The 72,089-nt window shown below is 44.7% G+C and overlaps 1 protein-coding gene across 1 annotated transcript; it reads right to left on the bottom strand.

Moving 5' to 3' along the window:
* Window positions 1-15,301: 15,301 nt before the first annotated feature.
* On the bottom strand, window positions 15,302-42,345 carry LOC111148015 (solute carrier family 1 member 4). The gene is made up of 8 exons (XM_022504350.1): window positions 41,729-42,345; window positions 32,396-32,438; window positions 30,178-30,240; window positions 28,683-28,849; window positions 23,411-23,644; window positions 21,664-21,858; window positions 21,226-21,360; window positions 15,302-19,196 (listed from the first exon to the last, which is right to left on the bottom strand). The coding sequence occupies exons 1-8, from the start codon at window positions 42,253-42,255 to the stop codon at window positions 18,962-18,964; spliced, it is 1,599 nt and encodes a 532-aa protein (XP_022360058.1). The 5' UTR covers window positions 42,256-42,345; the 3' UTR covers window positions 15,302-18,961.
* Between the last annotated feature and the right edge of the window lie 29,744 nt (window positions 42,346-72,089).

Here is a 72,089-nt window from a genome sequence, read left to right as displayed (position 1 = left end):
TCCCCTGCTTCCCTGTCTCTCGGTATCGAGGGTGTTCTGGTCAGGGCTTTCACTCCAAGCAACTTAGAAGGTCTAGATTGGCCACTAGCTTGGATGCCCTTGGGACTGGGCTCCTCCCAGTTCATTCGTTTGCCTTTGAGGTGGTAACAGGACAACTTTTGTAAAGAAGCCCCTAAACTGGGGCCTCTGGCAGGCATTTTGAGGCTTCTGGAAGGGGCCAGTGTAGAGAGGAATGCTGCTTTTCTTATATACACTGCCACTGCACTGACAGAAGACACGTGCAGGGGAAGCTGTCTCAGGAACAACAGTGAGGCAGGTTTGGGACAAGAAGTGAAAGGAGGTGTCTGGGTAGTGCTGTCGTTCAGTCCTTTGGAGACGTGGAGCTCAAGTTCAGAGGTCAAGGCTGGAGATGGAGCTCGGGCAGTTGGTCATATGGCCAAGACAATTAAAGCCACAGACGGGAGGGACTTCCACAGGCATGGAAGACACTGTAAAGCCGGAGAAACCAAGTGCCATTGCTGTAAAAATAACTGTTCTTTCAACCACCTTCACCAAAACTTCAGATATTTGCATCTGGAATAAACAAGTGGGGTGAACAGTTGTACAAACTGTGTGATGTCCAGACTACATCAGCCTCTCCGCGCAGCCCACAGATTTCATGTGTAGTAATCACAATTTTAAAAAAGATTTTATTTATTTATTTGACTAAGAAAGATCACAAGTTGTCAGACAGGCAGAGAGAGCAAGGGAAGCAGGCTCCCCACCGAGCAGAGAGCCCGATGCAGGGCTTGATCTCAGGACCCTGAGATCATGATCTGAGCTGAAGACGGAGGCTTAACCCACTGAGCCACCCAGGTGCCCCTAGTATTCACATTTTGACCTTGATGGGATTTCCCCCCAGGTTTCTGCCTTCCTCCTCCAGCTGGTAGCCGGGCATTGTGCTTACTTTCCCCCAGGGAGGTCTGTGGCAGGCTGAAAGAAGTTGTCTACAAAACACTTCCCTTCCTGCCTTTGTTTTCAAAAGCCGAAACCCCCTGAGGTGATTTAGTGATGGCAGCAGGCAAAGGAGACAGGAAATGGCTCTGAGGGAAAGCTGAGGGGTGGGAGGGGGGGTGCTGGGGAACCTTCCCCGGGCAAGAGGTCCTCAGGCCAGGGGAGGAGTCCATGCTTGTTGAGGCAGCACTCCAGGGAGGTGGCCAGACCTCAGAGAGGAACAGTGAGGAACAGCCCCACGGTGTATCTGTGTGTCCCCAAGGGTGACATGCAGGCTGGTGAGCTCCTAGAACTGAGGGAACCAGGCAAACTGAGGTGGGGGGGCCTTCCACAGTGACCAAGGAGGACCCACTCTGCAGGATCTTCCAAGGACCTCCCCAGGATGGCCTGGGCCACATTTTCCTGTTGGTTTGGAGTTGAAACGAACTAATTTAGATAATATATCCCATAATGGAGTTTTTAAAAAGCGGTAGAGGATGACTGTTCCACATCAATAACACTGCCCCTCCGCCATCTTTGTGCATTTAACTTTTTCTATATATGCAGGATTTTTTTGTTTGGAAGTAGATTCATAGAAAGAGAATTATTGATTGAAAGGGTATAGACATTGTTTTTTGTTTCTTTTTTTTTAAGATTTTATTTATTTATTTGACAGAGACAGATCACAAGTAGGCAGAGAGGCAGGCAGAGAGAGAGGAGGAAGCAGGCTCCCCACAGGGCAGAGCCCGATGTGGGGCTCGATCCCAGAACCCCGGGATCATGTCCCGAGCTGCAGGCAGAAACTTTAACCCACTGAGCCACCCAGGTGCCCCGAAAGGGTATAGACATTGTTAAGGCTCTCAATACATGTTCTGGATGTGTTGTGCCTTTTTAGAGTTCAATTTTAAAATGAGGACATCTCTTCAGCAGGGTCACATGCAAGAGGGACTGATGGGGTCCGTGATCAAAGGAGCGAGACTGATACAAAGTGAAGATCAAGCAAAGCTTTATTTTGCACCAGCACTGAGAATCAAACCGACCAGCCGGGCCGTCTCTTACAAAGAGAACAACCACCCCCAGCTTCACAGACTAGCTTTTATAGAGCAAAGGCCATGTGGTTAAGCCTGACCAATGAGATTGTCTCCACCTGGCCTACTTGTCCTTGCCTTCTGGGCTCTGTTATCTCCACCTGACCTGACCTGTCCTTGTATTTGGGCTCTATTATCAGGGACTGGTGGACCATATTTTACTGTTTTTCCAGACTTGCTTTTAAGTAAGTTCCTCGGGGGGGAGGGTCAGTTTAAGTTTTACTGCACGAGGGTTAGTTTAAGTTTTACTGCACAAACAACAAAATGGCTGTTTAACCGAGATGGAGTCACTCTGGCTAAGTAGGCCCCTACAGGATGGGAACTGTTAGGAGACTGTGCAGGATTTCATACGAGGAACAAAGGGAAGGGCCAAAGGAAGATTTTGACAGTGGGAAAGAGGAAAGGACATGTTCAGTGTCCTTTAGGAGGTGGGGCCAGTAAACCATCTCCACACTGGGCGAAGGAGACAGAGTAATCAAGAACACTTTACTGGTTTCCAGCTTCCAAACCTGAGTAGATGAAAATCCTATCAACCAAGAGGGAGCATGGCTCGGTGGAAAGAGCCTGAGTTGTCAATCTAATATACCTAGTTCAAATCCCACGCCCCTACTCATTAGTTGTATGGCCTTGGGTGAGTTATTGAAACTCAGGGCCCATTCGCCTAGATTTCTTCATCTGTAAAATGGCCACAGTAACAATTATCAGTCTGTCAGGTTATTGTCAGATTAAATGTGAAAGTGTTTTTAAAGCACCTGGCCCAGGGGCGCCTGGGTGGCTCAGTGGGTTAAAGCTTCTGCCTTCGGCTCAGGTCATGATCCCAGGGTTCTGGGATCGAGCCCCACATCAGGCTTTCTGCTCAATGGGGAGCCTGCTTCCTCCTCTCTCTCTGCCTACGTCTCTGCCTACTTGTGATCTCTGTCAAATAAAAAAAAAAAATCTTTAAAAAATAAAAAAATAAAAAAAAAATAAAAGCACCTGGCCTGTTGTGACTTTGAAGAAACCAAAGAAAATGGATAATAGTGGTAGAAGAGAATGTAGAAACTTGGAGAATAAAGAATATAGATGGTTCTGATGAGGGACAGAAGCAGAAAAACGTTCACTGTTAGCCCAGAAGCCTGACCTAAGGCCCGCATAGTTCCGACAAGAATCAAATACATACTGGTTGCTACATTCTTATAGGGTCTTGTGACTGCCTGTATGTCTTACCAATAGTTAATATCAAGCTGGATGATAAGCACCAGAGAAACCTTGCAAAAGTATTTTTAAAAGTAGAAACTCGAAGAAAACATCTATGATCTAGTACTCCCTGCATGTCCCTTCCCCCTAGAGCACTAAGCATATAACGACCAGCTTTATACAGTGAATCTGCAGCTTTCAGCCCACAGGTCCTGTCCCTGCCCTATTGAAATAAACTTACTAAGTTGCTGGGTACAACATCTCAAGAATTCTCTTGCCCGTGCTCAACGGTCCCAAAACAGTTTGAGGCAAATTGTGTTTAAGATGCCTGCATGAGAGTCCCCACAGTAACTTTTATTTTGGTATGCTTTTCTTTTTTTAAGAGACCTTGAGGTATGAAAAGGAGTAGGGAAGAAGGGACTGCGATCTTGTTGCCCTTAGGGGAAACCGGAGGGCAGTGGTGCAGTTCTCAAGTATGACCGCAAGATGGAGTCTGTTTTGTCTCAGAGAGTGTCACAAACCGTGGACTGACTGGGTGCAGTGTTGGTTAGCAAAACAGCCATAGAGAGTCTTCTCTGTGCTGCAGTCTGCCTTCCAGAAACTCCCTGACATGTATGGTGAGGTCTGCCCCTTGGCGGGAAGCAGTCAGTTCCTGTTTGCACGCTTTACCCGCTTTACCCGATCAGAAAGGCTTTCCCTCCAGGATAGCCCCTGCTGTGTCTGACAGGTTCAGACTCAACAGCAAAACTTAGTTCCATCAGAGCTAGGACTTTTCTATTTCTGAAAATGCACTTAGGAAAAAGAGAACATTGAACAGAACTCAAGAGATTTCCTGGGACTTTTTACTAAAGCTCATCCCCACTCTCTTTTCTCACATACACACACACACACACACACACACACAATGAGGACATAGACACATTTGAACAGGGCAAATCTGACTGAAGACACAGATCTTTCCTGCAGAGAATGCTGGGGGACAACGAACCTCTGCTAGCTAGACAAAATAAGATGCTGTATTAATAGGAATTACCCTATTGTCAGCATTATTATTTTTGTTAAGATTTTATTTATTTTTGAGAGAGCGAGAGAAAGAGAACATGAACAAGGGGAGAGGCAGAGGGAGAGGCAGAGGGAGAAGCAGACTCCCCCACTGAGCAGGGACCCCAATGTGGGACTCCATCCCAGGACCCTGGGATCATGACCTGAGCTGAAGGCAGATGCTTAACCGACTGAGCCATCCAGGTGTTGCTACAACTTTAGTTTTAAATCCCATCCCCTTTGCGGGGATTGGGGTGGGGGTGTTAGTAAGTCTTCCCCCTCACCTGCACCAAACCCTGCAAGCCTCATTACTTTTAAGTAAACAGAAGTCATAGCTTTAAATCATAAAGTCTCATTTTAGCCATTAAGATGTTAGTCCTAAGTATTCAGAACTCCAAATCTGATTTTATATCTTCTCCCTCTCCCTATAAGGGTGTGTTATGAGGGGTGTGTGTGTGTGTGTATGTGTGTGTGTTAGGGGGAGAAGTAATAAGCCTCCACCTGCTCCCAGCTCCAAGAACCCACCCCCACCCAGTGTTCTAACTCTGCTTTTGGACCCATCCGGATTACAGGAGTCAGGGTTAGATGGGGCCAAGTAAGTTTTGGCCTGGTACTATGGTAGGAGGGCTTCATGCTCTTCAGGCCAGGAAGGGTTTAAAACTGATTTTTCTGGGGGCACCTGGGTGGCTCAGTCATTAAGTGTCTGCCTTCGGCTCAGGCCATGATCCTGGGATCAAGCTCTGCATCGGGCTCCCTGCTCCGTGGGAAGCCTGCTTCTCCCTCTCCCCACCACCTGCCCTCCGCTCGCTTGTGTTCCTGCTCTTGCTGTCTCTCTCTCTGTCACATAAGTAAATAAAATCTTAAAAAAGAAAGAAAATGATGTGCATAATTTTAAAAAAACAACTCATTTTCTCATGGGGTTCTCTTTCAAGAACCCTAATACTGCTGGCTTCACTTGAATTCTCTCCACCTAGAAACGCAGCAGTTTCTTTGTTCCACACAGTCCCTAAAAATCTACTTTGACCTTCTCCTTAGCTCCTCCATTGTTCCTCTAGATGGGCCTTTTGCTGGCTGTCTAAGACAATCCCACTGGCTCCATCTCTCTTGTTCAGCCACCATTATGTCCACGAGACATACTTTTGTGTTCCATGCCCTGAGAAATGGGGCATGCAGGGGTCACCCATCCTCCTTCCAAAGCAGCTCATCAGCCCACCTCTTGTCTGTAGATTTCCTGAGTGATGGGGAGACACTCATCCATTTGCCTCCAAAGCTGCAGGGGACACAGCCAGCCCTCCAAGACCTCTAGTTGACGCCCCTCTCACTCAGCCTGGGTGAGGACAGGCACGACCCCACCCCGTCAGTCAGGGTCCAGTCCAGAGACAGAAACCATGTCCATTATTTTAACTGAGAAAAGTTAACATAAGAGTTGTTAACTGGGCAAAACTGAAAGGCAAAAGAACAGTCAGGTTCCATGGACATAGCATCTGCAGGAGGCCACTACCACACCACTGCTGGGAGCACAAAGACAAGCAGTTGGAATTCTTTAATGTAGGAGCTTGTAGAGGGGCCCGTAGAGCTGAAATTCAGATGTCTGGGGACAGGGTGCCAGCCAGATGGCTCTCCATGCCGAAGTAGGTGTGCGCAGCTACGTCAGAGAGAGGTGGGAAACTAAACTGCAAACAGCTGATGCCAATGGCATGAACTGCTGCTGCGAAGGTGAAGAAGCGTTGCCAAGGTGGTGGAGATGGGAGGAGTACACAGACAGGAAGGAAAAAGCCCTTTTGCTCCCCCTTGTGGCCTCCTCTGCTGCCCCCTACTGGCGGAGCTTAAATGGAGCCGCAGGCCAGGGAGAGATCCCCCCGCCAGAACCATGAAACCTAAGCGCAGAGGGTGGGTTCATAGCCGAGGGACCGCAGCTCAATGACTGCCAAACCCCTCTTTATTACTCTAAAGAAATTCTGTGAAAATTCTCTCTTCATTTCCAACCACCAGTACCCTCTGACAGCCTCAGTCTGGGCAATTTGTCTAATAGATCTCAGCCCTCTGTTTTGAAAATCCTACAAATTAGTCTAACTCACAACTTACATTAGTACCCTAATCTATTGTATTTTGATATCTCCATTGACAGTTCTAAGATAATATCCATTACAACAATAATAGCTAACATTTAATGGACATTTACTATGTACTAGGCAATGCTAAGAAATTCACATAATTAATTTAACTTATTAATAATTTAATGATAAATTATTAAAATAATTAAATAATCTCATTTAATCTCACCAAGTGTTTTATTATCAAATACTATTATTGGCATTCATGTACTTTTTTTTTTTTTTTTGGCATTCATGTACTTTTTAAATCCCCATTGTATAGATGAGGAAACTGAGGTGCATAGAGATTAACTTCCTAAGGCTATAAAACTAGTCGGTGATGAAGCCAAAAGTTGAACCCAAATAGTCTGGTTCTACAACTGGCATTCTTTTCCCCCATACCTTCTTTTTGCCTCTTCATGTCTTTCTATTCTTCTGCATGCTGTTCAGTGACCTTGGAGGCTAACCTGGATTACATTGGTACACTCCTTTCCCCTCTGCCTTCCACTTGGGGGTTTGGCCAGTGTGGAGCACCAGGAGAGCTCAGAGGATGGCTAGGAGTATTTATTAAACTTCTGTCTCTGTTGTGGCTTACAACACATTACTTTCAGCCCTCACCTGTGAGGTGACCCTCTCCATACAGACCTTGCTGTCTGCATTCTGGTCATCACTCTCCCCAGAGGTTTAGAGTGGGAACAGTCACAAGATACTTCACTATTCTTGCGTTTTCCCTACACTTTGCCATGATTGTGGATTATGCATATATATATATATATATATATATATATATATATATATATTTAAAGATTTTATTATTTTATTTATTTATTTGAGAGAGAGAGAGCATGAGGTGGGGGATGAGAGGAGAGGTAGAGGGAAAGGAAGAAGCAGACTCCCTGCTGAGCAGGGAGCCCAGTGCAGGACTCTGGGATCATGACCCAAGCTGAAGGCAGCCGCCTAACTGACTGAGCCACCCAGGCACCCCATATATATTTATATACATTCATTGCTCCTCAAATTGGCTGTAGCAGCTGTTTCCTGCTGGGACCTTGACCAGCTTTCACCTTGGACAGTAGCAAAATGTTTTGTAGCAGTCCCAAATCATACATTTTCAAACCACATTGCTCAAGGGAAGGGAGAAGTTCTTGTTTAGTGGTTTGAAAGTTTTAAAGAGCAAGGCAGCGGTGGTATATGGGAACATATGGACTAAGACATACCAATCAATTGCAGTGTGGACCTGATACGGATCCTAATTCAGATAAACCTTTTAAAAGTTATAACTTTTTTGGGGAAGCATGTTAATGATCAGAGACTGAGTAGGACTTTGCCAGCAATTTACAGTTGGCCCTTGAACAACGTGGGGGTTAGAGGCACCAAACCCCATGCAGTCGAAAATTCACATGTAACTTTACCTTCCCCACAACTCAACACTAATAGCCTACTGTTGACTGGAAGTCTTCCTGATAACAGGTGATTAATAATGTATTTGGTATGTCATATACATTACATACTATATTCTTACAATAAGTTAAAGAAACTATTAAGGAAGAGAAAATATATTTACAGTACTGTAGTATGTAGAAAAAAATCTGTATAGAAGTGGACCCATGCAGTTCAAACCCATGTTGTTCAAGGGTCAGCAGTGTTTAACACAGGTTCAGTGTGGGAATGTCACAAGCCAATAGCAAACAGGATAATGTCTCAAGCCAGTAAATAACACACTCCAAACCAATGAGAGATTAATCACATAATTGTTCCAGACAAGGAAAGACAAAAGGAGTAAAGTCTAAATTTAATTGTGGTATATGATTATGTTTAGCTGGTACTCAGGAGAGATGGTTTAACCAACTCAGGGCTGCCGTCCTGTTGCCAGTGCAAAAGTGAAAATCCCCGGTTGCTAGGGCGCGTTGCTGGGGACGCGGGCCAGAGGATCTCCTTTATGGCTGCTGCTCAGCTTTCACGACTGTAGGAAAGAGTCACCTTTACGGCAGCCTTGACCCAGGTAGGAGCTCATCGCCCCCAGAGTCTTTCGAGAGCTATTTACATTAGCAAAGTACAGCTGAACTCGGACAAACCCTTTCTGATAGTCCTCACCGTCTCTCGCTACTTATAGACTAACTTGCCATAGTTGCTTCTTATGTCTTTACTGATACGCCCCAACAGGGCCCCCACTCCTGCACTGAGCAACCCGCCTCTTCTCAGTGAGAACAGATGATACCATCCTGACACAACTTACCTCATATCAAAACAACTTAACTTCTAAGAACTTTTTCTTGGGTCTTTGTCATAAGCAAGTGGATTAAAACAACTCAAGTCGTAGACAAGTGGAGTTGAAATCATATCAAACTAATACACATTGTAACTTTACAAAGCAAATGAAATTCAAACTGACCAGAGTTTGATTTTATTACACAATTACTGTTAATTTTTTAAGGCATGATAACGGAGCTTGGGGGATTTCTTTAAAGAGTCCTTACCTGGGGGCAGTTGGGTGGCTCAGTCGGTTAACCACCTTCGGCTCAGGTCGTGATCCCAGGGTCCTGTGATCAAGACCCTCTGTCACGCTGGGCTGAGCTCCCCTACTCAATAAGAAGTTGGCTTCCCCACCCCGCGCATGCGCACTCTCACTCAACTAAAATCTTAAAAAAAAAAAGAGAGTCCTTACTTGTTAAAGTAAGATATATACTGAAACATTCATGGATAAAATTATATGATGTCTGGGATTTGCTTCAAAATAATATAAGAGGAGGATGTGAGTGGATGTAGATGAAATGAGATTGAACAATGAGTGATGAATATATGGAGGTTCCTTACTCTATTCTATTTAATGTGTATTTTAAAGATTTTTTTCTTTTTTTAAATTTGACAGAAAGATCACAAGTAGGCAGAGAGGCAGGCGGGGGGGGGGGGGCGGGAAGCAGGCTCCCCGCTGAGTAAAAAGCCTGATGTAGGGCTTCATCCAGGACCCTGACATCATGACCTGAGCTGAAGGCAGAGGCTTAACCCACTGAGCCTCCCAAGCACCCCCTTTTCTGTGTATTTAAAAAAAAAAAATTTATTATGGGAAATTTGAAAGAAAGGAAAGAACCCAAGGTAACAACTTAGCAATTGCTCCCCAGTCCCAGTACATCTAGCCCGTAGCCCATTAATGTGAAAAGATCAAACTAGCAGTCTATTTGGCCAGTCAATATACAGTTTTCAAATTCTTCCTTAATAGAACATTTCAGGTATGTTTACAATACATTTACACTTAATTAACATCCTATTAATTCTAATGGAAAGGAGATAGTCCAAATTTAATTAATCACTTATGACAACCAGAGAAGACCCTTTAAGTTAAATGCTAATTATTTTGGTTAAACGTTTTCCAAAATGTCTGTATCATTTCCCAGTAAGAAATTAAATTACTAACAATCGTTTTTCTTTTTAATTTTACGACTCATTGTCGTTGTTAGGAAAGCTCAGGCACTGAGCTTGCTATAATTTAGCCTAGGGAGCGCTTTACTTATCTGGTGTTATTAGTGCTGAATCAAAAGCTCTGGGTCTTCCTCTTTCCTAGGTGGTAGTCTTCCCGAGTTCTCGCCTCCTTGTGCCAGCCAGTGGGTCTGCTCCCCTCCGCCCCGCTCCCCCTCCACGTGAATGTAATCTGCTCTCTGCGGTCCCTTCTACACTCCTCATGGCAGCCTGACAGGGTGCCCTGTGCACAGTAGGCACTCAATAACCACGTACTGAATTAGATTAAACCTTGGAAAAATGGAAGTTTGCCAGAGGAAATCAAATAATTAAGCTTATTAAACCATTAACCCTAATTTTAGATAAATCACTTAAGCTGCTGAGAATAGTTTGGGAATTTATACCTGAGTTCCAGATGGTTAAGGTTGCCAGGTATCTGGCTGCTAAATTAAGTGGGGGAGGGTATGGCTCTGTTAGGTATTAAAATGTATGTCTGCAGGTATGCATAATTGCTGCTAATTTGCACCGCAGGAAGAACAAAAGTAGCAAATTGGTAAAGGAGTTGTTTCTACTTCTAATGTGAAGAATAGCAGTTGATTACCTTAAGTACAACCTCTGTGTTCATTGTAGATACAAGTGCATGAAAGTATTGTCTGTGACAATCCACTGAGTAGCTTATTGAAATTAAAACATTTTTATAAAAGAAGAGATATATTGACTAAAACAACTGGGTAAATTATGTGGAAAGAAAAACAACCCATAATCTTCATTTAATTGGTCTTGCCTACTAAAACATTTGATCTTTATGCAATACATCTTAAGTATATCTTTAGTAGGCACTTAATTATTTCTCACTTAATATGTTTTGCTCAGGCACAATACCTTGGAGTCCACCTAGATTCCCTTCAGTCTCATCTCACATCCAATCCATCCGTAAATCCTACTGGCTCTACCTTCAAAACGCATTCAGAACCAGCCATCTCAACACATCTAACTGCCATACCCCATCCAAGTCACCATTCCCCTCTCCCGAGTTTTGTTCTAGCTTCTTACCTGTTCTGCTTCCAACGACAATCTGTTCTCCATCTATAGCCAAAGTGATTATTTATAAGACAGTCTTCTCTCTTCCCTTAGTTCCCTCCAGCAGCTCCCATGACCCATCAGTCCTCATTGTGGTCTACTTGTCTTCACAACCTTGCCCATGCCTGCCTCTCAAACTCCTTTCCTCTACTCTCCCTCAGCTATTCTGCTCCAATCACATAGGCTTTCACGCTAGGCATTTGTTAAATGAATGAAATGCAATGGTTGCTGAATGAATGACACAATAATTACAATCAGCAAGTTAGTACAGCTGCTATGCTAGCCCAGCCCAGGGAGATAATTTTTTTTTTTAAGATTTTATTTATTTATTTGACAGAGAGAGATCACAAGTAGAGAGGCAGGCAGAAAGAGGGAGGGAAGCAGGCTCCCTGCTGAGCAGAGAGCCCGATGTGGGACTCGATCCCAGGACCCTGAGATCATGACCTGAGCCACCCAGGCGCCCCCCAGGGAGATAATCTTTTACCTAGATGGTCTAAACTGGTTGTTCTCAGACTACCTGGCATCAGAATCACCTGGGGGAAGGGAGTTATTAAAACTCAATGGCTGGCCCCACCCCTAGTTTCTGATTCAGTGGGTTTGGGTGGACCTAAAATCTGCATTTCTAGTAAGTTCCTAAGTGATGCTAATGATGCTGGTCTAGGCACAAACTTGACCTAAATCTTTTTGCTAGTAAAGCCAATAGAACATTCTGAACAGAAACTTAGCAAATATTGTCTTGGTGTTCCTGTCTGCTCTTTAGGATGAAAAGATTAATTGCAGAAATGTAGGTGGGGGGACCTTGGACCTCATTTTTTGACAGCCACAGGGTGGCCTCCTAGCTCCAGTAATGACTCCATTGGTCCCAATTAAGATGGTTTTGTTTCTTTGGTGAAGTTCCAATCCATTTCTTTTTAAAAAGAAAAGAAGGGGTGCCTGGGTGGCTCAGGGGGTTAAAGCCTCTGCCTTCATCTCAGATCATGATCCCAGGGTCCTGGGATCAAGCCCCGCATTAGGCTCTCTGCTTAGCAAGGAGCCTGCTTCCTCCTCCTCTCTCTCTCTCTCTCTCTGCCTGCTTGTGATCTCTGTCTGTCAAATAAATAAATAAAATATTTTAAAGAAAGAAAGAAAGAGAAGAAGAAAGCAAAGGAAAAAAAGGAAAAGAAGAGAATTTAGTCGTAGGACCAGTACTAGGACCAGTCCTTTGCTGTTCACAAAAAGAAAGTCTCAGGAGCAGGCTAGTAGCTACCTCAGCAACGAGCAATTCTGGCCTGTTGGAAGACACCAGCGTCCCTAAGGTGGGAATGATACAGGGGGAAGTATGTTTGTAAGTGGGAGAAGATATTAGTCAGAAGGTGAAAGGAGATTTCAATGTAGCCAACAAGGAAGCAGCATACACAGGACAAGTGTTTAGCTCTGTGTAGCCCATGGAGCCCTGACCATGATAGACATGGCATAGACTGATCAGCCCCTGACACCCCTTCAAACCCCTTGCTGCTGTGGTGAGGAAGGTGCCTTTCCCTCAGTTGCCCTTCCCTCATGTCTTTACTTCACTCTCATCCAGATAAATGGCTCATTTAATGACACTTTGTCCATCAGACATATTTTTCAATGATAATAGTTTTAGTGGGGGTGCCTAGCTGGCCTGGTCAGTGGAGCATGTGACTGTTGATCTCAGGATTGAGTCCGAGCCCCATGTTGGGTATAGAGGTTACTTAAAAATAAAATCATTAAAAATATACATATACACATATGTATAGTGTTACAAGTTTAAATGTGTTCTTTACATGTGAATAAGCAACTCAACTTTTTTTCCTCAGTAAGGGTCTCAATGAGCCTCTGGGTTGACTGCTTTTGGTACTCCTGGTAATCTTTCCTTCAGTTTTATTAAACTTATGAGGCCCATGCTTAATATCACAAATATCATTCATCTCAGTTCTGCTTTTCTGCTCATTTGAGGAATGAAAAAGAAGTGCAAGTTCACATAACTGTCAAATAAAAACTGCTGAACAAAGATGGTGATACCACAGAGATCCACTGGCTGGTGGGCAGTAGCACCATGACAAGGTTTGAAGTGTTTCATTCACTCGTATGAAAGTCTGCGTTTGTCCTAACAGGCATTTAGGGAACTTCTGACCCTGTCTGGAACAGGGGCACGTGTCCTGTAAGTGGGGGCTGTGGCAGACCCATTGGCTCAAGGCCCCTTCTAACCTCCCTCAGGTGTAGCTTCCTGATCTGTGAGGGCTAAGAAACTAGAGACCACCTTCCTGGATTTCCTCGAAGCCCTGCCAAGCAGAGGCACCTGTGTGAAACTCAGAGGTGAGTGTGAAGGTAGCACTGAGGAATACAGGGTAGAGCTACACTGGGAGATTGCAGTTGCTGGGGGGGGGGCGGAGTTCTACACGGGTTCCTAATGTCCCAGGTGTTGGGGAGGGGCGGGCAGTGGCAGCGATGTAACTTCTGTTAAAACAGTTTTTTAGAACTCAGAACCCTTAGCTGCATTATTCCTGGCTACTAACAACCCACCTGTTTCCCCCTCCTCAGAAATTCAGTGTACTCCTAATACTGTGTAATCATGCTTTTTTGCTTTTTGCCACTACAGTGGATGCTGTTGTCTGCAACTTAGAACACTGACTAGTAGGGACTCTGTCCGGATCAAAGCTATTCAGCCTGGTCTCAAGGAGATGCATTGGGATATCCTTCTCTTCAAATCCCCTAAAGTTGTGACAAGTCTCCTGTGACCCTTCCTTCTAGTTACTGTTCATAGTTTTATATGCTCATGTGCTCTGATGTTCATTAGAGGGGTCCCGGCCTCCATGCCTAACTGCCGATTTTTGTCTTGTTTGTTCATCCGGTTCCTCGAAGGGGCTCATCTGGACATCCAGCTGGACGCTCTTCCTTGACACATTTGTGGCCCTTCCCGCCCTGTCACTTGGATGTCTTTTAATAGCTATTGCCATGAGAACAGAAACACCATGGGGAAATACACACTTTGACTTCCATGACTCAAAATGAAAAAGTAAACACAAGTGCTCATTGATCCAGGCTCACAATAGGGCATGCCAGAAGAGCTCTCACTGGCCGAGAACACAGGATAATTCTCCATGTACTGACTAATGGATATTATTAAAAAACAGAAAAAAGAAAAAAAGAACATCTATGTCAACTCTTCTTCAGGACTGTAATTCCTCATGTGAAAGGCACTATCAGCTTTGTCCAGAACAATACTAAACGTAGTATACTTTTATTGTACAAAAAGGCAGATGGCAGGAAGTGTGAATAGAAGTACTAACAGCAGCATAGAGAGGTTTTGTGTCAACAGCACTAACTAGATAGTGAAAGAAGGCACATGTGCTAAGAAGAGACCCAAAGTGGCTAGCTCTGATTCTAAGACCAAATTCCAGTGCCTGTGGGTTGGGGGGTTCCCCACACCACCAAGCACCTCCCCATGTTCACCAGCCTGAAAGCGCTCAGCTCTCTGAATCTTGCCCTTCTGGGTTTTTATGCAGGCTTCTTTACATAGGCATGATGGATTAAATCTCTGTCCATCTTTCAAAGGACTTAATATTCTCCCTCTTGCTATGTTCTCACTTACTGGCAGCCCCAAGTAAAGGGGACTGCAGGTCAAAGGCCCTGAGACTGGGAGGTGGACCAGAACCGCCCTCAACACCAAAGCCTGCCTGCGCCTCCCAGAAGCATGAGGAGGAGGGGTTGAGCTTGACCAGGAGAGCAAATTTCTATCTAGATGACAGGGTGTTGCCATCATTCTGAGTGGCAACTTGGAAGGATACAGCTAAAGAGAGAAAGCATGAGTAGAGGGTTTCTGTTGTGAGTAAGACACATTTGAGTGCATGCTGACGATTGTTTGCAGGGCTGGTTCTTTTTAAGCAGTTATCCAAATATTTCTAGAACACATATTCCAAATGGGCACACTCCTCTACTCTAAAGCCACAGACCAGCTGAAAGAGATCTTCCTATCTCCTCAAGAGAGCAAGGGATCAAACGCCAGCATGTTACTCAATGGGCCCACACAGAAAGAAACACGGGCTGGTCGGGAACTTTTTCTGCCATTGCGTCTGACTTGAGAGCCAACACTCCAGAGCACGTGGCATGTGCTAGGCACCTTTCTGAGCCACTTTACATGTATTAACTCCTTTACTCTTCACAATAGCCTATGCCCCTGGTAAATTATTGTCCCCATTTTAAAGATAAGGAAGCTGGGGCACCTGGGTGGCTCAGTTGGTTAAGCATCTGCCTTTGGCTCAGGCCCTGATCCCAGGGTCCTGGGATTGAGTCCTTGCCTGGCTCCTTGCTCAGTGGGGAGTCTGCTTCTCCCTCTGCCTGCTGCTCCCCCTGCTTGCGTGCTGTCAAATAAATAAAATCTTATTTAAAAAAAAAAGAAGAAGAGGTGAGGAGGCTGAGGCTCAGAGGGGTTGTTGTGCCTGGGGTCACAGAGAAAGCAAGCAGCAGAGCTAGGCCAGAGCCCAGACAGTGCACACTCCTTGCTGCGTCACTCATGTCCTTCACAGATGCTGTGGGAAGTTCCCCTCAGGATGCTCAGGTGAGCCCACAGAGCAGCACACTTTCTGCTCACTTGGGAAGAGGCAGCTTATGGAATTGCTCCTCTTGATTTGCAGCTATATTAAAAAGCTGAAGCACTAAGTACCATCGCAACCTTCACACGCTCTTCAAAACCAAGAAGTAAGACAGCTGTCCTCCAAGGTGAGAATCTGGTCATTTAGTAACAGGCCCCATCAGGCCCTTGGTCTGTGTAAACTCTGTTCTCATCCCCTTAAGCCTTGGCCAGAAATTAAAACCAGGGTCTGTACGATATGAGAAGCTGGAAATGTCCAGGTCAGAACGGGACTTGTTTCTTCAGAGGCCCCAGAACCTGGAAACTAAGGCTTCCAGTATGAGCTTGTCGGATAATCTTTCGTAAGAGGCTTCTAAATTCCCTAATTGTGCTGGAATGTGGTGTCACTGAAAATGAAATTATATAAAAGAAAGGGCTGGGTGTGGTGTGCATGATGGTCAAGGCCTGGGCAAGTGCCCCACGCAGGGACTTTCTCGGTAATTCTATGGACTAGGGCATTCTTCCAGCATGGATCTCAGTTTATAGATGCTCCGTTAAGGCCTGTTGACCTAGTTGTTCTAAGAAGACTTAATTTTATGGAGGTATATAGCAAAACTACCCACTTTTTACTGAGCCTTGGTAGTGTTGAATAGGAAGCATCCAGAAACAGCAGGACCTCAGTGACTGCCCTGCAGCAGCTTGGCCCACCGGAGCGGGCCTACCCTGCCTCAGGAGGTCAGACTGGCTAAAAGCTGCTAGAACAAAATCCATTCAGACCCGCCTCAGGTGATCCCCTAGAAAAGCTCCATAACCTGGAACCACCACTGCAGAACACAAGAGAGGAAGAAAGGAACATGCAGATCCTAGCAGAAATACTGTATTCATTTTGAGGACTGCTATGTTTTAAGGCAAATGTCACACACAGAAAACAGAGATGAACAGTATTTACGACAACATGTTAGAAGAGTGGGGGAGATAGCTTCAGACAGTGAGAAAGTGGGATTTTCCCCAGCCAGGTCACTCTGGTCTGAAAAACAAGGAGGCACACAGCACCTTCTTCCTCGCAGAGGAAGGGGAGCTGTCGCATGGGATTTCATATAGAAGCGCCCCTTTTGGGCCCAGCACTCTGCCTACTGCCTTGCCAGGTTTGGGACAGAGGAGGCACGCTCACGAGATGGGCAGCTCTAATTTTAACATTTTGTGAAACTTACTTTTAGACATAGGAAAATCAGTTTGCAGAAGCCACAACACTGGTTAGGTCACTTCTATCCAAATTCAAATCTTGCTTGGATGAGAGCTAAAACAACATGGAGACACACATACATATATGCATTTGTGTGCAAATAGAGCCATAGATATGTGGGAGAAGGAAAGACAGTAGAGGCAAAGGCAGAATGTTCATTTGCAATTTGGGATCAAACAATGTGATTGTTTCCCCTTTCAAAACAGAAGGGGGATCAGCAATGAGCCAGAGTGTCAAGGTTTCCAGGCAGCTCTCGGCTCAGTTCCTGGTCCCTCTTGGCCTCACAGAGGATGGGAGCCGCTTGGCTGGTTTAAAGAGATTTGGAGGGAGCTGGGCCTTCCCATTGGCCAGGCCAGCTCTAAGCCCCAGGGCTCTTCCCCACTCCTTCCATTCAGGCACACACCCCAAAAGGAGGGGCTTGACTGCCTCTGTCCCTGCCCTCCCATTCTCAACAGCACCAGAAACACATCTCCACAGCTCCTTCCTCTTCTGCAGGGCCTGTCACAGCAGGCCCTGTCACAGCAACAGGGAAAACAAGAAAACCGCATGAGGTGGGACGTCCGGGAACTGTTAATGGCCTGTTGTGAGGTGGCCGGCCAGTGCCTGAGGTCTGGGAGTCACAGGGAAGCCAGGAACCCAGAAATGTGCTACGGATGGCGTGGTTCACTCAGGAGTAGCTGAACAACATCAGGAAGAGGTTGCACTCGATACTATCTATGAAGTATCATAGATATGAAATATCTATGAAGAGAACAAGCTGCATGGCAGAGTTGCGACCGCACTCAGAGAACAAAGTTCTGCTCAGAGAAGCTGTCTTTACCAGGAGCACAAGGACTCCATGAAGAAAGGTCTCACTTGGGTAAAACATAAGAGCGTAAGTTGTTAGCATTTGCTATCCAAGAAATGAATGGGTTGTTATCACAGATTCACTCAGTTTGCCTCACCAGATCCCTCTGAGGTAGGTAAGAGGCAGGTGACATCAGCCCCATTTTACAAATGGAGTAAAGTGAGGCCCAGGACTTGCGGCAGGTCACATCACAGAGAACCACCAACAGCCACAGGGAATGAGCATTCTTGTGCCTTTCAGTCTCCCCGTCCCTGGCAACACTGGTCTTCTGGATAAAGTCCCCTCGCCTAGATTCAGACCAAATCGGCAGATATCTGCAGGAATGGGGACATTTGGTTTCCAGTCTTAAACTTTTGATCTACTGGCAGGAAAAGAAACCCAGCCCACAACAAATTAGCCAAAGCCAGGAGACCTGGGGACCCGGGAATGGGGCACCCCACCCCAGTTAGTAAGTGGGTTTATGTGTTTTCATTTTTGTTTTGCAAAGTGCAGCATTTTAGGGGGCTAGCTGAATTCTAAGATTGGATTAATGAGCCAGCCGGTCCTAGATGTGAAGATCATGGAGGAAAAGGCCCCTCTTGGGCCTGGATGGGGATTAAGCTACAGTGTTGTCAGAGGCCAGGTCCTGGAAGCAGAAAACTTCCCTGGGGATGGATCGAGATTGAGGATGACTGTGTGTATCTGTGTGTGTGTGTGTCCGTCTGTCCTGACAGGATGCTTCCCTTACCCTTGCTGGCTGCATCCCCCCTCCTTTCTCTGACCTCAGCATTTAAGCTGTTTACTTAATGTTACTGACCAGAGACCCCCACAGTGCTAATGGGGTCTGTAGTATTTCCAACAGAACAATGTGCTGCACCTCCAAGCCCACCAGCAACCAGTGAATCAGAATCAGCCACACCTCAAGTTAGAAATCTCTCAACACCTCAGGTACCAGCTCAGTGAATTCCAGCCACAGGTAAGAATTTGGGAATTTTTCCAATCACTCTGGCTTGCGAGGCTGCATGACAGAGGGCTGTAAAGCCCCCTAGTTTGCCCAGAAAGACCACGAGGGCAGAGCTGCCTGCGCGCAGTGAAGGGCACCTGTGCGTTGTTCCAAGCCGTAACTACCCTGTCCCGGGGAGCCTGATCTGCCCCCAGCCTGCAGCTCCAGGACGGGTTTCCAAAGCACACACAGTTGCACCTGTACACGGATCAAGCCATACGGCAGAGCGCCCTGGTCTCCGGTAACCAGTTCCCGCTGGGAAGCGCGATGCCTGCACGGAGACATAATCCTCGAACCCTTGACCGGGCCAAAGCATTGCACGGGGCTAAAAGTCAGTGAGCAGGGGGCCCGCGCCCCCTGGCCGCCCTCACACGGCGGGGCGCCACGGCCGGCGGGCACGCCCAGGGCCAGCCCCCTCACAGAACCGACTCCTTGGATTCCAGCTCGGGGGCGCTGGCTGCAGGGCCGGCGGGGTTCTGGTGCGTCACCAGAGGCGATGTCTCCTCCTCCGATTTGCAGTTGGGGACGGCCTCCACCTTCACTTCGCTCAGCTCCTCCTCGCCTTGCTTCCCCGCCTTCTGGTTGAGGTGGTGGAGAATGCCGGCACCCAGCGCGTCCCCTTCCACGTTCACCACGGTGGTGGTGCGGTCCCTGCGGGGGAAGAAAAGGCAGGCCTGGCCGCTGCTGCCACACAGCAGCCTGGGCCTCACTTTACTCCAAACTGTTTCAGTCACTATTTCTTACTCTCGGGAAAGTAACAGACCCTGATTGTGGAAAACCTGGAAAGAAGAGAAGCATCAAGAAAACAAAAGTCACCCACCCACACTTCACAACTCCCAGTGAGGTTAGTAACACCTTTCTATGGATGTATTCTATGCGGAGTAGACACCATCCTATGAGGGTCACGCACAGCTGGGACAGGCAGTGTAGACTGGGTTTCAGACCCAACTTCTCTCCCGCTTAGCAGTACACTGTGGGAACACCCCTTCTTCTTCTCTCAACACTGTGTCTCTGCTGAATGTTCAACTTTTCCTGTATTCTATGGCAGTTGGCAAACACCATCTCATAGCACTGTCCTTTTCCAGAAGCTTGTCTTCCCACAGGTTAGTCCAATAACCACCCTCTCTCCTGAGGCTCAGAGCAAGTACAGTGCCCATTTTGCAGAAAGGGAGAAAAGTGTGAACTTGCCTGCCAGCACCACAGAAGCTGAGGGCTGTGTAAGCAGAGGCTACGGGGTGGTGGATGGTTCACGTGACTTCAGGTCTCTACTAGGCCATCTGCCTGGTGCCCTTTGTCCCTGTTTTTGACTAACAGTCTCTTAGAGGTCTGCCTTCCTCAGACAGAAGCAGCTGGCTCTAACACTCTGCTCCGGTCCTGTCCAACACACCAGCTAAGGAACCGAGTTCCCTCTAATGAGCTGTGTAGACAATGCGGGTCTCCATTTCACCCTCCTTGTTCTAAAGGATTCTGAGAAGTCCCTGAAAATTTCTGGGGCTTACACAAGAAGTTGGAAACCACCATTCCCAACCACAATGGGCAGAGCCACGAGCCCAGGGCCAGACTCTAGTTTTTAGGTGATGCCATGCCTGGCTCGGGCTAGCCTGGCAGGCAGTGTCTTTTTTCACTAATGTTTACTTGTTTACTATGCTCTACCACAAGCCTGGAACTCTTCCATGCACTGTGGATATACTAACTTATTTCATCTCCAACCCAGCTCTGTGTAGGTTCTATTACTAGTCCCATCTGACAGGTGAACGCATCAAAGTCCAGAACAGTTCCTATCACACAACTAGTAAATGGTAAAGCTGGGATGTGAACCCAGGTACCTGGATTCCAGGGCTCATTTTCTTACCTATATGCTCTACTGTCCAACATTAGCACCTCAGGTGACCTTCCCTATAAAACATGTATTATTGAAACCTAAAGAAGGTATCAAATGACTCAAGGAGTCCACACTCAGAATCAACACTCACTGTTCTGTGCCTCTACAGGAGCCCTGGTGATGGTGGCCTGAATCACATCTCCTTTGTAACTCCTCCTCCCCTGAGCCCAATCCACTCACATCAGCTGAGTTCATCTCCACTTCCCTTGATGAAATCACTCCTCGCATGTTTCAGGCCAAGGACAATCATTCCCAAAGGCTCACTGCTCCAATGGCTATGACTCTTATGCAGCCAACAATCTCCATTAGACCCTGGTCCCCACCTTGGGCCTGCACTGGGAGCCCAGCCTGGGTCTTGGACTCCCACTTTCCTGGATGCTCTAACCAAGTTCTCAGTAATGACATTTCGTGGTCATTTATGGGCCTTTGACCCTTATACTGTTTAATTTTTCCTAAATTTTGTCTTGCCTGGGACACCTGTGTGGCTCAGTTGGTTAAGGGTCTGCCTTTGGCGCAGGTCATGATCCCAGTCCTGGGATCAAGGCCTGCATTGGGCTCCCTGCTCAGTGGGGAGGCTGCTTCTCCCTCTGCCTACTGCTCCCTCTGCTTGTGTGTGTGTGCTCTCTCTTTTCTCTCTCTGACAAATAAACAAAATTATAAAATTTTGTCTTGCCAGCTCAACTCCTTCACAAGGCATGTCTGAAGTGTCTCTTCTCCCAGACACAGCAGGATGCCAAGCTCCTAGGGAAGGCACCACAGACATTCTTTTATTCACTGCCCTTAGGACTTGCTACTTACACAATCCAGTCCACAGCCAGGATCAGAGAAAGGTCATGAGTGGGCAGGCCGATGGCCTCCAGGATAATGGCGATGGTGAGGACCCCTCCAGCTGGTACGCCTGCTGCCCCGACACTGGATGCTGTGGCTGTCACTCTAGGGGATGGCACAGAAGACTAGCCATTAATACAGAGCATGGTGTGGGCCCAGAGAAATGCAAAATATGGCGGCTACGGCTTCGAGACCAAAAACCACACAACCCTAGATGCTGCCAGCTGAGCCCTTCAGAGATGATTCACTCTCTTCAAGTAATGAATTCATGCTGTCATTTTCCAAATGGGACCTCCCCAAGTCATGGTGAGATTGGTATTCATGACGTGTTTCAAAGGAAATCACACACACAATGAAAAACCCCTCAAGTTTTGACCCAGACCTAAGGATGAAGAATAATGAACTTACAGAATCGTGAAAATCTGTCCTGCCTTCAGCTCGATGTTGTTGAGCTGGGCAATAAACACCGCGGCCACACACTGAAAGATGGCTGCCCCGTCCATGTTCACAGTGGCCCCGATGGGGAGGATGAACCTGCTGATCCTCTTGTCTACACCATTGTTTTCCTCAATGCACTTCATCATGGAGGGGAGGGTTGCTGAGCTGGAAAGGGAGAAACGGCCAACTGTGACAAGAGTCCTTTCCAGCCCGGCTAAGAGACTACTCAGTGCAGACCCAGGAACAGAGCAGTTAGCATCATCCTAATGTCTGTTTTTTTTTCCCTTGAAGAAAGAGGGAAAATTGGAATTGTTTCAAAGCTTCTGTCATGGACACCTGGGTGGCTCAGATGGTTAAGTGTCTGCCTTCAGCTCAGGTCATGATCCCAGGGTCCTGGGATTGAGTCCCACATTAGGCTACCTTCTCAGCAGGGACCCTGCTTCTCCTTCTGCCTCCCTTTCTCTCTCTCATTAATAAATAAAATCTTTAAAAAAAGTTTCAGTCACAATGTGCAATAATGTCAATTCCTGAAGTATTCAAAATCGGACCCTCTAGATTTACCTGTTACGTTTTTACTTGGATACACGTGTTCATATTTCAAGAAACACCACATTGCCTCATGGTGCAAAATGTCCTCAAGACAACAAAGAACTATTTAGTCCATATGTGCATCTCCTCTCTTGAATTGTTCCTCTCCCCGCCTCCCTCCCCCCTGGAAGTAAAAGGCAAACTATGACTTTTTTTCCTTTTTGGCCAAGAAGTGGCAATGGCTGTGAGAGCCTGGAGAGGGACTGTGTTCCTGGATAACTGGAAGAGTAAGTCCTATGCTCTCCAGCCAGCCTCGTGGGAGGCTGCCACAGCTGAGAAGCAGGTTTGTTTCTAAGCCACAGAAACTTACCTTCCTAATTCTTTTTACCACCCCAGCACGTTATCACAGAAATAGCCACTGAGGATGGGAGGAAACATGCAGTAGGGAGGCAAAAACCAAATTTGTGAATGTAATGTGCTGCCATCCTTTGATAATTTTCCTTCTTTTTCCTTCCTTCCTGCCTCTCTTCCCTCCTTCCTTTCTTTCTTTCAGATTTTATTTATTTGTTTGAGACACAGAGAGAGAGAGGACAAGTAGGGGGAGCAGCAAGCCGAGGGAGAAGCAGGCTCCCTGCCGAGCAAGGAGCCTGATGCAGGGCTCCATCCCAGGACCCTGGCATCATGACCCGCGCTGAAGGCAGATGCTTAACCAGCTGAGCCACCCGGGCACCCCTTTGAAAGTTTTCTTTAACACACCTGGAAAGCTCAATTTTTTGGAAGGATTTCCAGTAATGACAAAATGCATCTTTTGTACTAAATTAGATAATCCCACAATACTGTGGACTCCCAGAGAGCTAAGCACCTGTTCCTCATCATGATACCTTGGTCTTATTTTGTGATTCATGCATTTACAAGGAGAACTGGGCAGGCATCATTCTAGAAACTTCCCTGTAAGGAGTTCTGAGGTAAGTGATTGCCTTCTTTCACTCAGGCAAAGGTCTTAGTAATTAGGGTGAGGACCCACAATTGGGTTAAACAATGATCTGACCTCTAAGGAGCAAGAAGGAAAAGGGAATGAGACAATCCCGCATTCTGGCATCCCAGAAACCCACTTCCATATACGTATGCGGTTGGACTCACCTGGTTCCACATCAGTATGGCTCAGGGCAGCTGAGAGCACCCGACTCACCTGGAGCAGGTGGCAAACGCTGTTGCAAATGGTGTGAGGAGGCCCAGGAGGAACCTGAATGGGTTTTTTCTTGTGAAAACAAAATAAATAAGTGGCAGAACAATTCCTCCATGAATAAAATGGCCCAATATAGATGTGAAGATATATTTTCCAAGGCTGGTCACCAGCACGATGATGTCCTTCATTTCCAAAATCTTGCTTCCAACCAGGAACATGATGCCCACAGGTACATACCTAGGGCATGAGCACAGGTACCTGTCAGTAAGAGTGATGTGATGATGGGCCCAGGAGATCCAGGCCCTTCCTGATACCCAGCATGGGGCCTTTCAACTAAGTGGTCTTCGTTTCTCCCTAGGATGATTCTAAAGGTGCCCGGCTGGTTCAGTCAGGAGTGCACACAACTCCTGTTCTCATGGCGGGGAGTTTGAGACTCAAATGGGGCATGGAGCCTACTTAAAAAAAAAAAAAAAAAAGAAGGAAGATCTCTCTAGAATGATCCTGAGGAACTGAAAAGGATGGGCCCATTTTACAGGCTGTGAAACTGAGTAAAATTAACATGATAAATCACCATGGGTCATAGAGTCAGGCCCAGAACCCAGATTTCTTTCCCCTTGGATATGTTACGCTCTTTTTAAAAAAAAATTTTTTTTTAAGATTTTATTTATTTATTTGGGAAAGAGAGAGAGGGAGAGACCACAAGCAGGGGAGGCGGCAGGAGGAGAAGCAGACTCCCTGCTGAGCCTGATGTGAGGCTCGATCCCAGGACCCCAGGATCATGACCTGAGCCAAAGGCAGATGCGTAACCGACTGAACCACCCAGCCGAAGGCAGATGCTTAAACGACTGGAAATATTATGTTCTTAAGAGAGGGATGCTACCAACCACATGGGCTGCCAAGGGGAAAGCCGAGGAACTCAAGATCAAAGCCTCTGGGACTGAGAATTCGACCTTCAGCCTTGGTCAGTCTTGTTCTGAGAACTTAGAAACACAAAAGACTAACACCTATTTTGCAGAATTGCTGTGATACAGAATTGAGCCAAAGCTGGGACTTTTGTTAAGTTTTCAGTTCTTTGTGGTTTGGAAAACATGATTCCGTGGGAAAAAGTCATTAACAATGACCCTCAGGGAACACTCATTCGAACATTAAGATTTTTTTAATGGTGAGACAGGAAGAAGAAAGGGAAGGAATGAACTATGGGAGCTACAAAACCCCATAAGTCAGCTGTTTTGAATTTAATATAAATTTAGGAAGAATTTTATAACCATTGACTTTATTTGTAAGTTTCAATCACATAGATAATAATATCACAAATTTGAAAGAGTTCAAAAGGACGAGTCAAGTGTCCCTTCCACATTTGCCTCCCAAGTACTCAGTTTCCTTCCCTGGAGATAGCCACTGTCACTGGTTTCCTGAATTTTCTTTACAGAGATATTCTAAGCAGTGTTATAATGTTAAATTTCATAGAGCTCATGAATGCATTCTCCTTTCAAAAAATTAAAATACAGGTTAGGGGGCGCCTGGGTGGCTCAGTGGGTTAATCCGCTGCCTTCGGCTCAGGTCATGATCTCAGGGTCCTGGGATCGAGTCCCGCATCGGGCTCTCTGCTCAGCAGGGAGCCTGCTTCCCTCTCTCTCTCTCTGCCTGCCTCTCCGTCTACTTGTGATCTCTCTCTGTCAAATAAATAAATAAAAATATTTAAAAAATAAATAAATAAAATAAAATAAAATACAGGTTAGGCCCAAATCCTCTTTCGGCACTCATGTCAGACCCCACCTTAGATAACTACTCCCACTTGCTATGCATTTAGTACATCCATATGTATATAAATCTATGTATTTATTTTGAACCTCACATTATATCTCTGAGATCTTTTCATGTCAATACATGGAAATCTACCTCATTTTGTCTTTTTAAATTGTGGCAAAACATGCATAACATAATATTTACCATTTTAACCTTTTTTAAGTGTGTACTTCAGTGGTTTCAAGTACATTCATATGGCTGTGCAGCCATCACCACTATCCATCTATCCATGTCCTGTATGCTTCCATGTCCTGTACTGAAACTACGTATTCACTAAACAATAACCTCTTGTATCCCCAAGTGGTTCCTGGGATAACCCCCAGTGGTTCCACAATAACCCACTTGCGTCCCAGTGGTTCCTGGGAACAACTGTTCTATTTTCTGTGTCTATGAATTTGACTATTCCAGGTACCTCTTGTAAATGGAATCATACAATATCTGCCCTTTTGTGACTAGCCCATTTCACATAGCATCATGTCTTCAAGGTTCATTCATGTCAGAATTTCATTCTTTCTTAAGGCTGAATCATATTTCATTTTATGTATATATCACGTTTTTCTGATCCTTTATCGATGGACATCTGGGTTGTTTCCACCTTTACCTTTTTCTTTTTAAATACTAGCCTCAAAACTGAAATACTATACATCATCTTGCCATTGTTCTGCTGTTGGACCTCCAGACTGTTCCCAGGTTTGCATCATTACAAACAATGCTGCAAGCAGTCTCTTTGTGCCTACCTCACTGCGTTCTCTAGGTAGAGACACCAAGAAGTGAACTGGTGAGTTATGGTGTGTGTATATTTTAAATTTTAGTAGATTTCAACAACTTGTTCTCTAAAGTAGCTCTTCGAATTCATAGTCCCACCAGCTGTCCAGAATAATCTTTTCCCTGCACCACTGCTTCTGATTCAAGGATGACTTTGCCCATGGGGCATTCGGCAATATCTGGAGATATTTTTGGTTGTCACAGCTTTGCGGAAGGGGTCACTGGCATCTAGTGGATGGAGGCCAGGGATGCTTCTAGACATCCCACCCTTTGCTCAAAACTATCCTCACTCTTATTAATGCCTGATAAGACCAAACTTCTCATTTTCCTAATCCTAGTAAGTTGGGCATCTCTTAAAATGTTTATTGGTCATTCAGGTTTCCTCTTCTATCAATTACCTGCTCACATACTTTGTCTACTTTCTAATAGTATATTCAGTCTTTTTTCTTTTTCAACAACCAGAACTCCTTGCTTTAGTGCTTCTCGGATAATCTTTGGTATATTTTTATCCAGCTGATCATGGACCAATATTCTTATAAAAGACAACAGAAATAAAATATTAGAAAAGTGGTCAGGTGCTTGGATGTTGCAGCAATATGAAATTGCTACAAAAGTTTCTAAACGCTTACTCTTAATTTCCCTATAAATCTCATTGCAGACAGATAAATAGTTTGTGAACTGGTACCAGTCCTCCAGAAATTTATGCTTTCAGATATGTGTCTGTGTGCACATATATACATTATATGTAAATAAATATAATTTTTTTTCAGTAATTGTCCTCTTTTGTTCAATGTATCTTTTGTAGGCAAACATTTTGTATTCTGCTGTAGTCAGATTTAGCAGCTTTTTACGGCTTTTACTTTTTGCATTCATTTAGGAAGAGTTTCCATACCCCTATGTTTTCTTCTAATAATTTAGGACACTCCCCTCCTCTCTTCTTCCTTCCTCCTTGGATAGTTTAATGTGTGAGTTGGCACCCTGAGTTTTATTGGAACAACCATGTTCATTCATTTATAAATAGTCTATAGTTGCTTTCATCCTATAATGGCAAGGTTGGTAGTTTTGTCAGAGACCATATGGTCTGCCAAGTTTGCTGAGCCTGTATTTAAGCCACTGAGGCATTATTTCTGTGAATAGTGCAGGACAGGCAGGTGCTTTGACATTTTAGTGGGTAATGAGCAAAGGAAAGAAAGCAGAAAGAGCTGCTATTGGAGATCCCTCTCAAACCTGGTTAACTCAAACCTGGTTAAGATCCTTTAACCAGGTAAGTCATTTTACACCCCAATTCTGTGTGACATACACTTGGCTGGGCAACAGATCTCCAGGGGCAGTCAGACACACAGCAGGGTCTGCCTGACCGAACACCTGGTTATGTAACTAGTATATTGATTTGAAGGAATGACTATAAATTGGTTTTCAAATTGAAAACAAATGTCTTAACATAGGAACATCACTTTCTTGCATAATTTCCTTTAATCCAAACGTTGGGAGGATTATAGACTAAAAAAAAAAAAAAAAGACAGGAAAAGAACCTGACATGCGATGAAAACACTTTTTCCTTTCTGAAAAATATTTTTCTGCCCAGAACAACAACAGTCATATGAGCAGTCATGTTTGCAAATGATGGAGTCAGACTCTGAAATTTTTGATTGAGGAAGATAAACACCGCCACCAGTGGGGGCTCTGGACTTGGCCTCCCACTCAATTCCAAACTTTACTACCAAATTCCAGGCTTCTCTCCTGAGATAGTTAAGGGTTGCCAATAAGGAAAATGTTTCATATACGAAAGAATACACTACGTTTCTGGACAATATACAAGTAGAAGCTAAAATGCACAGCAGTTTGGCCCAAGTAAAACAGCAAGGTAAAACTTTTAAGGGATGGGCATTGGGATTGGTAGGCTTTTTGAGAAGTCTCTTTGAGACCTCTGGTCAATTTTTTTTTTTTAAGATTTTATTTATTTATTTGACAGAGAGAGATCACAAGCAGGCAGAGAGAGAGGAGGAAGCAGGCTCCCTGCTGAGCAGAGAGCCCGATGCGGGGCTCGATCCCAGGACCCTGAGATCATGACCTGAGCCGAAGGCAGCGGCTTAACCCACTGAGCCACCCAGGCGCCCCTCTGGTCAAATTTTTACTTGTTAGCCAGAAATCAATCCATTGGTTTTTATTAAACAACTGTGCTTTTATTGATGTTCCATAAAGAAATATTTATGTAAAAGGAGACCATTCCAAGTTTATGTATGCATGGAGTGAAAATGAATTTGTCTTCCATGCTGTGAAATATTATAGGAAGGGGCCCCTTTGAAGCTTGAAGTCGACTGTTTTAAGATAAATAAACCTTATTTTATGCAGCAGGTAGCATACTTACTGAGTTCATTGCCCCACAAGATGATATGGGCATCCTATATGATATGGATAATGGTGGAACCTCATAACTAAATCGATTACCAGGGATAGAACCATAACAGGTCACTGTGGGTGCTGAAAAAGGGACTGGTAATGATGGCACATTCCTGATTCTCTGAGGGCCTGGACAAGTGGAAGAACTGTCTCCACCTCTACCACCCCCTGTATCAAGTCCGGCCCATGGTGCATCAACCACAGGCTGGGTGGCCCCACAGGGCTGACCTAACACAGCAGACTTGGGTTCTTTTCTGGATGGCAAGAGAGAGGAGAGGGAGAGTAGCAGGCAGGCCAAACTTACCACATAATCCATGACACCAGCACCATCGTCGCCTCGTTGAAGGCATTAAAGAAACGGATGAGCTCTTCTCCTTCAGAGCCAAGTTTCTTTAGGGCCACTCCTAACACCAGTGCAAAGAGGACCAATCCTAAAATGTTCATCCCTTCGATCTCGGTGCCAATGGGGATCTATAGGATTGCAGGGGACAGAGGGTCTAAGTTTACGGCGGGTGAGTGAGAATTCAAGTAGAGGTCAGACAATAACTTCAAAGGGTTACTTTTATTTTATCAGGTAGCATTTTAAAGGCAGGACTTGAATTCAAGACCCTGAGATCAAGACTTGAGCTGAGGTCAAGAGTCAGATGCTTCACCGACTGAGCCACCCAGATGCCCCCCAAAGGGCTGCTTTTAAAAGAAAAGCTGGTTAATATAACGTTGTATGTCAACTATACTGCAGTAATAACTATAAAAAAATAAATTTAAAAAAAATTAAAGAAGAGCTGGTTGGTGAAAAGTTCTTTCACATCGAGATTGTAACTGTGCCTCCCAAAGGTCAATAAATCTTTTGTGGCTAGACTGTTATGGTGGCCTCCTACCTGACAAATTTCACAAAAGGTTTTCAGGATATTCTTTCCTGAGTCACTGACTTAAAATAAAATATATAGATATACTATATTCCTTATTTTGTTTCCATAATGCTCAATCTCACTACTATAAGCATGTATTGGACAAACATTTTATTCCATCAAAGCACATGAAATTCTGAACGGGAAACATACATCAGCATGGTAAAAAGAGAAGAGCATTTTTTACCATAGATCTGAGTTCTAGTCCCAGCTCTGGGACTAGATAACTTCTCTGACCTTGTGAGATGAAGTGAATTGGACTAATTAGTAGCTTTCGACTTTTTTTTTTTTTTTTAAGTACAACTCTCCTCAAAGAAAGGCTGGTAAAGCGCAGAGCCCCTCAGCCCTGAGAAGCTGTCTGTGTGGGGTGGGGAAGGGGCAAAGTACCTTCTTCTTCCCATGACAGCTCTGTAGCAGGACCAAATAATCCTTGAGGTCCCTTGTCCCTTCCAGCTCTATCGTGAAGGCTGGGACCTCACCCAGTGTCCAGCCATTAATAGCTACTCAAAAAATATGTGTGAGTGAATGATGGCTATAGTGAGTTAAGCCTCTGAGACAAGTTCTATGTGTAGAGATGGGTTAAATCACCTATTCGTTACATTTCAGGACAGCAGAAGGGGTGTTATAAAATATTTTTTGAAGAAAGGGACATCAGTTCCAATTTGATGAAATGGATCTGCTGAAGATTCCAACACTGCCGATGTTGGCCTTTGGCCATGTTGCTAAGTAACCTAAGGAGCAAACCTAATCTATGTTTTTCAGATAGTTCCTTCAAACCCCAGAGTTTTCAGCCCTGCTGAGAAGAAGATGCATCACGTATGCTCCCTCAATTAAAAAGCATTATTTGCTTTGTAAGTTATTCACCACAAGTGATCTTATAAAGAGCTTTACCTTCTCACGGGTTATATTTCCAGAGCTGGTATTGTGGGTCACCTCTCTATAATCAGTTGCATACTGGGAACAGGAGGAAGAAGAAGACATTGTCAGTTCATAGGTAAAGGCCGACCAGAGAAACTGAAAAAGGACTGTTGTACCTCTTGCTATTCTTATTCACTCTGAGTGTTCTAGGAATTCCTCACTTGGTTGGCCTGACAAGGGCCTCTAAGAACTACACAAAAGTTACTTAAGACCAAGGCAGCATACACCCCAAGAGGCCTCTGAGTTATCTAGGGACTCACACCATTAGGGACAATGGTTTGGAGGAGAAGGTCTGCACAATTTCATGCTGATAGTTTGATATTTCTAACAGCTGACATGTTATACTATTTGACTTTTGGTATTAATTTCATAATGTTCCACTCTGTTCCAGAACTTATTTGAGCCTGAATGCTTTTCAGCACCTACTTTTTTTTTTTTTAAAGATCCACTCTCCAAAGCAAAGGATATGAGACAAGATGGTGTTTTCTGGTTAAGTCTTGTGGAAGACTCACTTATCAGAAGTAAAATGACTCTCCAAACTTGGGTCCTACAATCGACCTCACATACTTCTGCACAAGGCACTCAGGGGTCTACCTATCGCAGAATGCACGACTGAATGGAGTCTCTTAGAAAATGCCTTTCCTGACCTGTTCTAAGGACACCTGGTTCCGGACTGTCAAGAGGAGCCCATTACGGGGTACTGCTTTGTGCCTGCCTTTGATGCAGTCTGGTCTCTCTCACCTTTGATTTATCAGGCTTTCAGACAAGCAGAGGTGTTCAGCTGTCCCGTGATTACCAGTGACGGGAAACAAAACCCATCCCATGCCTTCTGTGACAGGCACTGAAAACCCCATAAACCTTTTATTTTTTTTCCTACCTTACATTATATACATAAGCCACAGCTGTGCTTATATGCAGTTTTTAAAAAAATTATTTATTTATTTATTTGAGAGAGAGTGAGCACAAGCGGTGGGGAGGGGGCAGAGGGAGAGAGAGAAGCAGACTCCCTGCTGTGCAGAGAGCCTGATGCTGGGCTCTATCCCAGGTCTCCAGGATCATGACATGAGCAGAAGGCAGCCACTCAACCAACTGAGCCTCCCACACACCCAGCAGAATTTTTTTTTTTTTCTTAAAGAGAGAGACTGAGGGAGAGGCTGTAAATAGAAACAGAAGAGTCTGCTTGGAAAAGGCAATGAGATTAGTCCACCTAATCTAGACCTTTATACTCCTTCTCCTTATAAAGCACGGCTACAGGGACGTTACTCGCAGTCTTGCCAAAATTAGGTAAAACTAGAAACAACTTGAATGTCTATCAATAAGGGACAGACAGAATAAAATTATGATATGCTCACATAGTGGAATAGGGCCATTAACATTATGCAGAAGGGTATTTACCAACATGAAAAAATGTTTATAATATGCTGCCTTAAAGAAGAGGTTAAAAACGTGTAGTATGTGTACATACCAACAGATATGTAATACAGTTGTTTTTATTTCTAACACATGTGTGTGTGCACATGTAGAGAAAAAATGTATCTGAAGGATGTGTACCAAAATGTTAATGGGTATCTCTAGGCTGTGATTATGAGTGATTTTTAATTTCTTCCATGTTTTTGCACTTTATTTTTTATTTATTAATTTTTTTAAAGATTATTTATTTGTTTATTTGACAGACAGAGATCACAAGTAGGCAGAGGCAGGCAGAGAGGAAGGGAAGCAGGCTCCCTGCTGAGCAAAGAGTCCGACTCGGGGCTCAATCCCAGGATCCTGGGATCATGACCCGAGCCAAAGGCAGAGGCTTTAACCCACTGAGCCACCCAAGCACCCCTATTTTTTATTTTTTACATAAGCATATATTACCTCTATAATCAGAAAAAAGATAAAAGTATATTTTTCAAACATTATAAAATATTTAAGAGACCCCAAAATGTGATTTAAGAGTATTTCTCAGGTGATATGAAAAATGGTGGAACCAGTGGGATATTTTAGAAAACCTTCTTGTTTGTTTTTTTTGTTGTTGTTATTTCACTTTGTTTTTTACTCCAAGATCCATGCTATAAAAATTTAGGCCCAGGTAACCAAATTTTGTAACAATACTACCCCTCTCTGACCCACCTTAAATAACCCCATAGCATCATTTATACACCACCCCTCTAAGTTTCCTAATTTTTTGCAAAGCATCAAGCCTTACCGTACGGAAAGCGGCAACCACAAGGTTTGAGGGAAACAGGTTTCTGTTAGGAAAAAAAGCACTTTGTCAGTGTTCTTAAAATTCAGTGTTCAAAGCGTCCACTTTTGGATACCCATTCCTGACAGCCCAACACAGTGTTTCCTCTCCCTCCAGCAGTTACTGTGGTCTCCACTTGATCCAAGAACCCAGCCATGCCTCAGCTGCTGGGTCACAATACTCAGAGCACACCAATTTTTACCCTTATCTCCATTGTGGTTCTCTAGGAAAACTGCATTACTTTCCTATCCCTTTGAAGTTAAGCCCTACTGCAGTGTTTTTCAATGGGAGTGGTACTGCCCACTGGTGGAATCCAAGGGAGTGCTTTCATTATTGAAATAACTGGGGGGCATTCCTGACACTGGGGGAGAGTTATAGGGGGTGGTGCCAGGTCCCAGCCACTAATTCTACTGAGTGTGGCCTTCACACATCCCAAATGTCCCATATGACATACTTGTAGATGAAAACCTTATTTATAAAGACCTCAGCCTAAACTCATTCCAAAACGAGGTTTTGTTTGTCTTTTGGTACAATTTGAACACACACTGACTTTTCTAGGAATGTAATTACTGTGTAAAACATAGAATGAGTTATTACTTGTTTTGTTCAGAATGTTTCTAAAAATTGCTCATCCTCCTGGAAAATCACATCACCAATGGCAAACTTTAGGATCTGGGTTCCTTAATTACACACACACCAGTATCAAGCAACAGCCTGCATTTACAGCTGTCTCATTAATGGTGACTGTAAATTCAGAAGCAAGCGCCTAACCACTTCATTTTAGGATCTCTACATATGGAAACACATTATTTTTATTATAAGTTAAGTCTCTTTTTATCCTTCTGTTGAGTCACATTGATGCTCTGAAATTGAAATGCACTGAAATTCTATTTATGGATTTCATTTCAGGATGAAGGATTTTATAAAATATTTGTTGTAAAAGGCGGGCAATAGGACAGATCAACTTAAGCTAGATTTTGAAGCCAAAATCTCTTCATGGGAACAGTTTTTGATGAGGACCTCCTTTGCAGGCTCTATGCAGGATGCTGGTCTTGATATATAACAAAATCCCACTGACGACCCATTTGTAAAACACTGAATCATTTACAATTTGTGCTGAACACACCCATTAATACTTATTTCTGCGGCTGAGTTGTTTACCTAGCACTGGAATCTCCAGGCAACCATTTGCAGTGCCTTTGGTTTCAGAGGTAGGCAGGTCTGACTGCAACCCAGGTTGGCAAGCAATCTAAAATGACTCCTGGTAGTCACACTTTGTACAATACCCTCCCCTTGAGTGTGGGTGGGGCCTATGACTTTCATCTAGCCAACAGAATACAGCATGCTGATGGGATGTCATTTTCATGATTAGGTTACATAAAATTGGGGTTTATTTCTTGCTGTTAGACTTTCTTTATTGCAACTCATTCTTTTTTTTTTTTTTTAAGATTTTTTAATTTGTTTATTTGACAGACAGAAATCACAAGCAGGCAGAGAGGCAGGCGGTGGGCGGGGGGGGGGGGGGGGGGAGCAGGCTCCCTGCCGAGCAGAGAGCCTGATGTGAGGCTCAATCCCAGGACCCTGGGATCATGACCTGAGTGGAAGGCAGAGGCTTTAACCCACTGAGCCACCCAGGTACCTGCAACTCATTCTTTATTAAAACTCATTGACCTGTACATCTAAAATGGGTGCATTTTACTATATTTAAATCGTATCTCATATCTCCTTAAGAGGCTGAAAAGTGAGATACAGTGCTAACTGCAAAGAGTTTACAACCAAAAAAATACATACATTCAAAGGAATGACCGCACTTTCTATAGCTCAGCTCTCGGATATTAGTCCCTGGGAAGGCACCACCTGAGGGCAGTGAGATGTAGCAACCATAAAATCATCCTCCTTTCCCCTGGTCCCTCTGGTTGTCACAGAGCAGGCGAGTCCCTCCTGCCCATACTAAGGGCAAGGAGCTGAGGCTATAGAGTAAAGCAAAAACACTTCTCTGCACTCTTCACAAATTACGTCCTTGGTGTTGTATCTAAAAAGTCATTACCGTACTGAAGGTCATTTAGGTTTTCTTTGTTTTCTTCCAGGAGTTTCAGAGTTTTGCGTTTTACATATACGTCTGTGATCCATTTTGAGTCAATTTTTGTGAAAGGTGTAAGGTCAGTATCTAGGGGTCAGATTCCAGCTGTTCCAGCCCAATTTGTTGAAAAGATTATCTTTGTGCCATTGTATTGCCTCTACTTGTTTGTTAAAGATCAGCTGACTGTATTTACACAGGCTCTCTGTTCTATTCCATTGATCTATTTGACTGTTTGTTCCCCAACACCACACTGTCTTGATTACTGTTGTTTAATGGTAAGTCTTATATAGTCGGGTAGTGTCAGCCCTCCGGCTTTGATCTCCTCTCTGCAAGCTTCTTACCCCTCTTTCCTTTGGCTCTTAAACACAGACACTGCTATGAAGGAACTCTAGCTTCCTTACTCCCGAGCTCTCCTGCATTCAGGTAGGTTTGCCCCTCACAGCTCTATCTTTAGGCTCACATTCACACAATAACTCTGTGTGCTTTCAAAATAAGAAACATTTGAGCTGGAGGAGATTTTAGAGGTGGTCAAGATCAACACCCTCATTTAACACATGGGGACACCAAGAACCTGGAGACATTAAGCTGGCTTACATCTCCCATTCATGCTCCATACCTAGACTAACATCATCCAATATGGTAGCCATTGGTTGCTGGACACTTGAAATATGGCTGGTGCTAGGGAGGATCTGAATTATTTTATTTCATTTACATGTAAATGAGTTAAATGTAAACACTTGTAGCTGTGTCTATCCTTCTGGACAGTGCAGATCTAGAGTTTTGAGATCCAGAGTCTGGGAGTAAGAAGGACCAAATGGTCTTTCCACGCTTCACATTTACACAGTACCCGATTTCACTGGGTGTTAGAGGCCTTCAAATCGCTGAGCTCTTCAACTTACTCAAATTCTCAAATATTTCCTTTTTCTGTTATTGGATCCCTAGAAATTTTCCTAAATTACATAATACCAGATCTACACTGGACCAGTTTCTCTAACATTAGTAGGCTGTGAAAGCAATTTACTAGTTAAAGCCATTATTTTATAAAATATGTAATACATTAGACAGAATTGAAAAAACCTCCATGTATCACATTTAAAATGCTGTTTTGGCATTTGTTTCATGTTGCGTATGGGAGTGGGGTAGGGAGGGGGTAGATGTGTACTGAAGCCATAATTTGAAGTACATTTCTTAGAGTAGGTCTAAGTCAAAAACATCTGCAAAAATATCAAGTCCATACTAAATCCAGAGTCCACGTCCGACCAAATTAGGAAAGAATGAATGGACAAGCCTTTCCAGTGCTAGAAGAACCTTTGGGTACATTACTTAAACCGAGAACCTGGCAGGAGAGGAGGCTGAACTTCTGTTAGTGGTGGTGAACATGCACGCAGCTCACACAATGAAAAACTTCAAAAATGTTCCTTCTTTATACATCTGGTACTGTTTGCTCTTCTGATCCTATTTGTCAAGGGTGGTATGCATTTCCCTGTCCTATAGGAGAAGAATGGAAAACAATTTACTGTTGCTTAGGTATATTTTTTTGTTCCAGAAATATTTCCTCTTATTTAAGTTCAAAAATTCTTTACTGAATTTATGAAAATTTCAAAGACTGTTCAGAACAGGATATAGCATGGTATGTACACCTGCTAAACATTTATTATCCTTAGTGTTTATTGTTACAGAGTCGGTTAACAGGGACATGCCCCTTCAGATCTTGGTACCCCCCACAAAGCTGGGAGCAGAGGAAGGGCTGGGGGTAGTGGGCTCACTCTGGTGACAGTGGGGGGCAGGAGAGTAATCTATCCTCTTTTTGAGGCCCATCTCCAGTTTTAGATTCCAGCTGGAAAGGTTAATGCCAGGCCCCTGGCGTGGGGGACTTTTCGGGAAGTAAGATTGAAAACAGTTTTAATTCTTGTAACAAGTGACCTGGGGCTATCCCTGAGGGGCAGGGACACTTGACAGTATCAGCAAGACACTCCAGGATTAATTCATTTAATCTTCATAACAAATGCAGGTAGTAGATACTATTATTAGTCTCGTTTTACAGATAAGAAAATTGAGGAAAAGAGAGGCTTAAAGACTTGTCCACACAGCTAGTAAGTGATAGAACTGGATTCAAAATCAGGTAATTGATCCCAGTGTCTGCTTTTAATCACCCCCACCCCCAACGCAACCTCACTGGGTATATGCTCTTTTCAGTCTCAGAACTATTCAGGTAGTCTCCTGGGTGGCAGAAGGAAAGGTGTCAAGGTAAAACCTTTTGTTATTGGGACACCTGGGTGGCTCAGTTGGTTAAGCGGCTGCCTTCGGCTTGGGTCATGATCCCAGCGTCCTGGGATCGAGTCCCGCATCGGGCTCCTTGCTCAGCGGGGAGCCTGCTTCTCCCTCTGCCTCTGCCTACCACTCTGTCTGCCTGTGCTCATGCTCTCTCTAACAAATAAATAAATAAAATCTTTAAAAAAAAAAAAAAACCTTTTGTTATTTTTTTAAATAACACACTGCCACTTTTTCCCTTTGGTGACTAATTAGGCTGAGAAACCTCCATTAATTTGGATCCGTGTTAGATTTGCTAACAATCTTCCTCTTGCCTATAGAAGAGAAACATAGGCATAGGCCAAACAGCCTCCCATGGCCAACAGTTAAAAGAAATTATTCACTATTCACTCTCTTGACTGCAACCTAGGGGCTAGGATTAGAGCTCAGTCTCTGATAGGTTTCTTTGAAGCTATTAAAGAAATGTGTTCTTTGCAAGTTGCAAGGCATCATACTCACACCAGTCCTTGACCAGAAAAGTCAGTCCCTCACGCCTCCCTCTGTGAAGGGAAAGGCTCAGAGCACTGTTCAGTGTTGAAAAAATGAGCACAAGAATTAAACAATAAAGCCTAGAAAACTGGGCAACGGGCAAAATCTCACTTGTGTCTACCAGGCACAGGGCTGTGCCCTGCTACACTTTTGCAAAAGACAGTGGCCTCTGGGAGGGAGACAAACCATAAGAGTCTCTTAATTTCAAGAAATAAACTGAGGGTTCCTGGGGGGCTGAGGGGGAGGGATGGGGTGGCTGGGTTATGGACTTTGGGGAGGGTATGTGCTATGGTTAGTGCTGTGAATTCTGTAAGACTGATGAATCACAGACCTGTACCCAAGAAGTAAATAATACATTATATGTTAATTAAAAAAAAAAAAAAAAAAAAGACAGTGGCCTTGGGCCGTTCTTCCGGATGCCAGTGCAGACAGAGCACTGGGCCCAGGAGCTGTCCCTACCTGCCACCTTTGCAGATAAGCCTCTGGTTTTCCAACTGAAAACTACAAATTTTAATACCCAAGGGAGTGTTAGAAGCCAGTTCTTTCCACTTATAGCTGAAGAAAATTGAGGTCGACTGGTTAACTTTAGAGACCACAAATATGTAATACAGGGGCCGGGGCAGGGGGCGGGTGGGGGGGAATGCAGAAATTGCAATGTCAGAGAGGATACATGAGAATTTCTGCTCCCTTTTAGAATGGAAGGCTCTTCTAGGTTCAGTTTTGACTTTTGTACATTTTCCAAATTTCCCATGTGTTGTTTCTTTTTTTTTTTAAAGATATTTATTTATTTATTTATTTATTTGAGAGAGAACATAGAGGGAGAGTGAGAAGGAGAAAAGCAGACTCCCTGCTGAGCAGAGAGCTTGATGCAGGGCGCAGGGCTGGATCCCAGGACCCTGAGATCATGACCTGAGCCGAAGGCAGATGCTTAACCTACTGAGTCCGCCAGGTGCCCCCCAACTTTTCCCCCCAGTGTTGATTCTCTTAGTCCAAAACATAGTAACTGTTCACTTCTTTTTCTCCAAGCTCCATGTAGTTCCCAAAATACCTAAAAACATAAGCTTCAAGTCATCCTGAGCTCCCCCAAACATTCCCTCCCCGCAACATTCATTCTCTTTTCTTTCAGACTATGAAAAGAGGGCCATCCCCATAAGTTCATGTGAAACAAAGACAACTTCCCGATAGCTCTGTAATACCACTCCGTGTATAACCAGAGCAGAGTGGGCCAGCCCTGGTCTAACAGCTTTACAAACATTAACTCATGTAACCCTCAGAGGAAACTTCCAAGGTAGATACTTTGAGGATGCCGGTTACAGAGATGAGGAAGCTAAGACATGGGGGTTAGGGACATGCTCTAGGACTCACAATCAGTAAGCCTTGTTAGGGACCAAGAAGTTCCATAATGAGTTCCTCATAACCTGTTTCCTGGTCTCTTTGGTGCTGCATCTGTTTCATTTTGGACGAACAGTCACAGCTTGAGAACTTGGGTCCCACCCAGTTCTGAGAGTCCTTTGCTGTTCTGGGTTCCCAGGCATAAAGCTCTGGGAGGCTCAGGAGGAGACTAGGACTTTCCCACCTGCCAGTTGCTCTCCATCACCCCTTCTCAGTTCTCAAAGGGCCTGCTTCTAGCACCTGTGCCTCATAGACACTCCCTGGCCTTTGTTATTTCTAATCCATTGTGTGATGGGAAATCAAACCACTCAGCAATGGCATTCTGAAAATCTTCTAAAAGTTATAATGAATGTCTATGAGCTTCATTCCTTTCTGACTTGTAGTTCCATCTTGAGAAAAATTAGAAATCGTAGCAGAGAGACCCCGAGGAGCACCCCCACCAGCAAAGCCTGGTCATCAGAGTCTCTCTGATGAGAAGTCAGAGACTTCTCCCACTCCTTCTGCCTGTTTGAGTTCTGGGCAGTTACCCAGTGACGGCCTGCAGGATAACTGAGGTGGTTGCCAGCCGGCTCACTTCATTCAGTGCTCACAGGTAGAAAGGACTGCGCCCTGCCTTTGCCAAGGAACGTGCCCAGAGTCCCACAAAACCAGCAAGTGCAGGGTTTCTTTGATGGAAGTAAATTTAAAAATTTGACCCAGGGACCCAGGAAGCACTGAGGTTATGGCTCAAAACTCAGTTCCCTCTCACCAGCTGCTCAAGGTGAAGGCCAGTCAGAGCAGCAGTACACAGGCCTTCCTTCACTGCCGGGGCTCAGGTCCTCTGTTTAGAGCAAGTGGGCATCTGCCCTGACCCAAATCACATTCTTACCTGATGCCCTTTTGGCCCAGAAAAAACATTTCTGAGATGGCAGGACTAAATCAGCACCATGACACCATTACTATAGCAAACTGACTTGGGGGAGGGAAGAGTGGGAGAAACAGAGCCCTGAATGCTGGGGCACAAGACCCATATTTCCCTAATACCTCTTTTGATAAACCACTCTGTGACCTTGAGCAAATCACTTAATCTCTCTCAGTTTCCTCAGTTGTAAAATAGGATCATACTACCTGCCCTACCTTTATCCAGGAGCTGCTGGAGGCTGACTGTAAGAAGTCTTATGAAAGGCTGCCTATTTCCAACAAGCCACAACAAAGGTTCTCTTAGTCCTTTCCAGCACCGGCAGCCCAAGTCACTGAGAAGTCTGCACCCAGAGAGACCACTCAGCCATGATGCTGGGTTACCATTCACTTCATTTTTTTTTTTTTTTAAAGACCCCATCCATTTATTTGACACAGAGAGTAAGCACAAGCAGGGAGAGTGGGAAAGGGAGAAGCAGGCTCTCCACTGAGCAGGGAGCCCGATGCGGACCCATCCCAGGACTCTGGGATCATGACTAGAGCCAAAGGCAGATGCTTAACCTACAGAGCGAACTCACCATACACTTCAGAAGCAACAGCTGTAGGGCTTGGTTCTAAACCTAGAAAACCACAATCAGGAACTAAGATGTCCTTCCTGAGACAGGTGGTAATAAAATAACCCCTCACCCTATCTTGCCCCCTTTGGGGGCTACTGTCCCTCTTTTGGAGATAAAGGAATGCTACTGGGCATTCTCAGAGCTGGGCATCCATACTTCCTTTTCAGGGCCACTGACCCCTGCAAAAAAGAATCTTTTAACCCCATAACCACCTTTCCTCCTGGAGAAAGCTAACCAATAGGTGAATGTAATAAGCCAAAGGCTTTCTCAACCTTAGTAGACTTTGTTTTCAGCACCCACCTAAAAGCCCCAAAACTTTAAGGGTTTCGAAAGACTCCAAATATCAAGCTGCTAGATACTAAGACTGTGATTATATCAAAGTCCTAATAGGCCACCTCCACCTGCCTTTTTGGTAAGAACTTTTTGATCCCCCCTCAATGGAGGTTTTGTGTGTGTGTGTGCGTGTGTTTAATACAAAAGCCTTGGACTTTTTATTGTTGTTGTAGTTTCAAATGAACACACACACTCTCAAGTGGCAGACAGTGATCACATTTTCCAGAGGGAGAAAAGGAAATAGCAGGAAGCCAAGTAACTTTGCCCAGGGTTTGCTGTTTTTCACAGCCTCAGCCATGAGGAACTCTGCCTCAGTGACTCCAGACAAAACATACCTCCAAGGCTCCGAATCCAGAATTTTCGGAAACCTGGAGAAGGAGCCAACTGAGCTCCTCACTCAGCTGAACTTGGCCAGGACGGTAAATTCCTCTAGTCTGCAATTTTCCCATCTGTGAACTCTGGGCTAATGGAGAAACTGAGAGAGGCTGAGGCTTCGGAAAAATCCAGAAACAACACTGCATCTCAAGGGATAAAATGCAACTTCAAGGAGTCACAAAAAGCAAGCAAACTCCTTCCCCTCTAGAACTCACCCTTCCAGAAATAAAGCTCCTTGAAACTCACAGTATTCTACAATGGTCCTGACTATGGGGTGGCCAGCAACCTGTCCCAAGCCCTCCAGAGAGCCATGTTTCTGGACAGTGGGCCTCATACCACTAACCCCAGCCTCGTTATCCTTGGGTCCACTGACAAATCTTCAAAAATTGCCACCTTCCTCCCAGCCAAAGGGCTGAAACAGGGAAGGCCAGAGATTACAGCTGAGGATGATACAGGCAAAATCTAACTAATGCTCCCAGAAGCTTTCGGGCATCGTGGGGAAAAAACAGGGTGACGCTATTGGGGTGTGGTTGGGACGTTTTTACTGGTAAGGGCAGCCAGATGGTATAAGGAGCACAGCATTGGTAAGACACTGTCTTTTCCCTAACACACACTCCGCCTAACGGTAGGCTGGTTCATCACCCGCAGCAGATTAAGAATGAACTCTTAGCAATTTATGAGGGTGGTGTGCGCGTCTGTGTGTGTGTGCGCGTCTGTGTGTGTGTGCGCGCGTGCGTGCCCGCGCGCGCACTGGAGTGCATTAGAGAGCTCACTGTGCACTTGGCGAGGGGTGGGGGGCGTTACCTGGCCAGGTCGAGGAAAGAGTCCACTGTCTCTTTGGGGACCGGAGGGGACCCCGACTCCTCCAGCCCCAGGTCGCTGGACTGGAGGGTCTGTGCGCCAGAGCCGGGCTTGATGATGAACGCCAAAGCGACGGCGAGCGCCGAGGCGCCAAGCGTGGTGAGGCCGAAGTAGGCGATGGCGATGCCGCCCAGGCGCCCGAGAGAGCTGGCGTCGAGGGAGGCAGCGCCCGACACCAGGCTGCAGACAACCAGCGGCAGGATGATCATGCGCAGCATGCGGAGCAGCATCTCGCCGGGGAAGGACAGGTAGGCGACTTGCGTGCGGGTGAGGCCAAGCCCGCGCAGCGCTGCGCCCAGTCCGGCGCCCGCCACCACTCCCGACACGGTGAGCAGCACTAGCGCGTGCCGCTGTAGGAAGCCCGCGCAGCGCCGCGCGCGTCCCGCCGCGGATCCCAGCGCGCCAGGCCCTGCTGCAGGCCCCGCCTGGGCGCCGTCCAGGTAGCCGTTGGTTTCGCTACTCTTCTCCATGGCGCTGCCCGCGGCCCCAAGCTGAAGGAGGCGGGGGACTTGGCTCTGGGATAAGCTGGGAATCTCAATGAACAGATCTGGCAGAGCATCCGCCGGCTGTACCTCGCGGGTTAAGCCGGCCCGCGGAGAGCTCCCGGCGTGGGTGCAGAAGCAGGTGGGGAAAGGGCCAGGAGAGGCGAGGGAGAGCAGGCTGGAGCCCCGGCCTGAGTGGTTCGCGCCGCGCCCAACCTTTCCACAGCAGCCGCGAGCTGGAGATGATGCAACGCGGGAGCAGTCAGAGAGGACGCAGATGGGAAGAGGGGAGGGAGCCGGGAGCAGCCCAAGCCCGCCCCCTTCACACCCGCCGCCCCGCCCCCCGCGGCTTCGGCCAATCAGCTCCGGGAACCGCCGCCGCGCGCCCCTCGCTAAGGCTGCCGGCGCGGGGGGAGGGACGGCAGGGCTGGGGGCGCTGCCGGGGCCGCTGGGGGGCCGGCCAATCCGGGCGCCCGTAGCCACCTCCCTGCCCCGCTAACTGGGGCGGGCTCCGGGTGACCGCTGCTGGGCACGGCCTGAGGGACGGCCCGAGCTCGTTGGCACCTGCCAGGGCCTCTCGGGCTGGCCAGGGTCTGGGCCCTAGGAGTCAGAAGGCCCGGGAGAATGTGGAACCCAGCTACGTTTTTGGTCCTGAGGATTGTGGGAGGGGAAGGGTTCCCTCCAGGGTGGGTGTCTTCGCCCCCGCTGTCTGTCCGAGAACGCACCGGTCTCTCTTGCAAAAGGGCCGCGTGCGGCTAGGCCCCCACCCCGGACGGTCCTCCGGTCGTGTCCTCCTCCAGCCTAAAACCCCTCCTCCAGGAGTCCTGTACGAGAAAGCACGCCGGGGTGCCCAGCGCGGGCCTGGCCCTGAGACGGAAGATGGGTGCTGGATGGATGAATTAGAAAAACCTTATCCCACGTTCGATAAGGGCTCTGACAAAGCCTCAGCTGTAAGTGAAACGGGGTCCCAGGTGGCACCAAACCCAGCTCCCGGGCTCTCCAGCGCGCGCTCCCGCTCTCCTAGGCAGAGGGGCTTAAAGCCTCCCGGATAGGCCCTCGGTTGCCCCACAGCTGTGTGCAGGCTGTGTGTGTGGGCTGTATGTAGGCTGAAGACGCAAAACTCCTACAGAATCAACGGCTCTCTCGCCACCACATCCAGTTGCATTTCTACTGGGTAGTAGACAAGCCACAGGATTTTAACCTCTTCCATCTCCCGGACCCCAGCCGTGGCAGGAAAACTGTATATACAGTGGTTAGCCAGCCTGCAAAGATGGTTTCTTAATGTTAACATTCGATTCATTTCCTTTTTATTTCAACCTTTAATTAGTATCTGCTCCGGTCATGGCAGATACATGAGAGAACTCTGCAGAGTCGTTTACTACCTCTGTCACATGTATTAATTTTCTCATATTTTCTCATGCTGCGCTTGAAAGGAATTGGTCTTTTAAGACTTATGTGAAAAAGAAGTCTTCTTACATGTGGCTAAACTGAGTTAAGGAGGAAGGCAATTATTCTAGATCTCTTGCTGAAAAGGAGTCATCTTAGAACATGTCATGACAGATATTCGTGCAAATCAAAATGCCTTCCTAAGGAACTTTAAGGAGCTGTCCAAATTTTGAGATCAGGGAGGATTCCCTTGCTTGAAGCCCGCCAGCCAGCCAGCCACTGGTTGGAGTTTGCAGGAGTTTTTTTGTTTGTTTGTTTTTGATGGAGGGAGGGGAGCATGTGAACATATTTTTATGTTTTCAGAACACAGTTTATTTCTCTGTGTGCACTGAAGAAAGGATTTTCTACAGATACACTCTCTGTTTTGCCAACCAGCCCCTCCCTTTGTTTTGATGACCACTTTTTTTTTAAAAGATTTTATTTATTTATTCAACAGACAGAGATCACAAGCAGGCAGAGAGGCAGGCAGAGAGAGAGAGAGAAGGGGAAGCAGGCTCCCCACTGAGCAGAGAGCCCGACGTGGGGCTCGATCCCAGGACCCTGGGATCATAACTTGAGCCGAAGGCAGAGGCTTTAACCCACTGAGCCACCCAGGTGCCCCTTGATGACCACTTTTAACCAAAGGACTCTCAAATCATGTTCCAGAAATGAATTTTCAGTTACCTGCTTTATATCTCCACCTGAATATCCTGCAAGCATACCAACACAACATGTCCAAAACCAAACTCATGGTGGTATTCCTCAAGGCTGCTCATCCTTCTGGACCCCCTATTTCTGTTACTAACATTACTGACCACCTAGTCATTACTGTATGAAGCTTCAGGTGACCTTTGGTTCTTCCTTCTCTAGTGTTTCTTCTCATCTGATCAATTGGCAAGTCCCACAAACAGTCCTTTCGCAATATTTATCACATCTGTGCCTCCCATCCAATCCCACTGCTACCATCCTGGGTCAGGTCTTATTTCCTCACTTGTTATCTCAGCTGCCAAAATGTTCTCCTAATTAGTCTTCCCATCTCCAATGCTCTTCTTTTTTTTTTTTTTTAAGATTTTATTTATTTATTTGACAGAGAGAGATCACAAATAGGCAGAGAGGCTGGGAGAGAGAGAGGAGGAAGCAGGCTCTCTGCCTAGCAGAGAGCCGGATGCAGGGCTCGATCCCAGGACCCTGGGATCATGACCTGAGCCGAAGGCAGAGGCTTTAACCCACTGAGCCACCCAGGCGCCCCTCCAATGCTCTTCTATATTTTGCCTTGCCCCAGGCCAGTCTTCCTAATGAATAATATACATGTTAGGATTAAGTTCCACTTTTCCAGTAGGAAAAAAAGAAGGAGCAATGTCTTCTCCCTTTAAGAACATTTCCTAGAAGTTGTTCATGCTATGTGCTTTGTATTTCATTAACCAGAATTTACAACATGACTTTACCTAGCTATAAGAGAAGTTAAGAAATGTCATCTTTATTTTGCACAGGCATATCCCCAGTTAAAAATTGGTGCTTCTGATGAGTAAGTTGTGGGAATAAAAGGGACAGTGTAGGGAATATAGTCAATGTTATTGTAATAGCATTGTATGGTGACAGATGGCAGCTACACTTGGGGTGAGCACAGCTTGACATACAGACTTGCTGAATCACTATGTTGTACACTTGAAACTAATGTGACACTGTGTGTCTACTGTACTTCAATAAATAAATTAATTTAAAATTTTTTAAAAAGACTGGTGCTTCTGTTACTAAAGAAGCAGGAAGGGATGGATTCTAGGGCAACTCCTCCATACCACTTCTTGTTCAAAAGCTTTCAGTGGCTCCCACTAAATTAAGAATGTGCTCTTCATCCTGGCATTGAAGACCTACCAGGATCTGACATTGGCTCTCTCTGCCAGGCTTGTACCTTGTAGGCATTCTACAAACACAGGGCTGTGTGCTGCTTCCACATTTTTCTCGCCTCTGCACTTAGCCCCAGTTCACTTCTCTTCCAAAGCCTTTCTGCAGCCCCCTTGCTCCCACTGTGCTTGCTGCCCACACTTTGGTGCACCCCAGAGCTGTGTTAACAGTCAACCCTCCATTGGGAGTGAGGAAAGCCCTGCCTTAAGGAACGCCCTGCCGTGCTGGCACTTTCCCTGGACATAAGTGTGGTGCCCGGTGGGAGAGCAGTGTTGGGAGTGCCTTATGCCGTGCCTCATGTTTGAACTAGAAACCTCTCCCTTTAAGTAGGAGCTGGTGTCTGGGGGCTTCTTTTGGGGAATGGCTGCCCTGGAGCTGCTCTGCCTCCATGGGAGGCAAATCAAGAAACAGGTTGTCAGCTCCTAGCCTCCCCAACAGTTGCTGAAGGGTTTAACTTTCTGCTTTCTTTTTCTCTCCCCTTTTTTTTTTTCTTAATTCCTCCCCTTCTGCGCTTCCATTACATTTCTTTCATCTTTTCATAATTTTACATGCCTCCTCCCTGTCAGTATTTAGTACAAAAAAATCATTGATTCTTATACTTAGACACATCCCCCTACAACACTTACATGTGTTTTCTCTGGATTTTAGATGTGTAAGTACCACATTACAAAATACCTTGCAAGTGGTGCAGTCTGATACCACTCGCCATCACCACCACCACCATCATTAGGTGCTTGAAACTCTCAATAGGCTGGAGTACTGCTCGGTAAGTATTTCCTCTCTTGTTTGTCCCACGTGGATGGGAGTATATTTACTTACCCTTTTGATTTTGAGCTTGACCATATGACCTACTTGGCCAATGAAATAAGTGGACATAAAGTAAGCAGAGGCATCGACATGTTTTGTGGAGTTGCACTTAGACTCCTGCTGACGTGCGAGTCGGCATGTCCCAGGTAGATGCTGCCCCTTTAGCCTGGCATCAGGACAAAGGTGAGAAACGTGTCTGAATCCAGCCTGTCCCTGCAAATCCGACCACCTTGCTGCCTAAAGACATCCCAGGCAGCCCATGGACCCCTAAGAAAGAAAAATAAAATGCTGTTGTTGAAACTTACTGAGTTTTGGAGTCATGTGTTATTGTCTCATTGTGGCAATAGCTGAGTCATATAAATCCTCCCTTCGACATCTGTTCCAGTTATGTTTTTATAGAACAAACCACTCCAAAACATAGCAGCATAAAAGTACAGCCATTTTCTGATGCTCATGAATCTGTAGGCCAGAAATTCAGATGGGAGCCTTAGCAGGGGAGGCTTCATGACTGGACATGGCTGCTCCAGCTCGACCCAAGCCACATGCCTGGCGAGCTGCTGGGATCCTTGGTTCCTTTCCACATTACGTCTGCTGAGGCTGGAATGTCCAAGATGGCTCTTCATTCCCACCACGATGCCTGGGCTAGTATGGCTGGAATAGTGAGGCTGGCAGGGCATCTCTCTCTCTCTTCTGTTTGTCTATCTGTCTCTTAGTGTGGCTAGTGTGGGCTTCCTCACAGCATGGTGATTGATCTTAGTGTAGTCAAACTTCTTAGAGTGGTTGACTTTCCTCCTTCCCTCCCTTGACCACCTTCTGGTGGTCAAGCAAGTCACTAAGACCAGCCCTGACTCAAAGGAGGAGAATTAGACTCCACCTCTAAAAAAGGGAGTAGCAAAGAATTTGCTGCCATCTTTGATCCACATAAAGCTTAAACATGCATGTGTTCTAGATCCACACACATACGTCAGCTGCTTCTAGAAGTGCCCTCGCTCTGAGGTCTCTTTGGACGACTCTGTTAGAAAGTTCCTTTGGGATCATTTAGTCATGTTCTTAAAGCCATGGCTGCATTACCTGTCGTGAAGAATTCATTTCCCTCACTAAAGTGATGCTATGGATTTTATTTTTATATAAGAAGTCATAGATGTGGTGTTTTTCCTACATTGTCAACAGTGACTGTTTATCACTCCTAATATACTTATGTATTGGCTAATACTTGGTATTGTATACACTTGCAGGCTTCTGCTAGTCAAGAGATAGTATCAGTTCTGTTTTCACATCTGATGCCAGTTCAGTATTTTTCTCATTATTTCACTAGGATGATAATGGCATCACTAGAATTACATAGTAGGAATTATCTTCTGCCATGAATGAACTAAAAAAGGAAAATAGTATCCCACACAGGCCAATTTGGATTCCAGAATACGTCTTTACCTTTACTGAGAGATACCAGATAGTTTAACAATTATAACAACTATACTTAAAAAGTTAAACTTTAGTCTCATTCTTTCTGTATCAGCAAAACACAGCTTTGTAGAAGATGCAGTGTGATTTTTAAAAAAGATTATTTGCCTTTCACATAGATCAGATTACTTGGCAAACAAAGCAAGTGAGGTGAAAATCCAAAATAATAAATAAGGTATTTTTCTTGTATGGTGGACAACTTCGTGAGCACAGGCATTGTGGCGTCAAAGCACTGGTAACTTTGTAATTGGTGATCCTTTCTCAAGCCTCCCCTTAGTATCATCTCTAGCCACCAAAAGGAAGGAAAAGGGAAAAGGGGGCCATAAAGATGCCCCTAGAATCAAAAGGTCAGGTGCAGACTCAGATAAACACTGTGAGTCAACACTAAAAGGGAATTTGGTCAGAGTGGGAGTAAAAGGCAGAATGAAACAGAAATAAGTCTGTTTCTTTGGTTTTAGAGAGTAGCTAAAGCTATGTTAGCTGACATGTGCTTCTTAGAGAGAACAGTGAACCGGAGCATCAGAAGAAATGCGTACAAGATGGGAATATAGGTTAGTCTGGTATCTGTGTTTTGTGGACAAGGGTTCTACAGGTAGGGATTTGATTCATTGACACAATCAGATTCTTACCGAGTTGCTTAATGAGCATAAATCATTCTGCAAGGTCCATTGAGTGAAATACAAAAAAAAGGAGTATGGATTACTTGGGGAGCTGATCAAAGTGCATATCCCTGAGCCTGGAGAATGGCCTAGGAACCTGCATTACAACAAGCCAATCCTCCCCTGCATTACCCCACGCCTCGTTTCAATCAAAAAGTATTTACAAGGGCATTGAGTTAACAGAGTTTAGAATTAAAGAAAAGGTCTAGGGTTAGGTGTTCGAAGCCTATCAATTAAATCCTTCTTCCTGAGGAGGGATCTTCCTCAGATTATAGGGTTATGTCCCCAAATTGAAAATATCATAAGTTGAAAATGCATTTAATATACCTAAACTATGGCCCATCATAGCTTAGCTTAGCATACCTTAAGTGCACTCAGAACATTTGCCTTAACCTACAGCTGGGCAAAATCCTCTAACACAAAGCCTATTTTATAATAAAGCATTGCATATCCATTGTCATTATTGAATATTGTACTGGTGAAAAAAAATGGAGTGATTGTGTGGGTGCAGATTGGTTGTAAGTGTATCAGTCATCAACCCTACTGATTGTGTGGTTGACTGAGAGCCAGAGCTGCCACTGCCCAGCATCATGAGAGAGGATCTTACTGCATATCACTAGCCTGGGAAAAATACCCAAATTTAAAATTCAAAGTACTGTTTCTACTGAATGCACATCAATTTCACATCATGGTAAAGTCAAAAATTATAAACCATACCACCTTTACAATGCTAAGAGAAGAAGCAGTTGGAATTAGAGGAGAGGGATGTTGGATAGGGTAGAAGAGAAATGGACATCAATCAGAATGGGTTATGGTTCTCCCAAGAATTTAGTTTAATTTAATTTAAGCCTGGCCCTAGAATTCTCTGAGGTCTGTTTGGGAAAGAGTGGCGGACTTCTGAAAAGATAACCTTACAAGTAGAACTCAGTGGTCATCAAACTTGACTCTCATTAGAGTCATCTAGAAAGAGTTTAGAAAGAATAGATTCCAGGGCTCAAGTCCTGGAAATTTTATTTTTGTAGCTCTGGGGTAGGACTCAGTCATATATTATTTATGCTTCCAGTTAACAGATTAACCAGATATAACAACCCAATCCAATGGAATCTGAATTAAAAGAAAAGCAAAGTAAAATTTTGAGACCATTAGGGAAAGTTAATGTATGTTAAACCTAATGTTGAGTTTCTTAGATGTGACAATAGTGTTCTGGATAATAGGACAATGTCCCCATTCTTGGGATAGTGCTGAGAAGTATTTAGGGATAGTGTCATGGTGTCTGCACGCCACTCTTGGATGGCTTGGCAAAGGGGAAATGTTTGTACCTATACAGAGACCAATGTGACGGGGGAGGCAAGATGTTACTGGCTGTTAAAGCTAGGTAAGGAGTATATGGATGATAACTGTTTTGTTCTTGAGATTTTCTTCAGGCTAAAAATTTTTCAAAATTTAAAACATTAATTATTTTTACAAGAGAGTATAAATGATGGCAAGGGGTGGTGGTGCGTGGGGTAGGAAGGCTCCATTCTTGATTTTGTTGCACAGGAGATTTGGGTAACATTACTGGGAAGTATGAGTTACAGAAGCTTGAACAGTGAGAGAGAGGTCACTGTGGGCTACAACGAGGTTCTCCATGCATTTTCTTATAGGACACACATGACAAATGATGCTTATACTCAGTGCCCACAACTGCAGTGAACCTAGGCTTAGATGTAGTTCCTGGCTACCTACCTGAACCACAACAGATTTTCCTGCTACTTAAGAAAGAATGTTGGCCTGCAAGTAAGTGATGTTATCATATGGATAACTTTGAATTCATTCAAATTTATTTTTAAAACAATCATGCCCAAACTTCTTTATTTTTGTGTGGAAGTGTTTTGAAAATCCAACCGATCACTGTAATGTACAAAGAAAATATAGATTACTTGCTATCTGTAGCTGATCTAATCTTTGTTCTGGGCAGTCACAGCACTGGGCCACTGAGGGAGGGGGCTGTGGGAGGGGAAGAAAATAGTCTGAACTTGACAGTGAATGTCATGGAAGTTTTTCTCCAGTTTAAATAGCTTCATGTGGATAACTCAGAGTCTCTTGGTAAATACTGAGCAGTTCAGAATTCCTCTCTATTGAGTTACTCTACAATGAGGTGGTTATAGAAAATTTAAGAGGTTAAAATTTTTTATAAGCTGAGAAAGAGTGGTGCTTCACCAATTGGGAAAAGGCACAGACATTGTGGTAGATTCTGAAAATAGCCTCATTCTTCATCTCTCCCTGTATCCCGACTTTTTGTTATGTTACTTTTCAGGGTCCTCCAACTCAGTCTGGACTCAACCATATGATTTTCTTTAGCCATTTGGCATACATAACCCAAGGCAAGCAGAAGTTTAAAATAGGCTTACACATTAGGTTTTTCTCTTGTGCCATTGCCATCAGAACATGCCTGGGGGGAAGAGAGACACGCGGAGCACAGCTGAGTCCTCAGTCATCATAGCAGAGTTCATCCTCGATCAACTACCAACCAGACTACCCCAAACGTGGAAGTGGAACCAGCCAGTCAGCTGAGCTGTCTAGCCGCCCCCACCACCACTCCGAGAAACATGAGCAATAAAAACCACTGTTGTGTGCCATGAAAGTTTTGTGGTTCTTTGTTATAGTGTTAGTCCAAATCCACTAAGCAGCAGATGCTGAGATGGAAGAAAACATACTAGGATTTTATGCAGGGAGCAGCAATGTGAGAGAAAAAAGGGTGGAGGGAACTGCGTCCCAAGACAGCTGTCAGAAGGCAATGCAAGTCTGACCCAGATGAAGGAAGGAGAGAAGGAAAGGGGTAGACGAGTCTGCCATGCAGTCTAAGGGAAATTCAGCCTCAGCTATGGTGGCCACCATGTGCAACATGCAAACATTGGATTATTTCATTATATTTCCTTTGTGATCATTCCCAGGTATTTACTCACAATAAAAACATATATTATTTCATTATACTGATTTTCCTCAAACTATGCAGTTGGTAAACTTTATTTATTTGTTTATTTATTTGGAGGGGTGCAGGAAGGGCAAAGGGAGGAGAAAGAATCTTAAGCAGGTTCAATGCCCAGTGTGAAGCCCCAATCTCACGACCCTGAGGTCATGACCTGAGCTGAAATCAAGGCAACTTAGGCAACTGAGCCACCAAGCACCCCTATTTTCAAACTTCATTTTTGGATGAAAGGAAGTGCTAGGCCTGACATGGTTAGGCCTCATGTAGAATGAGGATCAAAACGCTATATAAGGATTATCAAAGAGAAGGGAAATATAACCATGTTCATAGCGGCATTATCACAATAGCCGAAAAGGTAGAAGCAACCCAAGTATCTATTGATGGATGGATAAATAAAATGTGGTGTATATATGTGTGTACCTAACAGAATATTAAAAAACCTTAAGGGGTGCCTGGCTCTTGATCTTTGGGTTGTGAATTCGAACCCCATGTTGCGTATAGAGATTACTTTAAAGTAAAATCTTTTAAAAAAAAGAGAGAAGGAAATTCTGACATATGCTACAACATAGATGAACCTTGAAGATATTATGCCAAGTGAAATAAGCCAGTCACAAAAGGGCAAATATTGTATGATTCTGCTAAAACCAGTTACCTAGAGTAGGCAAATTCATAGAGACAGGAAGTAGAATGGTGGTTACCATTGGCTGGGGAGAGGGAAATTGTGAGTTATTGTTTCACAGAGAAAACAGAATTTCAGTTTTGCATCATGAGAAGAGTTCTGGAGAAGAGCTGCACAATATGAATATACTTAATACTACTAAACTTGAAGATGATAAATGTGTATTATGTATATTTTACCACAATAAAAGAAAGACAAAGAAAGGGAGTGCACTTCCAGTCCCCAGGTCAGACCCTGAGTAAACTCTAAACGGATACCAGCACGTGATAGTATCCATTAACGTTATCCTGATATTTAAATACACAGTTTCATGTAAATGTGTGTGTGTGTATATACACACACACATATATATTCAATGACACTAAAATTGATAAGAAATATGGTATATGGAGAACTGGTAACTCAGGAAATACTTCAAACCAGAACAAGATTTTTATTTTATTTTTTTTTATTTATTTTTTCTTAAAGATTTTATTTATTTATTTGACAGAGAGATCACAAGCAGGCAGAGAGGCAGGCAGAGAGAGAGGAGGAAGCAGGCTCCCCGCTGAGCAGAGAGCCCGACGCGGGGCTCGATCCCAGGACTCTGAGATCATGACCTGAGCCGAAGGCAGCGGCCTAACCCACTGAGCCACCCAGGCGCCCCCAGAACAAGATTTTTAAAATTATTTATTTATTTATTTATTTATTCAGGGGAAAGCGCGAAAGATTTTTTTTTTAAATATGACTGAAAGAAGTTAAGAATTTAACTGGAAAGTCCCAGTGACCTCATGACCTCTGTGCTATTTATCCAGCTATTGTTGCCCACACCAGGCCCACCCCTCTCCGCTTCTGGGCGTGTTGGGGCTGAGCCACATTTCCCACATTTCCCGCATTCCCTTGCCAGCCTGCTCCTTGCGGTTCTGGGAAGCAGTGGTGGGAAATGGGTGAGCTGAAGGGAAGGGAGGGGGACTTCTTTCCTGTTCCTCCCTCCTCTTGGAAGATAATTGGCAGCAGCAGACAGCCCTAGCTCCAGCTTCTAGCTTCTCTCCACAGTCCCCACCGCAGTCCTCAGCCCTGCACAGCCCTCACAGGTGCCAACACAGCCGGCTACATCTTCCTCAGCAGCGGGAGCTCCCTCGGGTCTGCGCCCCTCAAGGAGGATGGAGCACGCACCTGCTCAGAGAACTTTGGGTGCCAGCCCTGCCAAGCCCTCCTCGAAGACTTCGTTTCTAGAAATACCACCTCTTCCCATTTGCTCCCCAGCCCAGCAGTAGCTGCTAGGTTATTAATCTCTGATTTACCTCAGCATCCCTTTTTCACTACACCTCCCCACCACCCCCTTAGCTGACACCTTTGTAATCAACTGCTTATATTATCTTTCATCTAGTGGAAATTCCTGGTGTGATTGCTGTTTTCCTGCCTGGATCCTGACTGATGGAATCTTTGAAAGATGTACCACTTCTGTCAGTAAAGTCATCTGTTAGTGATGCTGCCTCCACCTGTGTTTGTAGGGAGCAGTCTGCTATGGATCCCTATAGCAGCAAGATTTTCAAATACTTTAATACTATTTTCAAAGTTTTCCATTTGTTTGTTTTGAGAGAGAGAGAGAGAGAGTGACTGTAAGTGGGGAGGGGCAGAGGGAGAAGGAGAGAGAATCCCAACCAGGCTCCACACTCAGGGCAGAGCCTGACATGGGTCTCTATCTCACTACCCTGAGATCATGACCTGAGCTGAAACCAGGAGTGTGATGCTTAACCCACTGAGCCACCCAGGCACCCCTCTAATATTATTTTCTACTAAAAGGAATCAGGGCTCCTTGGAGAGTGGCTGGCTTTTGGACTCTTTGTTTGGAGCAGAAAGTAGAAATGGGTTGGAAAATCTCATTGTTGTGAAAAAGTATAAATGCTTGCAGAGATTTCGGGGACTCACATTGGCCAGACTCTAACAACTTGAGCACTGAAAAAAAAAAAAATTCTGTGCAAAACAAGAGTACATAATGATACTCAAACAACTAAAATATAGTACATATTTTAGAAAAGGCAATTATAAGTCTCAAATAGTGTTTGCAGAAAATGCTCTTTGTGCTAATGCAAACCACATACATCAGCATCAGATTTAGTTAGCAGCTAAGCATTACCAGGAAAATCCAGGAAGTAGCAATTCAGCTTAGCCCTCAAAAATACTTGCTTGGGACAAGATCACCCTGGAAGGAGAACTTTGATCCTGCTTTCCCTAACTTAGGAATGTACCTGGCATGTTCGAGGAACACTAAGGAGGTGGGTGTGGCTGGAGTAAAATGAATAAGGGAAGAGGGACAGGAGCTGTGGTCAGAGAGGTGTCGTGAGAGCCGGCCCGGCGGGGCCTCGTGGGACACTATGGTGACTTTGGCTTTTATTGTGAGATGGAGAGCTACCGCAGACCTCTGGGGGCGTGATTCAGCTGGTTTGAAATGACCTGCTGTGTTAAGAATAAGACTGTCAGGGGATTTAAAATAGAAGCGGCGAGCCTTGCTGGGAGGCTGTTGTAATTACCCAAGCCGAGGTGATGGTGGGTTAGGTCAGGGTAGCGGCACAGCAGGTGGTGAGAAATGGTTCAAATCTGAACATATTTTGAAGGTAGTGCCAAAGGTTTTTGCCAATGGATTGGACAGGATGTGAGAGAAGGGGAAGAGACAGGACAACTCTGAGTTTTGGGCCTAAAAATTAGAAAACTGGAACTGACATCCACCTGAGATGGGGAAGGTTGAGAGCAGCAGGATTTTCAGGGATCTCCTGGACACATACTGCTCCATCTCTGAGGGTTGTCTCAGGGCTAATGTTCAGTCCCTCCTACCTGTTCTTATCTGCTGCTGTTTGGATCGGCCGATAGGCCGTGTCCTCCATCTTGATGGTTGTATGTCTTTTCTAATGGGTTGGAACTGACTACTCAACATTTTGAATATTGTTAGTTATTTTGGATCATGGTCAAATTCCATGGCCATTTCCCTTGGTCTCAAAATCACCACAGCCTGAAGTTCTTTATCCTGACCTGAGGTCTCCTTTGGACAGTCAACTCCCCCAGCAGCCCTGAATCTGCTCCTGGGCCTGTGGGGACTTCTGGATCCCTTGCACTTCTGGGAAAAAGTGAAGCAACAGTGAGATCTTTTGGGCCAGGATTCTGTTTTATTTATCCACCTATTCCAAGCATCTTGCAGGCTGCTGAGAGCATTGTAGATACTATGATACAGTATGGGACTTGTTGAGCTGTGTAGGAGCATGGAGGAGTGGTCTGGTGGTTTGCTGAGCTGTGTAGAAGTATGGAGCTCTGGTTTGTTAAATGGTATAGCATATGGCATGAGGAGTCAGACTGTGTTTCTGTCTTTCCTGGCTACGTATTAGCTATGTGATCTTGGGCAAGTTACTTAACCTTCCTGTGCTACGTATAATTACATAGAAGACAGAGCTAACAACCGCAGCATGTTGCTGAGAATTGCATGAGCTATATACATAAAATAATTAGCATAGCTCCTGGTACATCATAAAATGTTTAATAAATGTTGCCTAAAGTAATAATTATATAATACATGTTTATTACTATTTTGTGTGGTCCAGTTCAGTTACTTGAATGAGTTAATTTATCAGAATAAATAGAAAAGAAAAGCAACACTCAGAATCCTAATTCCATCCAAAGAAAATGAATTTGAATTCTTGTCTGATTATTGCAAGAAAGAATCCACCAAAACTTTGCAGTGTAACAGAAAGGCAGGTAGACATCATCTGGTGAACTTGTCAAATGTAAATCCTTGTTTTCTTTTTTCTTTCCCTTCTATTCTGGCCTAGCTTCCTTAGACTCCTATTTCCTCTGAGAGTGCTGGGGGGTGAGTCACCACCATCAGGAAGGCAGTTGGAGAGGAGAGAGGATTGAAAATTTGAGCCGTACCATGAAAGGTCATCACCAGTGAATAGGAAGAAGACTGGGCATTTGGCCCTGTTTGGCAGCTGACCTTGGCCCTTGGCAAGCCTCCCCCATGGGTTTGGCATACTGTAGAAATGGGCAGGTCATCCTCACTCCTCTCCACCCTGTACCTCCTTCCACACCCACGGCTGGTGTGAAGGTCACAGATCTTTCTTTTGAATCATCTATGTGTTTAGGTAGCTCAAGTCCAAACTAACTGGGAACACTCACTGTTCTAAACTGGAACCAGACGTTCATTTTGATGTGAAAGACAGAAGGTTCCATTTAGTAGTATATGAGTAATGTTAATCTGTACAGGAGTCAAGGTCAACATCAACAGTGGCAAGCCATAATGATAATATACACCTTTTATTTATTTTTTTTAAAGATTTTTTATTTATTATTTATTTGACAGACAGAGATCACAAGTAAGCAGAGAGGCAGGCAGAGAGAGAAGAAGGGAAGCAGGCTTGCCACCAAGCAGAGAGCCCGATGCAGGTCTCAATCCCAGGACCCTGGGATCATGACCTGAGCCGAAGGCAGAGGCTTTAACCCACTGAGCCACCCAGGCGCCCCGATAATATATACCTTTTTAAAAATATTTTATTTATTTATTTGAGAGAGAGAGACAGAGATAGTGACAGAGATGGAGAGAGCATGAGCAGGGAGGAGAGGGAGAAGCAGACCCCCCACGGAGCAGGAAACTCACTGGGGGGGTTGATCCTGGAACCCTGAGATCAGGACCTGAGACCAAGGCAGATGCTTAACCGACTGAGTCACCCAAGTGCCCGGTAATATATACCTTTAATGTACTTTACTTCTATGGTTTTCCTTCCTGAAATCCATAACCCCTAATCATGAGAAGACGATCAGACAAATCCCCAAAGAGAGGCATCCTACAAAATACATGACCAGCACTCAAAACTGCTAGAGTCATCAAAAACAACGACAGTCTGAGAAATTACCACAGCCAAGAGGAGCTTAAAGAGACATGAGGACCAAATGTAGTATGGCGTCCTGGATGGGATCCTGAGCAGAAAAGGATATTAGGTAAAAACTAAGGAAATCTCAATACAGTGCCAGGATTGGTTCATTAATTGTGACAAATGTACCATTCTAAAGTAAGATGGTAAAAATAGGGGAAAGCGGGTGTGGGTATATGGGAACTCGGTATTACTGTCACAGTCTTTTCTGTAAACCTAAGACTACTCTAAAATTAAAAGTTTATTTTTAAAATCCTGCATATGAGAGGTCTGCAATGCAACACCTTAGCTCGTTAACCATGGAAAGGGGGTGCTACCACTTTGAAGCCCTACTATGTGCAGGGTTAGGGATTGGAGAGATTGGAGTAGATAAGACGGGCATGGCCTGCCCTAGCAAAGTGTTCAGTCTGTCAGGGAAGGGTTTTGTATACTTTGGCATTGCTGGAATTTCTCTTAATCAACATGACCCACTTTCATAATCTGATTTTTTATGAATAAAAAAAATGTAAGAGGAAGCTGAATAAAAGTAACAATCAGCACGTTCTTCCTATGGATGTTAACTGGGATTTTCTAGTCCACACTGACTCTTATTCTTGGACTACAGGGGTTTTTTTTTTTTTAAAGTTTATTTATTTTTTTATAGTAATCTCTACACCCAACATGGGGCTTGAACCCATGACCCCGAGATCAAGACTCCCACCCTCTTCTGACTGAACCAGCCAGGTCCCCTTGGACTACGATTTTTAAACATTTTTTAAGGTTAAACTGGAAATCTTATCAGTTTAGGATAGAGTTTCCCAAACTCCTTAACCTTAACCATGGAATACACTAAAAATGACGAGGTATTGTTGGAACAGCAGCAGACATGGATCTGCTGTAATACCAGCTGGTACTAGAGAAGACAGGGGGAAGGGTCTCAGAGAAGAATTTCCTTAAGGAAAAACATTCAAGCACAACGTCTTTCTATTTTTCATGTTCTTATAAAACTCATAAAATAATTTTAATTTAGGTTGTGTCCTATCTGTGTTCTAATTTTTTGTATGTTTTGTGTCTTTTATATTGTTTTAAATATTGCATGTCTTTTATATTTTTTAAGATTTTATTTATTTATTTAACAGAGATGACAGAGAGGCAGGCAGAGAGAGAGAGAGAGAGAGGAGGAAGCAGGCTCCCTGCCAAGCAGAAAGCCCAATGCGGGGCTTGATCCCAGGACCCTGGAATCATGACCTGAGCTGAAGGCAGAGGCTTAACCCACTGAACCACCCAGGTGCCCCTACTGTATGTCTTTTAAAAATCACCTGTCTTTCTATTGGGAACAGCCTTGGTGTGGCTGAGAAGGCTATCAGGTGCGTCTCTGGCCTCTGGTTTCAGGCCAGGGTGCTATAAAAAGTCCCACCTTGGCCAGATACACTGGCACAAAGGCAGAAAGGATGTCAGCTATATGTTGTGTGATATTTGTGTCCTCTTAAACTAGGCTACTCCAGATCTTGTTCCTTGTTTCAGCTCGGGCAACACACTCAGATTTTTTTTTTTTCTCTTAGGAAGTTGAAGCTCAGTTTGTGTCTTTTCACTTTAAAGTATTCTAAATTTGTGTCATTTCAGATACCATTTAGAATCCCAAGGCCCTTCTTTGTATTTAAAGCTTTCTTATTTTGGCCATAGATTAATGTTAAACATGTTAATACCGTACAATTGTTTGCTGTTGAATAAGCAGTACTTAATAACATGAATATATGCTGAAATCATGTGACCAGGGGTGTGACATTTATGGTAATCGATCAATAAATGATGTACATGGACATAGAATAGGGTTGGGTTTGCCTGCACTTAACAAGAATCTGACAGTGGTTTAACTAAAATCATTTTTCCCCCATAAGAAGAAATTTGGACATGAACATACCAGAACTGGTACAGTGACTGTATGATGTCCTGAAGGACCCCAACTCTGTCTTGTTCCTTGGGTCACCATCCTTAGCATGTGACTTTTGTTCTCAGGGTCACAAGCTGGCGGCTGCAACTCCAGATGTGAAGTCTGTATCTCAAGCACCAGAAAGGGCAAGGACAAAAGGTCAAAGTTGCCAAGCAGGTGAGTCTTTCCCTTTCATCAGGAAAACATCTTTCCAGAAACCCATTTAGTAGACATACTCTTACATTTCACTGCACCTGCCAAACTCTGTTACGCGGCTGCTACTCACTGTGAAAGAGCTCAGAAAAATCAAGTCTTACAGCCTGGGGCACCCTGAACAACATGAGGGTTCCAGTGGTAAGGTGCGTGTTGTGGAGGCAATTTCTGGGAATGTGAGCATGAGCTTACACGTGAGTTGGTAAATGCTACCCCTCCCTCAAGCCCAGAGCCATGTGTCCTCCAGGGATGGCTTCAGAGGGGTGTGCTAAAGGCAGATCTTTAAATAATGATATTTGTTTAGTTGATTTTTCACATATCTGTTTTTCTAGAATAAATTTGGGTAGAAAAACAGCATCAATATCAATTATTTTTATGGAACATCATTCAATTTCTTTAGAGCACAGTTCAGGAAAATTCTGGCCTAAGTCATAGAAGTAACTTACTCCATATGACAGAGTTTACAGTAAGAAAACTGAAAACCAGGGCACGTGGGTAGCTCAGTGGGTTAAAGCCTCTGCCTTCGGCTCAGGTCATGATCCCAGGGTCATGGGATCGAGCCCCATATCGGGCTCTCTGCTCGGCAGGGAACCTGCTTCCTCCTCTCTCTCTCTCTCTCTCTGCCTGCCTCTCTGACTACTTGTGATCTCTGTCTGTCAAATGAATAAATAAAATCTTTAAAAAAAAAAAAGAAAACTGAAAACCTATCTCAAGATTTCTTTAAAGTATATCCTTAGATTAAAATTTTAACTTAATTTACAATTTAACAATTGATTTCTGTATCTCAGCACCGAACCTGTTGTATCCTCCTTAGGACTACAAGTTTTCATTTCCAAATTCCAAATGGATAAATAATAACACATGGTTCACATCCAGGGTAACTCTTTTAAAAACAGTAATGTGTGCTAGTTAATCTGAATCATTTTTAGTCTCTGCTTCACGGTTTTGACATTCTCCTGGATACAGCTACAAGTCTTCTTTTATTCTTTTTACTGACATAGTCTCTGTCCTGAGTGAAATTGATCCTCCTTTCTCACACTCAATTCTGAATGACTTTATTTTTAAGTATAAAAATAATGGTGTTATGAAAATAATGCATGCTCATTGTAAAAAAAAAAACACCACCACACGTTTATGTCTTCCCTAGCCCTATCCCTTTCATAGATAACTGTTAACTCTCTTCCCACCCCAATCCCTTAATCTTCATTTCAGAAGTAGTATCTGGTAGGTGGCTCTAAGAGAAAGATCTGGGTATGCTGGCTCCAGCCCCTTCCTTTTTTGGGATAGACCTATGTTCTGACATCTCTTCTGTGCAGTATAAAGCATTCACCCAGCTGGGCCCCAGACTGGGGAGTGTGTCTAATTCAGAGGTTAAGCCTTCCTAAACCCACTGGCCACGGACTTTAGACATGTTATCTTAACAGCTTTACAGACAATAAGAGGGATATTTTCATTTCCACCAGCCAGACTCCTGTGTCTGCATCTCAAATAGTTCAAACTCAGGAGGGAAGGGGGGGGATAGAAAAAGGATATTATTTCTTGGACTTCCTAAAATCCTAATAATCTTTATCTATGTATCAGAATGTTCCCCATCTTTTATGGCCCAGGCCAAATGCCATCCTTACTACCCCTCCTCCTGAAAGTGGACACAACCTGCCCTTGCTACAGTCTCTTCAATGTCCTTCCTTTCCTCACTTTGGTCACTTGCTAAATTTGGCGAGAGAGTGAGCTTTGTACTTACACACCTTAGTGCTACACAGCATAGGTTGTTCTCAACTTTAATGGCTGGGCTTTAAGATTACCTAAACTTCCTCTTTACGTTCTAACTGACACTCCTAAATGGAGGGTTATATGCCAGATTGAGACTCTCAAGATTCAGCTGAGAAAAACGAACATTTCCAGCTATCACGCAGGAAGTTGCTTGCTAGCCGACTGCTCTGCTGCTTTATAATTTTTGTCACTGTGACAGTTTGGGGATAATTACTTAAATATTTTATTATATTTGCAGTGGTTCTTTTATAAAACAAATTTAAAGTGGAAAACGAGAGCTCATTCTGGTGATCAAAAATAAGGAGTTTAGACTCAATTCAGTTAAGGCAAAGACGGAAATCATTAAGCATGTTGAATGCCAGGAACAGTTGACCTCGATTTGGATATACCTGACTTTTTTTTTTTTTTTAAAGATTTTATTTATTTGACAGACAGAGATCACAAGTAGGCAGAGAGGCAGGCAGAGAGAGGGAAGGAAAGCAGGCTCCCTGCCCAGCAGAGAGCCCGATGTGGGGCTCGATTCCAGGACCCTGGGATCATGACCTAAGCCAAAGGCAGAGGCTTTAACCCACTGAGCCACCCAGGCGCCCCGGTATCTGACTTTTGTATTTAACTGTAAAGAAAAGGATCAAAATGGAGGGGGGGAAAGTATAACATGGTATATAGTCTGGGTTCTCCAGAGAAATTGGCCATGATTGTATCACCCTGTAACTAGGATTGAGTGGACCAAGGGAGGTCACCTGACTCAGGGTGGGCCAATCAGCTTCCCTTTTTTCCGAATATGGAGCTGGGAGTCAGAGACTGCGAGAGTTTCTCAACTTGGGAGTACAGCATGCTAAGTGAACTTGGGAGCCACTGGAGAGAGGAAGGCGATGAGCATATTCCATTTTGTGGGCCCAAGAAACAGAGAAACCAAGCTGTAGAGAGAATGAGGATAAAACAGAATCACAGAGAAAGGTAGAGACAAAGAAGGGTCCCAATGGCTCTCCTGTTCCTTATTCTACTCCTCCCTGAGATTTCTTAGCATTCTTGCCCTGGGGTTCTGGTATATACCCTTGCATCCTTATAATTTTCCTTTTTTTGCAATCACAACGTCACACTACCAAAGAGTCTTAACTAAACACCTATAATAATACATACAAAACGAAGAAAGTCAGTGACTCACCATATTCTTTTTTCACTGTGATAAAATGTACATAACATAAAAGTTACTATTTTGGGGCGCCTGGGTGGCTCAGTGGGTTAAGCCGCTGCCTTCGGCTCAGGTCATGATCTCAGGGTCCTGGGATCGAGTCCCGCATCGGGCTCTCTGCTCAGCAGGGAGCCTGCTTCCTCCTGTCTCTCTGCCTGCCTCTCTGCCTGCTTGTGATCTCTCTCTGTCAAATAAATAAATAAATAAATAAATTTTTAAAAAAAGTTACTATTTTGGCCTGTTTTTAAGTGTCCAGTTCCGTGGCATTAAGTGCATTCACCCTGTTCTACAACTATCATCCATCTCCAGTTCTTCTTGACATTTTCTTAATCTGGATCCTCTGTGATGTAAGACACTTCACTGTGGTTTCTGAGCATGAACTAAGGTGGTGCTGTATTCCAGCACTTTGAGATGGCTTTTGGGCTCATTCATTTTAGTTATATTCCTAATTTGAATTTATTGTCAGGGGATTTGCTTCTTCTTCATAATTTTAGAGTTTAGAAAAATACCATTACTGAAGGGTTCTAGTTCTAGTGCTCATTATAAAAACTCTGGCTGTTCAATAAAATTCACTGACCATTGCTTTGATTTCATATCCTTTTGCTAAACATCAAAAATAGCTTTACACCTAGATCGACATTCATATGATCCCCATTTTACATCACACCTTCACTCCAGGAGTTTATAGACAGTCCCTTAATATAATATAAAAAAATAATTAAATTACTTGTTAAAGATCCAAAATTAATACATAGAAGGCACAGAAATACATGACACACGTTAGATGGAATGTGTGCTTGGCTACATCTGTGCCTCTCATGTTTTCACCTCTTGCAATACACTTTATCATTTCCCAACTTTTCTTCTTCTAAGTTATGGGATTTTTAGGCCTCTTCGGTTATCTACTTAACTCACAGGCTTCTCAACTTTTTTACAAGATAGGTTCACAATATGTATGAACAATAGAGGCGCGAGAGGTCCTTCTACTGCTAGGAGAAGAGAAGGGACATGTCTATGGCACAGCCTCTGCGGGGAATTCCCGAAACCTCCACGTTGTTGATGAAGCAACAACAGTTCTCTAATGGAATGATTTTTGATTCACATAGTGAATTTTGAGTAAAAATGTTGCTAAGTTTTTATAGCAAACATTGGGAGAGAGAGTGTTCAGATGGTGCTGGGGATCTAATGATGAAGATAAATGATGGTCTCCCTCTTTGAGAAAACCCCCTCCATTGGGTGGGGAGCCGCTGGCCTCAGTTCTGGAGCTGCCCTGTACAGTGAGCTCTTTTCAGGGGCTAATTCTTACTCTCTGGAAGGATTATGGACACTCCCAACCCCTTCGTTCACAGCATTCTGCCAGTTAGGTCACACTGGTCTCGTTTCAGATGCAAACATCACAAGCTCCCACGGGCACACAGGGAATTGTCCACAAGGGCTTTATCTTTTATCTTCTCTTGGGTGCTTCCATGAAGAACCGGGAACAGAAAGGAGTTAATTCACTAAATCATTAAAGAGGCCAGTAGTGTCTTGAGTGTGGGAGGACGGAGATGATTAAGACTTGGAACACCGACCTCTGAGGATTGCAGTTTGGAGGAGTCATAAGAGAAATTCTGAAAACTCAAGGCTTTTGTCTCCTGGGAAGGCTATGCTCACCACATAATACCACTCATTCATTATGTGTTAAATAATAACTATGATTTAATGCATAATCGCTATAAATAATCATTATAAAGAATGCATTGCCTTCTTTGTAAAAACAAAACAGAAATTCTTGTGCTCACTGCTTCCCATAAGAAGCTGCACAGCGAGGGAGTCCTTACCTTAACACTGCTGCTTCGGTCCCTGGGGGTAAGGGACTCTGTGTGTATGTGCTTGGGAAGTTGCGGGGATGGTCCCATTCCAAGTCTATAGTCTGTGAACTGGGTGGATGCCTTCTTCTCCTTTCTGGGAGGGAAAACTCTGAGATGCTGAGCAAATGGGTGACTTTGGCAGCTTCTCCTGATGAAGAAATCAATGATGTCTATTTTTCAAGGATCACTGAGGGGTGCCTGGGTGGCTCAGTGGATTAAAGCCTCTGCCTTCGGCTTGGGTCACAATCCCAGAGTCCTGGGATCGAGCCCCACATTGGTCTCTCTGCTCCATGGAGAGCCTGCTTCCTCCTCTCTCTCTGCCTGCCTCTCTGCCTACTTGTGATCTCTGTCTGTCAAATAAATAAATAAAATCTTAAAAAAAAAATAAATGATCACTGAGGGATAAATGGTATCCATGTTTCTACCTGCCTCCCCACCTCCATGGCTGTGTCCTGGAACTAGTAACTTCTCTTGCCTCATGGGGCAATTAATAGGCCTTTGTTTTCTAAAGCTCAAGCATGTAAAACTGCTAGAATAAAACATACGTAATAAGCTTCTAGACATTGGTCTTGGTGATGATTTTCTGAATCTGACTCCAAAAGCAAGGAAAACAAAAGCAAAAATAAACAAGTGGGACTACATCAATCTAAAAAGCTTCTGCACAATGAAGGTAACAGTCAACAAAACAAAAAGGCAAACTACTGAATGAAGATTTGCAAATGATATATCTGATAAGAGGTTAATATCCAAAATATATAAAGAACTCATACAATTCAATAACAAAAAACAATCTGATTAAAAAATGGGCAGAAGATTTGAATACATGTTTTTCCAAAGAACATACACAAATAAGCCAACAGGCACATGAAAAGATGCTCAACATCCGTAATCATCAGGGAAATGCAAGTAAAAATCACAATGAGATATCTCCTTACACCTGTCAGAATGGCTAGCATCAGTAAGACAAGAAATAGGGGCATCTGGGTGGCTCAGTCGTTGGGTGTCTGCCTTCGGCTCACGTCATGATCCCAGGTTCCTGAGATAGAGCCCTGCGTCGGGCTCCCTGCTTGGTGGGGAGCCTGCTTCTCCCTCTCCCATTCCCCCTACTTGTGCTCCCTTTCTCACTATCCCTCTCCCTCTGTCAAATAAATAAATAAAACCTTTAAAAAAAATAAGACAAGAAATAACAAATATTGGTGAGAATGTGGAAAAAAGGGAACACTCATGTCCTATTGATGGGAATGTAAATTGGTGCAGCCATTATGGAAAATAGTAAAGAGTTTCCTTAAAAAATTAAAAATAGGGGGTGCCTGGGTGGCTCAGTGGGTTAAAGCCTCTGCCTTCGGCTCAGGTCATGATTCCAGGGTCCTGGGATCGAGTCCTACATCGGGTTCCCTGCTCAGCAGGGAGCCTGCTTCCTCCTCTCTCTCTGACTGCTTCTCTGCCTACTTGTGATCTCTGTCTGTCAAATAAATAAACAAAATCTTTAAAAAAATTAAAAATAGAAATACCATATGATCCAATAGGTTCATTACTGGATATCTACCCAAAGAAAATGAAAATACTAATCCAAGAAGATACATACACACCTTTGTTCACTGTGGCATTATTTACAATAGCCAAGATATGGAAATAACATAAACAACCCAAGTGCCCTTTGATGGAAGCATGAGTAAAGATGTGGTACACACACACATTGCGGGGGGGGGAATACTACTCAGCCATAAAAAAGAATGAAATTTTGCCTCTTGTAACAATATGGATAAGTCTTGAGGGTATTAGGGTAACTGAAATAAGCCCAACAAAGAAAGACAGTACCACATGATTTCACTTAAGTATGAAATCTAAAAAAACAAAACAAATAAAACAAAACCCAGATACATATATACAGAGATTAGTGATTATCAGAGGGGAGGGGCGTTGGGGGCAAAGTGGGTGAAGGGGATCAAGAAGTGCAAAGTTGAGGTCATGAAATAAGTAAGTCCTGGTGTTGTAATGTATAGAATAGGGAATATAGTCAATAACATTGTGTCAGCTTTGTAAGGTGCCGATGGTAACTAAACTTACTGCCCTGACTATTTTGCAATGTTTATAAACGTTGAATCACAATGTTGTACACTTGAATATAATAGCTCAGTTACACCTCAATAAAAAAGTAAAAATAAAATAAATAAAATAATAAAATTTTAAAAACAAAAACACCCCGAATGTACCCACTAAGGAGTTCTTTAAGTGTTAACTAACTAGGTAATTGTTAAATGCTTTCTATGAGTGGTTCCGGACCTTAGCATGCATCTAAATCTCCGGGGGTCTTGCTAAAACTCAAAATTGCTGGACCCTATTCCAGAGTTTCTGACTTCGTAGGTTAAGTTTGGGGTCTAAATTTGCATTTTTAAGTTCCCACGTGATGCTGATGCTTGCTGGTCTACAACCATACTTCCAGGGACCACTGATTCATGTTATTTAGAGCTCCGTGATGGGTTGTTTATAAGTGTTGGAGTGTTTTTAGTGATTGAGAGGATGTTGGTTGTGGTTTTTTGTTTGGTTGGGAATGCATTATTTTTTCCCCCTGCATTATAACTAATGCAGTATAGACATTGGATATCCTAAAATCACCAGCAAATTTTTAGGAACAGATTAGATTCACATAATCTGTTATGCCTGTGCTACCAACTTGAGACCACCTGGGGAGTTTGTTGGAAGCCACCTTCTGGCCCAGCGGGCCCACATTCAGAACTGGATGCCTTCTGATGGGTGGGCTGTGCTGGGAGAGAAGAGCAGCCTGAAAGGGAATTCATAGCCCTGTGAAGAAAAGAGACAAAAGCTCCCCCCCACCACCACCCCATTCTGCTGCAAGGCTAAAAAGCCCTTTCATTGCTAATGAACACAATTTGGAGAACTTGGCTGGGAGCCTGGAGCTGAGGGAACCAGAGCCATGGGCAAGTTACTAAGTATCCTGTGAAAGCCCCACAGAGCAAGTTAGGGAGCCCAGGCTTGGCTATTGAATGGCGTCAATGGAAGGGACCGGATGGCCACCAGGCTCTCAGTGGGACCTGAGGAGGTGTCATTATCCCAGCCTGGAGAGGGCCTCATAACAGTGTAGCTTGGGATGCCAGATGGGGATTTCAACATTTTGGAGAAATGGATCAGGCTAGGGAGTGTTCATTTGCCCAAGGAGTCAGGAAGCCTTAGTTGTCTTACCCCAGTATCATTTCTCCAAACTTGCCACCAGCTTCTTCAGTCAGGTCTGAAAACTCAACTTTCTTCTTGGTATTAAATCAGGAGATCTGTACATTCAAGTTTCTTCCAGCCCATGAGAGGAGCTTGTTAGAGGTTCCAGGAAGTGAGATCTGGGCCTTTCCACTTCTGTGTGTGTTTCCTTCAAGGTTGCAATGGTCATGCTGATCTTCTCTCTCATATTTATTAGTTCTCTGTCTGACCAATGGCGAAATGGGGCCAGGAATACCTGTATCCAACTGGCATGAGGGTACTGTGGAAATCATTTCATTTGAAAGATGAATGAATGAATGATTGGAATATTGATAAAAAGTGGAAGTCTTTGTGTTTTGAGATTATTTATAAGAAGTTCTGAATTCCATAAGGGTGAGGGTTTGTCTGATTTTTCACTGATATCCCCAGCTCTTAGTACAATGACTGACACATCAAAAAAAAAAAAAATCATTGAATGAATGAATGGGAAAAAGGAAAAACATAGAACTATAGAACTTAACAACAAGAGAGGTCCCAGGGTCAAGGTCAGAGCCCGATTTGTAAGCCCTGGCAAGGTTTATATTTTTCCTCACACTAGATGGGCTCAGGAGTCCAACACCAGGCAGGCGTCCTCCATGGAGCAACTCAGTTCTCCCGTTCACGTTCTCTCACTGCTTTGCATTTTGAAGACAAATAACTTAAGCTCTAATTATTGGCTCTTTTTTTTGGCAAGGAAGAAAAAAACATTCCAGTCTAGCTCTAAGCATAATATGTCTGGTCCTATTCACTTGTAAAAAGTGAAACAAAACAAAACAAAAACCTAAAACCTGGAAACTTTCTTGGCATTCTGTGTTCTCATTCCAGGTTCCTGAAGGAGTCAAAACACACGTTATCTGTGAACCCTTTCTCAGTCACAGCTAAAGTCAGCTTGGCCTACCAGAGCTTCTCCAACATCTCTGACCCACTGGCAGGTCAGCTTCCAGCCAGGATGCTCTGGCGGACAGTCATCAATGGGAAAGGACTGGAGAAGTCTTGTGGTCTCTTCACGGTAGAGGTTACATGGCTTGCTATGGTCACCCAGCCGTCCAGAGACAGACCCTGTTCACGTCCTAGCCCAATGGCACTTTATAGAAAGGACACTGCTCATCAGCTGACCTGGAGAGCCTTCAGACTGCAGGGCCCGTGGGGAGAGGGTATGGGTGGTGAAACCCGCAGGCTGTGGCTTAACGGCCAGCAGGGAAGTTGCACACCTCCCCTCCCCCCACGCTCCCCCAGCCTGACTGCCCCTCCTCTCTTGGCTGCAGCACCAGAGAGGCAACATCTGTGCGTGTGGCCACCCCTGCCTGCTCCGGCCTGTCCTAAACCTTCCCCAGCTCTTCCTCTCGGCATCGGAGCCCTTCTGTGGGTTAGTGCAGGGCAAAGAAAAGGCACAGAAAGGCTTGTGTCACCTGTAAACAGTGGTTCCCTTGAGTGGTGGGATGGGAGGGTGCAGATGGAGACGATGAACTTTTCCTGTACTCACCTTTGTGTTGCCCAACTTGTTACAACCACCATCTACAACACATGCCATTTAAAAAAATGCAATAAAATTAAAGCGTTAGTTGTAAAAGGATGCATACCGTATGATATCATGTATATAAAATCCCAAACTACAAAAACAATACTGTGCATTGTGTATGGGGCTAAACCTACATAGTAAAAGCCCCAAACCTGCCCAGACACTACATACTAGCTGCAGAGAGCTGTTATGGAAGGGAGGTGCAGTGGGGGTGAGGGAGGCCACTTTGAGCCATGACATTTTGTTTCTTTAAAAAAAAAAAAAAAAAACAAGCCAAAACCTCAAAGCAAATATGGCAAAAGGTTAATGTTCATTAGAGTGGGTGATGGGTGACTGGGTGATTATTAACATTATTCTCTACAATTTTCCAAATGTTTGAAATACTTCATAAGCTCAAAGATTAGCTGCAATAAAGGGAGAAAAGGACTGAGTTTATCTTATTTGTAACTTATCATCTTAGCAACTCCCTGTCCATTGCCAGGATAGGAGAAATTGGGGAAGGAAAGGAGAGAGGAAGGATTGCAATGAGTTTGGGTGAGCTAGTCTGCTTTTCTGATTTTCCTTAATCTTTGTCTCAATCACTTGGAGCTACTATAATCAAATACCATAGACTGGGTGGCTTAAACAACAAACATTTCTTCCTCAGAGTTCTAGAGGCCGGTGAGCTCCAAATCAAGGTGCTAGAAGAATCCATGTGTGGTGAGGGTCCTCCTCCTGATTTACAGATAGCCACTATCCTTCGCATCCTCTTCTCTTTTTAAGATTTTATTTTTATTTATTTTAGAGAGAGCAAGGGAGAGTGGGAGCGAGGTGGGGGGAAAGCAAAGGGAAAGGGAGAGAGAATCTGAAGCAGACTCTTCACTCAGCACAGCGCCCAGCAGGTGGCTTGATCCCACGACCCCGAGATCATGACCTGAGCCCAAATCAAGAGCTGCATGCTTAACTTACTGAGCCACAAAGGTGCCCTGCACCCTCTTCTTATAAAGGCACTAATCCCACCATCAGGGTCCTACCCTCATGATACCATTTAAGTGTAATCACCTCCCAAAGGCCTCACCTCTAGATACCATCACATTGGGGATTGGGGCTTCAACATATAACTTTTGAGGAACACAAACATAGAAACTGTAGTATTCTTCCACAATGTCTATTTGGCAATAAATAAGAAAGAGGCAAAATTAATGTACTCTGGATAAATGGATGGATGCAAGGATGGATGGATGGATGGATGGGTGAGTAGACATCCTAATGAACAGATGGCTTCCGGGTTCTTGGTGCAGCTTAGAATCTGCCTGCATCAGAACACCTGGGAGGCTCAGTGGGTTGGGCTTCCGCTCAGGTCACAATTTCATGGTCCTGGGATCAAGTCCCGCACTGGGGTCCTTGCTCAATGGGGAGCCTGCTTCTTCCTCTGCCTGCCTCTCCCTCATCTGTGTTCTCTCTCTCTCTTTGACAAATAAATAAAATCTTAAGGAAAAAAAAAAAAGTATCTGCATCCATCATGAAGGCTCACAGAAGCCATCCCCTGCAGCTATGGGATTGCTCTCTGCTCACTTCCGAATGTGATACACAGCATTCATGAAACAAGGCCCTTATGCTTTTGCCTGTCAAACCACAAGTACCTGCATGTTATACTAAGCAGTTAGAACACAGAGTACCTACTGCCGATTATCCCCTTGTGCCAGGGGTGAAATATCCCTGGCGTCCTTCCCCAGTCCCAAGTTGAGACCTGCAGGAGCAGGCATGGGAGTTCAAGGGGACAGTGGCTCGTCGGCTTTCCAGGCGATGGGAATAAAGTGTGTGGCCATTCCAGAAGCACTACCTCAATCTCTTTCTTTTTTTAAAAGATTTTATTTATTCATTTGACACAGAGAAAGAGAGTGTAAAAGAACACAAGCAAGGGTTGCTGCAGAGGGATAGAGAGGAGCAGGCTCCTTGCTGGGAGGAGGGAGACAACATGAGGCTCAATCCCAGGACTCTGGGATCATGACCTGAGCCGAAGGCAGATGCTTAACGGACTAACCCACCCAGGCACACCTCAGTGTTTTCTTTAAAAAAAAAAAAAAAAAAAAAAAAAAATCCCTGAGGGCTGCCTGGGTGCCTCATTTGGTCGAGCCTCTGACTCTTGATTTCCCCCTGGTCATGATCTCAGGGTCATGGGATTGAGCCCAGTGCAGAGTCTGCCTGCCCCTCTCCCTTTCACTCTCCCCCTTGTGTGTGTGTGCACTCTCTCCCTCTCAAATAAGTAAATAAATAAAATCTTCCAAAAAAAAAAAAATCCCCAAGAAGTAGTGGGCAAGGCAGGTGTTCTTCATTTTACCCTTTTTCTTGGAGTGTGTAACCTGGATTTGGGGAGTGGAGGGCCTGGCTGGGGTCCCAGCTAAGGGCATGTCTCCTGCCTTGGAGAGCAGAGCCAAGCTCACCCATCAGCTGGCACAGGTGGATGTTAGAAGGCAGCCTGGTGGGGAAGTGCCCAGGCCCCCAGAGAAGCTAATATTTGCTGAGCTCTTAGTATGCTCCAGGCGCTGTGCCCAGTCCAATAGTGTTTAACTCCTGCAGCAGCTTTGAGTTAGGTGAGCTGTGTGGCTGGGATGTCAGCTGTGCCTACAGGATGGGATGCACTGGGAATGAACTTGCTGAGAGGGGCCTGGGACCCAGCTGGAGAGGACCAGATGCTGCACCAAGGATCCATCCATGGTGATGGGAGTGATCAGGGGCTTTTCACAGGGCTGCAGCATGACCTGACTTGGCTTCTGGAGCGGTACATCTGGCCGCAGGGTGAGAATGGAGTGGAGGGGTCAGGAATGCATGCTGGGAGGCATTGGGCAGGTTGTGGCTGCAGTCGGGCCTGACTGTACCAGTGGGCGGGACTCGTGCTGGGCCCTGGGCAAGAACAGCGAGGCTGACTCTCAGGTCTGGAGAGCATCACTGGGGAAGAGAGCCAGAGAGGAGGCAGCAGTCAGGCAGGAAGAAGAAACTATAGATGGTGGATGGCGTCTTGCTCAGGCTCTGCCCCCATCCTGGGATCTCGGTTTCTGCTTCTGTGAGACCGTGGCACTGGGCGCAGTCTCTCCCATTGGGATGACTGCGAAGCCTTCTGTACCTCGGCCTAGAGCTGACACCACCAGGAGTGCCAGAGGAGCAGCCAAAGTGGCCGGAGGGGTGGGCACCCAGGGCCACTGGGCCTCACGGCAAGCAGAAGGACGAGGCTAAGGCCAGGAGTGAGCAAGCACAGCCAAGGCTCTCGGGTGTGGCCAGGACACCGATGTCTCCAATGCAGAGCTCCGGCGGGGGCTGCCAGTGCTGGTATGAACCATGTCC

This window comes from Enhydra lutris, unplaced genomic scaffold (assembly GCF_002288905.1).
Source record: "Enhydra lutris kenyoni isolate GAN:26980312 unplaced genomic scaffold, ASM228890v2 scaffoldscaffold18, whole genome shotgun sequence".
NCBI lineage: Eukaryota > Metazoa > Chordata > Mammalia > Carnivora > Mustelidae > Enhydra > Enhydra lutris.
The sequence above is the reverse complement of the archived record's forward strand: the minus strand, read 5'-3'. Positions and strand labels throughout refer to the sequence as shown.

Bases quoted from the DNA above. Each gene is read 5' to 3' on its own strand.
- LOC111148015 (XM_022504350.1), bottom strand. From the start codon at position 42,255: ATGGAGAAGAGTAGCGAAACCAACGGCTACCTGGACGGCGCCCAGGCG. The intron at 30,241-32,395 runs GTAAGGCTTGAT...TCCTGTTCCCAG, and splicing joins TGGTTGCCGCTTTCCGTACG to TATGCAACTGATTATAGAGA. The intron at 28,850-30,177 runs GTAAAGCTCTTT...GCAATCCTATAG, and splicing joins GAAATATAACCCGTGAGAAG to ATCCCCATTGGCACCGAGAT.